The sequence below is a fragment of the Centroberyx gerrardi genome, chromosome 11 (assembly GCF_048128805.1).
Source record: "Centroberyx gerrardi isolate f3 chromosome 11, fCenGer3.hap1.cur.20231027, whole genome shotgun sequence".
NCBI classification, from domain to species: Eukaryota; Metazoa; Chordata; class Actinopteri; order Beryciformes; family Berycidae; genus Centroberyx; species Centroberyx gerrardi.
This window is the reverse complement of record NC_136007.1, coordinates 17,418,462-17,489,804: the sequence shown is the minus strand read 5'-3', so window position 1 is coordinate 17,489,804 and position 71,343 is coordinate 17,418,462. Positions and strand designations below refer to the sequence as shown.

The following is a 71,343-nucleotide window of genomic DNA, read 5'->3' as shown; positions in this document are numbered from 1 at the left end:
GTGTTGCTGTGTGAGGTAGGTACACAGTAGAGATATGCTGTGTATTTGCTATTTTCTTTAAATGCATCTAGCCATCCATGTTTGATGCATGTTTACAGATGCAGTTTGCATGTCCAGATATTCTTTTTACTCTCTAGTTGGGCCAGAATAAGCTACAATAATGTGTTTGGTGTGAAATCAAAATATGGCTTACTGCGCTACTACATTCATGAAATATATAGTGACTTACATTGTGACAATCACACTTGTTTCATTTGCACAATTTTCTTTCATCCCGTTTTATATATGCATGAAACATACAGTATGTATGACTCAGGTATGAAATTTTGAAAAAAAATTTGTGCCAATGAAACTATGGGAATATAAGTGTGAGTTTTACATATACCGCTAATGTCAAATGTCAATATGTTTAATTTAGTAAGTGGACTGTTGGTTTGTTTATTCCAAGAAGCTCCAAAGCTGTTTGGCTAGGTAGTGTATATTTTGCTGTCACTGTGTGACAGTTTATTGGTCTAATTTTGAATCAAGGCCAGCAGATCTGCTGACTGAAGGACTGCAAGGACAGAAGTTCTACTTTAGGAGAGGGGGGTTTGTTTTATTCTGGCTTTCAGTGCAATGATGCAGAGTGCAAACTGCAAATGGCCGAGCTCCTGGTCCAAATGATAAAATCCTTCCTTCTTGAATTGTTCCAATATTTCCTGGAAAAGGGAGTGTTTTCACTCACTGAGACATTTATCAGCCTCTCAGCTCTGTTGCTTAAATGCATCAGACTATGTAGCTTTTGCTCCAGTTTAATGTTTAAATTTGAATGTTAAAATACTGCTTCAGTGAGAGCCTGCTATGACCAGCATATAATCTCAACAGACCAAAACAGGTTTCATTGCTGGATGCTGCTCCTGCTCCAAAGTTGCTGCGTCTTTAATGTTTACTCCCACAAATGATCCACAAAGGTCTGTGTGAAGTTGATATCTATTTGTAGGCAACTATCATGTTCCCTCCCTAACTGCTGACCTGCATCACCTAAACAAAATATACTTTAATGTCCCACTACAACATGACATGGCCCTAATCCACGGCAAGGAATCCAGTGAGTCCTTGATGCAAAATGGATTGCACGATGTACCTGGGAGTGGGTGGGAACACAAAGCTGCTATCTCTCTGCAAAGACCTCATGCATAAATGCTGAATATGATCAAAAAACATGCCAACACATCGTTCTGTGTGAAGCTTGGGATTTATTACTAGCAAACTTGATAAGAGAAGATGAGTACTGCTACATATCTTAGATGTACACACATGTGGCCGTGGGGCATGGAAATAGTAAAGAAAAAGAAATACATAACAGATGGCTTTGGTTCCACAACATGAGCACCGCTGACAGCTTCTCCCTGTTGTCCATCGCTGCCTGTCATCACTGATATTGTTCTCACAACCAAGAGCTCAGTGTTTCTGAGCAATCCCATGTTCTTTTTGTTTTTGTTTTTGTTTTTGGTGGCCTGGTAGCGTGATAAAGAACCCTTCCTTATGTTTACAGACTGCTCGAGCAGCGTCACGCTTGCTTGATCATGCAATCCAGCGATCATCTTGCTGGATTGTACACAAAGTTAATGCATATAAAATTTACTGTATTATCTATATATATATAACTCCGGTGCTATCCAGTGTCCCCCACTTCAGAGTGTGAGGTGGACGGCCTCCCCAGTGGGTACGGATCCAGGGACTCCATCCTCAGGCCCAGTGAGAGGAGGGACTGGAAGAGACGAAGGCGTGTACAACAAAAGGAGAAAAACAGGTAACCATGGCTGTATTCAGGATGTTGACCATTGATGTTTTGGATAAGGAAGTCACATCTGTCTGAAATGCCAGAAAGTTAAGAAGACAGGCTTTATTGGGGATGCTGTATTCACTGTGTGTCAGCACTGTGGTAAGCCTGCAGTCCATTTAATGCCTTGCTTGCAGCTAATAGGCCGGCTGCAGACATGACATGTAGTAGTGGGGCTGCTGTGGGGCGATGTGGTCAGTATGAAACCCTCGTGTCCGTGTGGTTGCTGATGTATCGGTCTGCAGCAGCGGCTGGGATCCAGAGCGCTCCAGCACCGGCAGCGGAAGAGACAAACAGCAGCAGTCTGCTTTCGGACTGGGCGGAGGTGCGGCCATGCGCTGCTCCACCCTACTAGGCATCCTGACCGGGGTGCTGCTCTACCTGGTGCTGGGTGCTGTGGTGTTCCGCACCCTGGAGGCTCCGCAGGAGGAGGGCCAGCACATGCAGCTGCAGGACACGCGCCGGGACTTCCTGCTGAACTTCACCTGCGTCGGCCCGGACAACCTGCAGGCCCTTATAGAGGTACAGCACAGCTACACACAGACAGACAACACACAGATATCACTTTGCTTTTATTTTGGATTAACTGACAGCATTTGACAGATAGATAAGTATCCGAAATGTAATGATTCTAATTGGACAGCTAAGGGGTTTCTCTCCCTCTGTTCTCCTTTTTCCAGGAAGTGGGACATCACGGTGGATTAGCCTGCCATGTAACAATGTGAATTCAATTTGTTAATCTTGTAAACAGGTCTGCACACCAAAAGATATACAATAGACATATTTTCGTCTTACCTTTAACAATCTAAAGACTAAATATATTCATGTGTTTGGCCATATGCCCACAGTATTTAGTATACTTTTGTCCTGCTCTACCTTTAACCCACATGCAAATATCAACTATTGCATCTATAGATCACTTTACAGGCTAAAAAAAGTAATTTAAAATTGTCATACTAGAACAATGACAAACATTGGAGGATTGCAGCCCGGCCTTTGTCACATTAATCCTGCTCTCCCTCCCATCTTCCTGTCTCTATGCTCTCTGAACATTATCTAATAAAGCTGAAATGCCATAAAAAATAATCTGTAAAAAGTAAATTCCAGGTGGCATATCTGGTGTTCCTTTATGACTTTTGCAAATTCAGCGGGTGGTGATAATTTTGTGGAATATCTTCTTTCTTATTGCAGTGAGGTGAAACTTTATATTGGCTTTTTTTTTTTCTGTGGAGGTTAGGCCAGCAAATGCTATCATACAGACCACAGCTCTATTTGTGTCCTTTCTGTGAAGCTTTTTACATATTCTTATCATTACTGTCCACACAAAAACAACACACTGGGGCCTCAGTTAGTGAACCGACCAATTCTGCAGGCCGCCTGTTCTACCGCTTCGGAGCGGTAGAACTGCAATCCCCTGATGTTTGTCACTGCTCTAGAATGACGATTGTAAATTACTTTTTTAACCTGTAAAGTATCTGTAGATGCAATAGCTGACATTTGCATGCAAGTTAAAGGTAGAGCAAGACAACATATATTAAATATTGTGGCCAATGGTCAAACACATAAATATATTTTGTAAGACGAAAAGACGTCTGTGGTGTATCCCTTTAGGTGTGCAGGCCAGTTTACAGACTGGATTTAAAGATTGAATTCACAATAAAAACACATGAAGGTTCATAAAATGTGTATGATACAAGCAACAAGCATGGATGATTACATCTGGGCGTATCCCAGAGTAATATTTGAAGCATAATAAGTGACAGATGTTTGAATAATTCTTGAATGAGCATCTTTGGGCATCTATCTGTGACATGGGAGAATATCCTCTCTCATGAAAACATTCCCTACAAATTGATTCATAGCAATCATTAAGTTAGTTTGGCTGGTGCCGTTTGGCTGAGCAGGTTGACTAAAAGGTAAGACTTTAAATGAACCCCGACTTATGACACATTCATAACACCTGAGCAGCAGCTTCATAACAACTAGCAGAGCTTTCAGTCATAAATTGACATACTGATCCACTGCTATGCAACAAACGAGTCAAGTATTACATGTACATCTAATGAACGGTGACATAGGAACTGAATCATCTATTCATGAATGTGCCATGTGGCTGTTATGAAGCTATTCTTCAGATGTTTTATAGTGTTACTGCCTACAGTCTGTTTAACAAGCTGGCATTATAGCTCAGATTTCAACATACCAATGTCTACAACTGTTTGGACATAGCTTCAGTGGAATTAAATGAACCTAGTACAAGCTGTTCATTCGAATGGAATAATCCATGCTGAGTAGAAATATGTTGGGTGTCACACACCACTGCACCCCACATTGGTCAACAGATGAGAGGGCTGGATCAAACGTGTCAGCTATGCAGACTGGTAATAATTAATCAGCTTCTACCTGCCATTAATGTAGTTAATCATGTGATGGATGGCTGTGTCACACTTGACATTTGGTGTTTTTGGGGGGCAAACAAGTGCAGCTCCTATGTGTAGATTTCGCACTGCAATCTGCTGTTGAAGGTGACATTTGTAGCCATGATGATCAAACTCGCCGGCCACACATCACCAGCGCTCTTGCTGTCGTCTGTCAGAGAATATTGCACAGTGGGTAACTTTCTGATCATACGCATAAAACTGATCATAAAAAACTGCTCTGAGAAAATTGGGATTGAAAAAGATGACATTGAAAAATGTATTTCAACTAAGTATGTGTAAAATTAGAAACACCAGGGTCATTTTTCTTCTTCTTCTTCATTGTCAGTTTTGTAAAAAAAAAAAAATTGCATGTGTACTGCCCTTTAAATTTTCACTTAAAACTTCACACACCATCATGAAGATGGTTGAACTTGTTATGATAAATGCCCTGGATGGCTCAGACAGAGATGATTTTATGCACATGGTTTGTTTTTATTCTGACTTTATTCTGACTCAGCATCGTACTGAAGAACATCTCACTAATGTTTGTCTTCTTAACTAATGCACTCCAAAAACAAATTTCCAAAATGAAACGCTATAGATAACTGGTCACATGTGGTCACTTTTAACCAGGATTTTATTCGTCTTTCAACTATTTCAGGCTAAACATCATCATAACCTGTTTGTTTTAATATGAGCGGTTCGTTTGCCTGTATGCATATATTGTTATGTCTCTAATTACACATTTACGTATGAAGTTGAAGTGTACTACTCCCTACTGTGACTACAGTATTTCCCTCTACTATCTTATTTCCTGTACTATTTGATATTTTAATTGCACTGTGATGTATCTGGATGAGACAATATTGTCTTGCTGGCTCCAAACAGCTCAGGCAGCTTCCCCGCTGTGGTGAGCAGAAGACATCGAGTGCTCATGGAAAACAATAAACAGGCTGGCTAACCTCTGTGACTTATCCTTCGACCCCGAATTCATTTATGTTAATTTAACTTTAGCTTGTCGAGCAACAAAAGTATTTCTCATTTGCATATTACACACATTTCTGGCTGCAAAACCTCCAACTTTTCCCTCTACAAATTCCCAAACTCACTACAGTGTACACCTCTCTCCAATGAAATGCAGGTTAATATGTAGAGAGCAGGCCCATAACCCGAAGTCCATACCCAGTATTACAATATACTGTATATGATTGTCTTAGTCTTTGTTATACGTGGAAAATTGGCAAACTGTCAGCAGTGCTAGTGCTAATTAGGACGGTCAGTAATTCAAATGAGGATAAGTCACAAATGAGGATAAGTCACAAAAGGAATTAGGAGAGCATTAGAAATCAATTTCACAATAAATGCTACTACAATAATCAGATTAGTTGGGACATAGATCGGACAAAGTGGCTCCAATCTAACAGACAGAATCAAACAGATCCAGCCTTGTCTCTGTAATCACAAACCTCTCATTTGTTAGAAGCAATGAAGTCTGCATGAGTGAAAAACGTGTTCAATCACAACTTCATATTCAACTCTACGGAGTTAACAGATATCTTCAAGTACCGACAGACGCAAAATAGATAATTAGATTCGAGAATTCGATTATTTTTGCTGGCAGTCGTCTGTGTGCTCAAGACTGGGATGGAGAAGTATAGGAAACCCCACCAGTCCCTTTTTTGTCACTGCATGGTGTTGTTCATGAGTAGGGGAAAGTAGGCTAGTTCAGTTGATTCATTTCCTACAGCACAGATTCCTCATGTCCATATTGTCTGACAGCATCTGGTCTCCTGTCCTCATCATGTTCTTCTCCACTGACTTCTTCTCTTTTCTAACCTCCGATCCCAGGAGGTGGTGGATGCCGTCGGTGCCGGTGCGGATCCGAGCACCAACTCTTCCACCTTCTCCAGCCAGTGGGATCTGGCCAGTGCCTTTTTTTTCTCAGGGACAATCATCACGACCATCGGTAGGTGTCCAGTACAATTGTCTCATTAAGATCACTGAACCCCTAATGACAATTCACCTATATTCATTAGGCTTGGGCGAATTTAATATTGCGATGCTGTCCAAAATATCGCGATAAACGATATTATTCTTTGTTGTATTATTGTTTTTGTTTTTTTGGGGTATTTTAATTTATTTCTTCTAAATTGCATCAAATTTTTAGGCTATTAAAAATAATGGCAACGCTTTATTTTACAGCCTGCTAACTACAGTGTAACTAGTTTGTAATTATGGGGTACTAATAAAATAACAATGCTGTAGTTACAGGGTAACAAAACAAGAAGTCCAGGAATTAAGGGGTAACAATTTTGTAATTCTGAGACATTTATAAGGTAGTTATGGTGTAACTGTTTTCGTAATTACGCCATACTTAAAAAATAATTACAGGGTACAATAACATAAACTAATTTTATCGGTGCTTAAAAGTTCATGCACAAACAAAAAAAAAATGTTTGTGTTGAAGGATTTACATTTGTGTCCAGTTCTTCCTTAGTTTGATTTACATTGTAAATTGACAGTTAGATTTGTTGTTGAAACAAAACTATGATGAAAGGCATAAGATGAAGCTATGATGAAGCATGTTGACCTTGAATGAAGCTACATCAGGTGGCCTTATGGTTATTTGATTATTAAGATGTTGCCATTGCATTTCTTTCAGCATCCATGCAAATGGTCGCTCAACTCAATGCCCTTAAAGACGATCGCCATGAAAACATCAACTGCATGTTTGCGAAAGTCCTGAATAAGGAGCAATACCTTTATGCTGAAGCCTCTAGTTTCTCTGGAGGTCCTGCTGAGCTCGACTGTGATCTTTCACCTCAGTCTGCTGTTGGTCTCGGCTCCAAACCTGCTTGTGGATTTGAGAGCCTCAATATATGGGAACCAATAGCCAGTGCAGCTTCATCAGCATGCAAACTTCTCTTGGATAAGGACAAAAGGAGACCTTCCTCCCACAGAGAAAGAGTCTCCTCTCATGACCGAGGACACAGTGTTAGATAGTGCTGGAGCATCCATCCACCCAGCTCAGCATGTTGAGGCTCAGTCCAACCTGCTCCGCCTTGTTGAGGCTCCATCCCATGAGGCTCAAATGACTAATGACTTCAAAATCATTGAGAGATTGAGGCTGCTTCAGCGCTCCCCCTTTGGTTTTGACGATGACTACCACCTGGAGGCAGTTGGAAAGAGATACCTCTATGCCCCCCCAGGTGACACATCTGGATTTGTGGCTGACTGCTGCTCACCCTGTAGATCCACTCTGGGCTGCCTGGATGAGTGGGAGCCACTGCTCAAATCCCACTTTGACTTGGAGAAGGAGGGATTTGATGAAGAGCTCCTCTACGCTTCATCACATCTCTCTAGATTTGTAGCTGACTGCTCCCCACAGCATGGGCCGACTCTGGACCAGCTTGACAAATGGGAACCTGTTGTCAGCAGCACTGATTCTCACCTGATGCAGTTCCTCTCAGTCCTCCTGGAGGAGGAGGAACTTGGTGAAAAGCACATGAATGCTTCCTCATCAGTGAGTTCTACATTTATGGCTGCCTGCGCTGCACACCATGCCCCTACTCAAGATCATCTTGATGAATGGGAGCCAATCGTCAGAGCTGATTCTAAACTGATGCTGTTCCTCTAGGACTTGGAGAAGGAGGACGAACAATGTCCTTTTATCATCAAGAGGGAAACGATCAACTCTTGTGCACATATTGAGGCCGCTGCTGAAAGCTCTGTCACCGTCCTGCATCAACCTGAATGTTGTGAGGGAACAAAAGTCACTGTCCTCTCTGCTGGACCTGACAATATCTCCACCTCAGAGGAGATTCTCCCCGTCTCTCCTGCTGAAAACACCCTGATCCACCTGCTTAAGGAAGGATCAACCAACCTGCATCAGGAGTCCCAGACAGCAGCCATCCAGGTTGAGGTCAAAGCTCCACCAAGCCTTGTGGTTGAAACTGTAAAGGACACCAAGGATCTGTCCTGTCTGACACTGGAAAAGACACTTTCACCTGTCCAACCGGTCAAACCTACAGGACCTCAGAGTTCCAGTGCCAAAGACAGCCTGTTGACAAAACCAAAGAAGAAGAAGCGTGGCTTCTTTTCTTGGCTATCCCACATATAGAACAAGAAATCTGCTGACAACATGGTTGCAACAGCAGAGACGCTGCTCCAACAGACCTGCCAAACAGAAGCAGATGAGCCAAAGTCCTGCTTGAACACCCTCTCACCTGCAGTCCACTTCTGAACTCCTGTCATCTTCCTTGTTTAATGTAAAAAAATAAATAAAATTATAACACCAGGGAACAAGCACCAATAACATTTGTTTTGTCCCCCCTAATTACATTATTGTGCCCTGTAATTATTTTTTAAGAATGCAGTAATCACAAAAATAGTTACACCATAACTACCTTATAAATCTCTCATAATTACAAAATTGTTACCCCTTAATTCCCAGGCTTCTTGTTTTGTTACCCTGTAACTACAGCATTGTTATTTTATTAGTACCCCATAATTACAAACTAGTTACACCGTAATTAGCGGGCTGTAAAATAAAGCGTTACCAAAATAATAATACGTTCAATAAATATTTGCGATATTCAATACAGCTGAAAATATCACGATATTCACAAAAACATATTGTGATATTCGATATTATCAAATATCGGCCCAAGCCTAATATTCATACTGGAAACTGCCTGATTTCTGACTTGTACATTTTGTGTTTTCAAAGCAACTGCCTCTCCATCTCTAACCTGCTGTATGCAGGTTTTGGAAACATCTCCCCCAAGACAGAAGGTGGGCAGCTGTTCTGCATCTTCTACGCTCTGGTGGGGATCCCCATGTTTGGTATCCTGCTTGCTGGAGTTGGGGACCATCTGGGTACCGGGCTGAGGAAAGCCATTGCCAAAATAGAGACTCTCTTCCTGGTGAGACCCTCAATGGAGGCTTAATGTGTCGTTTACTTGCATTTTACCCCTTCATTGTCTGCCCATTTGACCCGTCTTTCACCACTATGTTGTTTCCTCCTCCTCTACAGAAGTGGCGGGTCAGTCCCACCATCGTGCGTGTCATTTCAGCCGTCCTCTCCATCCTGCTGGGATGCCTGCTGTTCGTTGCAGTGCCTATTCTGATTTTCCAAGAGGTGGAGGGCTGGACTCTCCTGGAGTCGGCCTACTTTGTAGTCATCACCCTGACAACAGTGGGGTTCGGAGACTATGTTGCAGGTATGTACAGTAAATCAGTCACCCACAAGTTTCTAAACATAGCTTGTAGACGTCATCACTGCAGGCATGTGGCATTCTACTATACGAATCATTAAAATTTTATTCTCGACATTTACTTGTTTGTTCAAGGCAGCGGTAACAGAGAAAACATGGTTTCTACTGCAGTCCAATTTATGGTTACATTTCACATGCATTTACCTTCAGTAATTATGTGGAATTTCTCTGTGTCTATAGATAATTTGGATATGCTGGTAGGAATCTAGCGACTTCACCAGTCATCCATAAATTTATCTGTCAGGTGTAATGCATTAAGTTCACTTAGCACAGACAATTTTCATTTACCTCTTGAATTATTCATGATCATTTTCTAGTAAGAGATGAATTATTGGTTATCTCATCTGATATATCTCCTGACATATCATTTTTTTACTCCAGTTGCATGTTTGCATGTACTGCCTACACTTATGCCCATGTGTCTTTCCTAAGGTGATTCTGGACATGCAGGGAGTGACCACTGGTACAAGCCTTTGGTGTGGTTCTGGATCCTGCTGGGTCTCGCCTACTTTGCATCTATCCTGACCATGATTGGTAACTGGCTGCGGGTTCTGTCCAAGAAGACCAGAGCTGAGGTACCACTCCTCTCCTCTCCTCTCCTCTCCTCTCCTCTCCTCTCCTCTCCTCTCCTCTCCTCTCCTCTCCTCTTCTCTTCTCTCATCGCTCTCCTCTCCTCTCCTCTTTTCTCCTCTCATCGCTCTCCTTCTCCTCTTCTCTTCTCTTCTCTCTTTGCTCTCTTCTCTCTTCCCTCTCCTCTCCTCTCTTCACATCTCTTATCTTCTTTTTTCTTCTCTTCTCCTCTCTATTACCTCTCCTCTTCTTTCTCTTCTCTTCTCTTCTCCCTCTCCTCTCTTCACATCTCTTCTCTTCTCTCTTCTCCTCTCATCTCCTCCTCTCCTTTCCTCTACTCTCGTCTCGTCTCGTCTCCTCTCCTCCTCTCCTCTCTTCACATCTTTTTTCTTCTCTTCTCTTCTCATCTCTTCTCTTCTCTTCTCTTCTCTTCTCTTCTCTTCTCTTCTCTTCTCTCTGTTTATCATGCCTTGTTTCCTCCCTTTTCATCATGTCTTCTTTCACCGTCTCCTCTTAGATGGAGGAACTGCGAGCCCACGCCACCGACTGGACCCAGAACATCCAGAACATGTCGGTCGATTTCCGCATTCCAGGAAAAATCGACGACCCCTTCAAGCGCCGTCGGCGAAAGCGTCGCCACGGTCCTCGCAACCATGGGCACAGTGTGTCAGCCACCGGCGACCCGGAGGGGAAAGAGCAGCAGCATGAGAGTCAAACAGAGTCTGGATCTTCCTGCTCCTCCTCCTCTTCCTCCTCGAATGAATCTGAGTCCGGCTCAGAAACGGGATCTCCGGCCACTCAGACGGACCACGTGCCTGAGGCAAAAAGTGTTGAGGCCATGAAGGAGAACGCTTTGCCAGATCCCCTGTTTTCTCAGCCTCTGGACTACTTTGGGGAGAACCTGGCGTTCATTGATGAGTCTTCAGACGCACAGAGTGGAAAACTACATTTGGATCCTCTGCTGGATCCAGCACAACCCAACTCTGCGCGCTCTCGTCACCCTAGGAGGAGACGCCAAAGAAGACCTCTGCCGCACAAGAGCCCGAAAACCAACAGCTCCCACCCCGGCAAGAAGGAGCCCAACGGAAATCCAAAGCCCCTTCCAGATGTACCGCTCAAGTGTTAAGATTCAGGCTGATTACAGGAACTCCTCTGCTTGCACAAATATTCCCGTGAGAGATATGAGATGTATTCAAAATCTGACAGAGGAGTTCTCGATGTAGCAATTTATTTGTGTTTACTGCTTACTTCCAGACACCTTAAATGAAAAGATGTTGTGGAAACCTAACCACTTGCGGTTTGCATTTGATGCTCCAAGCATGAGAGTGTGTATGCCTCCAAAGATGATGAAGTGATTTTTATGCCCTTGTTCTCAACTGATTAATTTCTGTGGAGTTAGTGGTCTCTACTGGGCCAACATTGAACTGCACTACCTACCACTCTCCTCTTGACATGAGGGTTCCTACACACAGGCGTTTGGCATTTCACCAATTCATATAGTGTAAAGATGAAAGTAGGAAAGATCAACCTGAAGTCATTTTGGTCCGACATGTAGAGCCATCTGGAGGTGACATTAAGGAGAAAACACTTTGGTCTGAGACAGTTACTCTTGAATCCTGCCAACAGTTAAACAAGGTCTTGTACATATCCAGTATATGTATTAGAATACTGACATGACTTTTTTAGGACTGTGTACAACTATAATATTAACATTTTGAGACAAAAAATGTATTAATCTTAATGTATTGCATATATGTAATAAACATTTTTGGAATGAAAGCAGCACTGAGTTTTGCATGTTTATCATGTAGCGTTTATACAAGTTCTTGAATTGTAACTTAAAAATGCTGTTGAAGTTCAGAGGGTTAATTATCACACTGTGTTAAACTCTAACAAAGCTGTGGAAAAATATAAGTTGCATTAGGATGGGCTGAATCACTTAGGAGTTATAAGTGTTTATATGTTTGTCCATGAGCCCAAGCCAAACCATTTACTCACCGACAACCATAGTGGCCTGGCCCATACTGCAGAACATGTGCGCTAAATTCATTGGGATTGGGGCATACCATTGAAGCGAAGTCAATTTGTGGCTTTCACAGCGCCCAGCAAACACACCACTTCACAAACATAATCTATTAACTGGTATTGAGTATGGTGTCACGTTTCATGATGACTGAACATATTGGAGTGTTTGAGTTATTACTGTAACTTCTACATCAGAAGTCACACCCTTTGGCAAATTTATCATTTAAAATGGCCATGATGTTTGCATACCAGATTTGTATCTTTATACCAGTTGGCCATGTCAGATATCTCTGGGTTAGGGCAATACATGCTGGACCTATGGAGGTCTGGCCTACAGGAAACGTTACTCATACACTGAGTCACATCATTGAGCTGAGAAAATAGCCCACCAACGCCTCTTGGTGGCAGTGTGGGCCTCTTCTGTATAAAACCAGGATCCAATAGATCTCTATCATTTGGGGTGTAAAAACTTAACGCATGCTGAATTACACAATACATAGAAACTCAAATATTATAATTCATATTTTAGCATTTATGATCATGAAATCTAGTATAGCTTGGTGAATTTTTATCCAAACAATCCAAACAAAGTCATCAGCAACTGCACTGGAAATAATATCAACAGAAATGGTGGATAAACTATATTTTCTGTAAAAATATTTTATATTTTAAAATGTTTCAAAATGACATAAGCCAAAATATAAATGGTTCTGATATCCTATCGCCTCATATGCCTCTCGAAGGTTGACAGAAAAATTCTAAATAAAAATAAATGATAAATAAATTTTGGACGCAATTGCTGGATACTTTACATACAAAAACTACATGGACAGGCAACGACACGTGAGTTTGATCAATCAACTCTTAATCCCCACGAAAACACACAAACTAAGACAGAAATAATGATTTACAGCATTCTTTTTTTTTATGTTAACTTCTAAAACACATAAAAATGACTCTCACATTATTGATGGCAATAATGATGGCTTCCAAATATGTATGAATTGAACTAAACAGACATTGATTTTTTTTATAAAACCATAACCAGGACAGTAAATTTCTCAGACAGGCCTGCATTGCTCAAACACCTGAAGAATATTAATCAACAGGGAGGGAAACTCGTCATGTCGCCCCCTGCTGCTGTTTGCGTTCACAACCTGGAAGGCCATCAAAATGAATCGGATGGTTTACAGATTTCAAATTACACAAAACCTCTATGTCCTATTAAACTGATCGTTGCCACAGTGTTTAAAATCATCTGTGGCATTACAATGCAATGGCCTAGTTTTCATTGGGATTTTTCAAAGCGGACTACAAATGACGTCACCGCGGTCCCGCAAAGATGCCTACATCCATGAGCTGTCTTGTCAAATACTTCGGGTTTGATCAAAAAAGTATCCGGCGTGCTGAAACCTGTATGAGTCATGGCATATAGAGCTATTTATTGCTCTCCCTTGTTTTAGAAACGTGACGCAATCACACCGTGCTACAGGGGCTGTACAGACTGAGAGAGGAAACCACCAAAAAGGGAAACTTCTGGACTGTCCTACCATGTCAATGCAACGTCTTGGGTTCAAAAACGGCATGGAGCCTCTGTTGCTTGTTGCATCTGCTCTCTCCCATCATTTCTGTCTGTTTTCACTGCAAATGTGTCTTTTCACTGTGTCTATTAGTAAAGCTGAAATGCCATAAAAAATGTAAAAGTCCAATGCTATGGGGGAGAGAAAATTCTGATAATCTGCTTTTAAAAGCTCATTTCTGGTGGGTTTTGCACAGTGACATGTACAATCCTCTTTTTAAGGGAGAAAATGACATTTCTGACCTCTCACTTCGTATCCAATCTAAAAATTACACATATAAAATTATGAAATTGAGCAACTTTGAAATATCAAATAGGACCCTATCCAAGTGTTTAGCAATATAGTTTCCATTTTCATTTTCCAGAAACTAAGAAAAAATATGTTTCCACGCAAGATAAGAAAGCACTCAGCCAGTTTTAGGATTTTTAGATTAACCAACTAACCACACTTTATACAAAATAGCTAGTGTTGGTGTTCAGCAACTGAAATTTCCACCTTCCTCCACAAGTTAATCACAATTTGATCAATAAGAGTCAATGCTCAACTCTTTTTGCCATTAAAATTTCCAGGTTTAACTGCACTAGACTGTTGAAACTGAAGAGGCATTTTGAGAATCACTTTATTGATAGTTAAAAAAGAGACCAAAAGCAATCACACAGTTAACAGTGTGAAAATGACACAAGTGAAACAGATAGGTCTAAGTGTAATTAAATGTATTTCCAGCCCCTAATAGTTGCTTCTCAATGCAGCTTGGCATCTCACAATCGTGTCAGTGTTTCCATCTGAAGGAGCTCCAGACATTTTTTCCACAGATTGGATAAGAGGCGGTGGCAAGTGACTTATGCAGAGGACGAAAACATTCTCTGCTCACTGCTGACCAATGTAAACTGTTGAAGAGAGGGAAGGCATGTGCACCAGGACTGAGCAGCTATATAGAGGAAATACTGCAGTGTAAATGTCCTTCAGCTGTGGCCCTTTTAGCTTCTATCTCCTCAGGTGATCAGTGTTAGTGATGCGCCGTTAGAAACTCTATCTCTGTGTTTCAATCTGAACAGAAAAGAGCACCTAGGACAAATATGCCTTTTGCAATATATGTTTTATTTCATTCACAGATGCCTTTGTGTTGTAAAATGTCAGATATATGAAACTTCATGCTGTTACTAATTTACAGTCAATTAGTAAAAATCCCCCCATGGGAAAATTAATGCTGATTTTTTTTTTCTTCTTTTTTTAAGGAGCGCAACCAGCAGATGGCGTAAGTTGACGCTTTCCGTCCCAATAGCAATCTGAACACATGTAGACTCAGTCTGACTTTGACTTGTCATATCGTTTGGAGCTTTTGAAACGAGGCAAGTCTATGCCGATTATGTTGCCTCTCGTGCAGCCTCCTCTGCATCCTACTCTCCTTTGTATAGTAAACAAGCAAACTGTTTTTTTTAAAGGAGAAGCAGCCCGTAAATGTTAATCAGCTCTTCGGAAAGGCTATTCCAGACAAGGGCTGCGATTAGGCGGTGTGATCAGGAAGTGTGCAGGCAGTGATGATGTGCAGTGGCAGTCGGTGACCTTAAACTGGAGGACAGACATTCAGCTGCTGAAACGTCACCGGTCACATTACTGTCTTTTCCACAGCCGGCCACTAGAGGGCGAACAGCGGGTCACTGATGTGGGAGATACTGATGTAGGTGACCAGAAATTGTGCAATCATGGTAACAGCAAATACAAGCATGGACGTTACTCCTCAAAATGCAGTAACACAGTCATTTACAGCATGCTGGAAATGGCCTAATATATTTTCCCATTTATTCCCTTAATTCCTTCCCCTATCTCTTCCCTTGCATCTTGTTTACCCATTTGTCAAGTCTTGTGTTTATTCAGCCTCAGATGGATCAGAACAGGTTGAAGACAACCAAGCTGCCAAGTCATAAATCCTCAAGCCTCTTCACTTTTCGAAGTCCTCACCTGGCTCATAATGACGGGATTGGGACAGGAGGAGGAAATCCACCGCTGGGAATAATTAGGGAACATTAAGCCGTGTTTATAGGCTAATAGACTCTTCTCTCTGTCATTCATGTTATCTGTGAGTCGTGAGTGGATGGGGTCCCTCTCGTGCCTTTTGTGCGCCACATGCGCAATTACTTCTCAGTGTTTGTATTTCGGCCCACACCTATCTCAGGTCACGGCTGGCTGTAAGCAGCACCCTTGGGACCCCTCTGGCATTCACACTGTGTTACCATTCACCCACATCTATTCTCCTCCATGGTTTCAACATCAATGAATAGCCTTCCTTACTGCACTATCATGTGAGGCAACTGTAGCCCCACTTATATCACTATATCATTATAAGGCAGTAAATCTCCACAAAACAAAAAAATATAAAGTGTTTCTACCACGCGCAGAAAATGAGATTACCCGGGTTTGAGTGAGTATAATAAGCATAGCATGACCAGTTTAGCCTCCGACAGGATGATAATGCAGACTCTGCACCAATATGATGCAGCCCGGCTGAATTGCAGTGTCTGCAGAGACTGTGAATGACCTTGCTTCAAGGTCGCAATGACACTGCCGTCAGTTTTTCCTCTCGTGCGCGCGCCACGAAAATCCTGTCACAGCCTCGAGCCCTCGCCGCCGTACACAGACTATTGTGGAATTAAAACCGGGTACAGAGTGCTGTCCTGCACTTTCAGAGAGGCAAATGCAAGTGTGGCTCAAACAGACTAGACTGTTTGCTTATAATTAGAAACAGATAAGACAAAATGTTAGTGGGGAAATGTTCATACATCTAAAGGGAATACTGGGTTAATACATTTTCTTTTTCAATCAATTACATGTCCTGCTTTTTTTTGTATTATTCTTTTTAAATCACGGGACACGGTTGTCAACTCCTGCGTGACAACTTTGCTTCCTCCCTCTGTGCCAGCTGTTATGGTCAAGTTACCAGGCATATTGGGGGGGGGAGCGGAGGGGCATGCAGCCTATTTCAAGAAGCAGGACAAAGTTAGATAACTGCAAATAATTGCATTTAGTTCTCGGTGTGATGCATTACACATAAACACCGTATCCGTTTTATTTTTTCATGGATGTCTACATAGGAGATCTCTCAGAGTCGTTGCTTGGTTGTATCTGAATCTCCTTGTTTGTATCTACTTCTGCTTTTCAAAGTACTCCCTGATTATCTCCTTTTCTCATCCCATTGCAGTGATCCGCTGATCTCCACTTCCTTGGCTTCTGTCCAGAAAGCGCCTGCTGTAGTAGTGGAGGGAGCCGGGTCAGTGTCACAAGACCGAGTTGACTGCATGACCACATTTTCCATGCTATCAGAAGAGGGATGTGTGTGCCTCTGTGTTTCATGGAATGTGTGTGTGCGCGCGCGTGTGGCATTGATGGGGGCATTTATTCCTTCCGCAGTCCCCTAAAGCGCGTGGAAATAGGCCTATAGATAGACTGCAAATCTCCCTAAAAGCCATTTTAATATCTCTTATGAAAAGGGGCTGAACTAATCCTTTAATGAATTTTAAGATATTATGGGTTACAAATATCACAGCAAAACTAAGTGGAAATATTATTATTGTGAAACATAGGAGATATATACCATAAAGTATGATAATATAAATTCACAACTGAATATCACTGACATACTATAAATCCCTATAGGAATATCATATGAATGGGGGGATGGGATGCTGCTGGAAGAACATATCTAGATTTCCATCGAGTTGCACGACATAACTAATTTGTAAAGACAATTCCCCGAAACTCACATGGCTAGTTGGGCTCCTCCGCTACAGCAGCAGCGGGCCAGGATTGAATGCAGCACCAGGATTAGAGTGGACTAGGTCATATTTTTTTGCATTTGTTACAGGCCTTTAATGCTGATGACGCTAGTGGAAGCTGCGTGCGGACGTAACGGAGACACAGCAGACGCAATTGGGAAGAGGGAGGAGAGTAGACACGGGATAGAGGCTGACGTCACTGGGCTGCGTCAAGCCAGCCGCAGAAAGCGAGAACGAGACCGGAGGTGTCGCCTTCAAAATAAAAGCGTAGAATGTGTCACTTTTTAAAAAATAAAGGAATAAGTAAATACCGTGGTGTATATGATATTTTCATTTAGTGTAAAGTAATCGTCACATATGTTTTCATTGTCACTTTGGTACTTTGCACGACTCAAGAAAAGGTGCAACGTTATGTTCGTCACTAACGGTTTTACGTTGAAACGCTTGACCGGACGTTGTTTTTCTTCGGTCGGGCTTGACGCTGGTACGCAACTACAACCTCAGTTGTGGCAGCTAAAGACGGGAATTTATAACACCAGTGTACGGAACCGGACAGGCAAATAAGAGAGTGGTCGTCCGGCTGGTTACGGTTATTACACGGTACTGATGCCATGTTAGCAAACCTGCGAGGCTTTTACGGCGCAGTTCAACCGGTGCAGGCGGTGGATTTACCGGCCGCAGCGACTTGGCTGACTTGACTTAAAAGACAAGCCTGCGATGTTTTTGCATTTCCCAGTAAGTAGCCTCACACTGCCGAGACGGAACATAGCATGTTTATTAATCCCTTTTGTTGGAGAAACTGTCATCTGCCTAAACGATATAGCCTATAGTCTGTTTAATTTGCATGCACGATTCGCCTGGCAAAGCTAAGTTTGCGTGAGCACGTTATTGGGGGTGGGGGCAGCAGCGATAAATAACTAACGTTATCGCTGTAACAATTTGCCACTAAACCTACTGTCAAGCAGCATACATCTCATTCTTATAAACTGACCCTCGACTAATCCACACGGCAAGGTACAGTGCTGCAGCAATCTGTGCAATGGGCTATGCTCTAATCGCCAATAAAATCCCAGGGAATTTCCCAATAATCCGCAATAAAATGGGATATGTCGGCAATGTATGGAGTGAATGACGGATGCAGGTCATCCGGAGGAATCAGATGCAGGAATCAGGACTGTCCTCGTCTGGCTCTCTGTCCTCGGTCCTGGGCAAATTGCACCCACACTTCTCCAACTAGGCTATAACAACCCGGCTTTGCATTTGAACCCCCTGCGTTATTCTATTCTGTATCTATTCTCTATCTCAACACGGTGACCCGTGCAAGTCACCGACCCTACTGGACCAGGATTGGGATTTCTGATCTTAAAGACATAATCCACTTTTGCAATTAACCTTTCACCGGTCCGAGATCAGTAGGCAAGGTCACCCCTGACTGCTGTTCTCGCCGCCTCCACGGTGTGCCGCATGTAAAGCCCTCAAATGAGTTTAATGTACAGTATGTTGCACTATCAGTGACCTATCACACGCTGACTAACAGCTGCCTCCTTAATATCCGAGATAAGAAACCTTTAAAGCAATTCAAGAGAAACGAATTAGGTGTGCAGAGCCACGCCATGCTGGGAAGTTTGACGTTTCATTTGTGAGGAGAAAAAAAAAAAAAGTGTGTTCAGAGAAAACATGTAGCCCAAGCAATCAGTTGAGTTTATGCCAATTAATAGTTTGTTATACACTTTCCTTATAATGTTGCTGTAATTGTGAGTGAATGAAATCTTAAATGCATGGTCTCCAAATCCTTTAAATTGAACTTTTGCAAAATAAAGTTCAAAATAAAGGTTCTAATTGTCATGTTTTATGGTAATTTCCTAGAAACTATAGTGCTTCCATATGAATTTGTCTTTACATACTGCAGTCTTGCAGCTCAAGGTTAAACTTGCATGAAAAAAACATCTGAGCTCCTATTTTATTGCTTTATTTAATGTTGTCTTCTTTTTAAAATGTCCAAAGCTACTAGTCATATTTACATTTTATATGTCTAAATGTATGTTTCATTTTACCTTTTCTTTTTAACCAGTCTCTTTAATTATTTACAGAGAATTATTACCAAACCTAAAGCTACTGAGTAAGCAAGGAGAGTGCGAGAGACAAGGTGTTGGTTTTACTCTGTCTGTCCTTCAAGCATTCCTGTGACTGTGACCTTTGGAGTGTGTCACCGAACGTTAGGGGGAGGGGAGGAGAGAGGAGTGAGCAGAAATGTGTAAAGATACAGTGGGCTATGTATTTTAGGAAGGGAAAAGTCAGTGCTAAGGGCATGTAGGTACCATACTGCCACAGAGGAAATGAAGATATTGTCACTATAAAGGTTCTCTGCTGCACATTTGAACACTGGCACTGGTCAGCAGGACCTGATTCATTGTTTTATTGATGATAAGAGAATACTTCCAACTCGGACGTCATGGTAACCATCGTGAAACCTAATTGTACACTGTATAATTCTGTGTTTTTGAAAGTTAAAATCACAGATGGGAGGTTAAAATGGAAAATGACAACTAAATTCTGTGACTGCACTCAAAAAACTCTTTTGCCTCTTTTGCAGGTGTCCTGATAACTGGAGAGTTCACCCCATTTTCTCGGCCTATACTCCAAACCAATAGCACTTCAGTGAGCTGCCACCGGAAGAGACGGATAAATAGGCTCCGAACTGCAGTTTGGTAAACAGGTAATGAGTCTTTTCGGCTCTCTTTTATTACTGATGCAAACGTTATCTTACTATGCTATGCTTCAGTTAGGATCCAGTGTGTTATTTGTATAGTGTAGCGCAAAACCTCCCTTACAGGTAGGGCTGGGCAGTAATTCTATATTATCGTTTATCATCTTTCAGTGGAATCATATCGTGAATTTGGGATATCGTGGCACACAATTCTGGTGTCTAAATTGATGATAACAAGCAAATGTTATTAAAAAACTATGGCTACTACTACTACTAGGCTATTATTTGAAAATCACATGACACCTAACATTACCATTACATGTTCAATGGGATCAACATTAATTTGATTATTTAACATGTGATTTTGTGAGCCATATTGTGATATATATTAATATCGAAAAAAAAAATGATGATATTGGTGATATTGATTTCAGCCACATCGTCCAGACCTACTTACAGTCATCCTTGTTTTGACCATGCAGTTTGTTTTGAAGGCAGCTCCAGATATGAAGCCTACTATGCCTAACATTACACACTAAGACGGCTAACCTCCTACAGATGGCAACAGCAGTAACCTGTGACTGGAAAGCTGCTGGTTTGAATCCCCAGACCTTCTGGGAAAGCAGACAAATGTTGGCTTTTCCTCTCCATAAATAACCATATTTGATGTTGCCTTGAGCAAGGTAGATAAACCAGTGTGCAATGTAAGACTATGTTGTACTTGGAGGTGGCAAATTTAGTGCTGACTAATAGGACCTGACTAATAGACAAGAGGAAGGATGGAGACATGGAAGAGGAAAGATAAGCAAAAAGAATGGAGAATGATCTTGAAAATGTTGGCATGAATTATGAGAATTGTATAGGATCATTTGGGTGGGATGGGGGGAGTCTCTATTATTATCCAATACAGCTGAAAATCCCATCAAACGTATGTACATAAATCTTACTTATTTCTCATCCAAAATACTAAGGGGGTGAAGCTAAACCAAAATAATGTGTTGCTGTCGTTTTGAGCATTCTGCTGTAATTCTGAGGACAAAAGAGCTGCTTGTTTCATGAAAGCAGAGCCAGTGGCTCCAACACAGTTGCACCTTTGAGTGTATTATACTGACACTACTGAGTTGTTTTTTTTTTACTCGGTTTCACTGAAAAGGATGGGAGCCTGAAATAGCAGGCAGCGATTTCCCTATGAATGAAGGCAGTTATGATACAGTAGCAACAAAGGATTAATGATGGTGAAGAGTTTCATTCCAAAATGAGATATCCACCATTTGAAAACCTCCTCAAAATGATAGCTGGTATTAAAATCCATTATGGGTAACTGTTGAAGTTAGGAAACAGTTATGTGTTTGAGGATTTAATCATCTGCGGTTTTGATGTATTGACTGATGAAATTTAGGAAGCAAAAATTGATGTATAGTGTTTTGGAGTGAAACCCTTCAAGTAGTAAAGGGAGGGGAAGAGAAGATTGCACTGTGCTGAAATGGTAAAAAATGACTGGAGGGTATCTGAGAATTTCCAAAAACCTAAAGTGAGGAGAAAGGCGTCAGTCTGAAGGGCACATTGATGTTGTAACTTTGCCTGAAGATCACACTTTTGGGACATTGTTTTTTAATTTATGAGGAGGCCTTAGGGTGCTGCTTTTTATATTTTACGCAGGCCAATGTTGCAAAAAGGCTTTCTGCACTATTTTCATTTCAGCAGTATTAATATTATTTTAATGTCATTTCAATGTAATAGAACTGAACTCGTCCAACATAATGTAAAGCAAAATTTTCAGAAATCTGCTTCCAAATGCATGCAAAACTCATTATCACCTTTAATGAAATAACCACCAATCACCAGTCAAATGCTAGTAAATCTTGGCAGACAGCCACCCATCATTTGGATGCTCTTTTGTATTCTTTCTGGTAAAATAACTTGAGCCTTTGAGTTCATTACCATTATTTGCTGATAGTTAATTTCCTACCCTGGCCTACTGTCCGTTAGCTTGTATGAAGCTGCCAGTTTAGAGCTGAACAAATGTCTCCAAGGCCACACAACAGTTTTACAACCACCTTTTATTTTTTTTATTTTTTATGTTTTTATGTCCCCACACCCTCTCAGGATTTATCTTTTTGTGAATTTTACCCATGAGCTCTAGCGTGTGTGAGAGTTTGTGTAAATAAGTAAGGACATTTTAGCAGAATAGTTCAGTCGTCCTGTTGTCAGGTAGATAAGGGTGAAAAACTCTCCTTATTTCGGGTAATCCTGTCAAACGGCTTTACAGAGTGTTTGTTCTCCAGGCAGCTGTAAACACTAAGAGGTGTGTATGATGAAGTAGCTACTGTATATCCATCCTTTTTATTTAACTAGACCCATTTATCATTAGTGAGAAAGCCTCTTTGTAGCCCGGCCCAGCCATATGTATTAAGACCTCCCATCTCAACAGTCAACACGAGCTAGCAAGCGTTAGCTACTCTTTTGAGGCGTTTTAAACAAGTTGAGCCGGTAAATTACGTTTGGGGACAACATTTCTTTCAAACTTGTGCGATGTTATAACGGCGTGGGGAGACGAAAGTACAGTAGTCACCGTTGCCAGGTAAGCTGCAGTACAGCCTGGGCTGGAGGAAAAAAATAATAAGCCTCGGCCCCAGGAAGAGAGAGCTGGTCAGTCAGGATTAGAGTTAGCTAGCTAGCTAACGTTAGCTAACCTGCAGTGGTAGCTAATGCTAACGTTACCCCAGCATGTTGGTGGATCAGTTTAGAGTGCATTACTCACGTTAGGATATCCATAATCGGAAACTGTACGTATTTAGCTAACGTTATCTTGTAGTACATACTGTTAACTCAGCTTTATACAGTCGAATAAGTGACCAATGAGCTATCAAGTCCTTTTTCTATTTTCTACTAAAATTGACGTTTCTCCCTTTGCCAAGGCAGAGTTGTACATGGTATTGGGATGCTCTGCACTGCTCAAAGCCTGAGACAAACTGAATCCCATTGCTGGTATTCAGGACTCATGGACTAGTCCTCATGGTATTGTCTGATCCATTCATTGAACTTGTAAACGCAGTCCAAAGAGGCTGAATTTAAAAACTGTCGAGATTTGCTGTCACCCCTCTGGTTGCCTGCAAAACAGTGCTACCTTATAGACAAGTCCAAGAGGGGGCAAACTCCAGACACAGTGCATTACTGCCAACTACTGGATTTATCATTATCATTTATCAATTGCTTTATTTTCAAGAATCAAGACAAAAGGGGAAACATCCCATATCTTACTCTTATTTTCCAGACTAATTACATCACTCAGACCCTTGGTCCTGAGATTATTGTGTTACCTACCACAACAGTAGTTATAATAATAATATGCGATACTTTGTTTGTCTTGGGAGGCATATTTATTTTTTGCGTGCTCCCCCCCAGGGGAGGTCAGAGGTCAGGGCAGCTGCAGAACAGTTACCCTGGAGCTGGTAGGGATCCAGTGTCTGGCTCAGTAGCTTGAACACAGGATGTCCGAGAGAAAGATGGTCTCCCTAACCATTAGCACAACCTGCTGCCCCTAAATGTTATGTATATTTTCGTTTGCTTTGCTGTGTCTCCAATATCCAAAAAAATGCTCGAAACATATATGGCATCTTTGTTCTCTTTGATCTACTGATCTTTTATTTTCTTTGACACTTTGACATCCAGGAACTGATTCGGTTCTCCTCACAGCATCACATGATAGGCCTGATATTGAAATTGTACACCCTTGGTCGCTTTTAAAATTGTATTTTAATACGCATGCTCAGACTTAAAGTATTCATCCACACAACAGAGGCAAAAGTAGGCCACAGGTTAGTTAAAACAAGAGTGTTTGGTTATCAGTTGGTATTATTCTTACACAATGGAGAGCACCAAGAAGAGTCAGACTTTTTTAAGTAATGCACTCTTGATGCCCTTGTGAATAAATAGCTATCATGTAACAATTCTTCATAATCTGTAGAATGACTTAGACAGAGACAAGCAGAGTACTGAAAATTCATCATCTGGCCTTATTGCGCAGCCCCCCCCCCCAAAAAAAAATTTTTTTTTTTACAATTGATAGCCTATTTCAGCACAACTGTATATCATGACGTAAATACCCAAATAAGAGCCATTTTTACTGCAACACCTACTAGAACAGATCCTGGAATGGGCCCAGGAGCGAACCTGGGGCTTTAACCCAAAATAACCCCAACCACCTATATCTATAGGAAATCGTACTGCATGGAAATGTACTCACTGCGGGCGAGGCACTGGAACATTGGACCGACCATAAGCAATGCATTTCCAATATTGCAACACTACGTAAACATGCAGGTTGCAACTGGATTATCTATCCAACTGATTAGGGAAAAAAAATGCCGGGTCATTGCATTGGATTGCCAGTTTTATATGCAGGAGAAAATCACAAGTCACTTTCATGTGTCAACTGGGTTGAGGCCATTTGGGTTGCACTAGTCCCGATATGGGCCTCACATAGAGATCAATTAAGCTGGAACAAGAGTACATTAGTCTAAGTAATGGATTCTTCGGCTCCACATTAATGTAGTCAGTGATGAGTTGAAGTATTACGAAAAGAGACAGACATAGTGCAGACTAGAGTACATGCACACAGCCAGTTTCACCTTCTACCCCTCTTTTTCACCCATTCTGTGCAGGTTGCACCCTTATCTTCATTTGCTAAGCAGCCTCAGGAACACAGTCAGTGTTTGGCTGTCTCCTTACTGGGAGTCCTTATGGGGGTTTAATTACAGGAGTGGCGTGGCTGTGTTCTGGATTAATGACCCTAATCTGCGGAGTGCAGAGAAGGTTGAAGCTGGGATTGCGGTCACTTTCTCTTCTCTGCCCATAGTGTCCTTGCACTCACTCAAACACAAAAATTCACCCACTTGCATGCAAGAAACACACCTCCTTACATACATACACACACACACACACGCACACATTTTATATTAAGATATCTTTGTGCCAAAGAGATTAGGCTACTTTTAGACTAATTGTCTCATATATATAATGGCTGCATTGTCTGATTGGCATTAAGAATCCAGACATCAGTGTTTGGCATTTGGACAAATCTATTTGCAATTGAATCACAGCTAAAAAGCATTCAACAGTATTACTCATAGTGGTCTAACCATTCACATTACTCATGGCTGAGTTCACATTTGATGCAGCATAGTCATAACTCTATACACTTATTAAATTTAATCTTCTTCTTTCTTTTAATTTTCCTTTTTTACCCAAAGGAAGTTTTATTTCTTCCTTAGCATAACTTTGGGCAGCATTTTTGCATGTTGCAAGAGCATTTTTTTTACCAACTGAATAATAAAAAAACAAAAACTTGTCTCTATTACATTGTCTAAACTTAGAGCTATTGACTCACTAAGGATGTGAGTCACTATCATGCAGTCTGAAAAAGTGCTTTTAGATTAGACAATTAGATTTCAGTTCTTGAGAATTCAGTTTGCGTCTTTGTGGCAACCTCACCCTCAGAGAATCGCCTGTCTTCCATGTATTATTATGAAGAATATAGCTTTGATGCTTGTTGGATAGAATTCTGTCATTCTGAATAATATGGAGATTAGAAAGACAAATTCTAATGTTTTACTGGCAAGTATAAATGATAAACATTTATTGCAGTGATTGGCAACTGGCAACCTGCAGACTGCATCTGACCGCTGCACCCCTTAAATTTTGCCCCAATGTCATTTTTTTCTCATTTATTAAGTTATAGGTGCCAACACAGAATGATATTAACCGCAATTTGGAGACTCGTGAGCCTCCAGTGTGCTTGTATTTGTTATAATACACCTATCTTTTATTACATTTCGTACACAAGAAGATATATTTATGTATTTATGTCAGGTTTTTTTTTTGTCTCTGTGTTTATCCACTGTAGGAGAGAGAGCCACTCTGTACTGATTGTGATCACTGAGAGGCAATTATGAATTACAAGTACCTAGGCGTTAGCAGGCAAGCAAGATGTTGCAGCACTCTGGCTGCCGTATTTGAACATAAGTTATGCGTCTGTTTGGAGAGCACAGTGGTCACTCTGTCTGATCATAGTGACCTTCATCCAGTCACCTTGCCTACTTTGACCTCTAGAAATGTCACAGACAAAGAATTCACACTGGGGGGACATTTGGAGGACGTGATGTTTCAGATCAGGTGTAAGAACGACATATTTGGTTCTTCTATTGTTAGGTGGCTCTTATTCTGCTATTTTAGGCTCATTAGACAGTATAAGAAGTGTGTGTGTATGTATGTATGTTTACGCCAACACCACCAGTATTAAAGCTACCCATCTTTGGCATTGTGAGATTGAGACATTGAGATTTTCACTGCACTGTTTCACTAATTCTGAGTGAGTTTTCAGATTCAGGAATTACTTGACCAGAACAATTTCACTAAGAAGAGACTACAGCTGTAAATTTTTGGCAGACAGTCTGACTCAAACCCTGCTTCATTTGCAGTGCGCTTGCTGTGCTCATTCAGAGTGCAAAGATCTGTTGGGTTTTGTACTCACAGCCTTCACACTGACTCAGTCCTCTAGGTAGTTTTTGCTTTATGCTTATTGTAAAATAATGATGCACAACCCAGTAGTAATTTATAATATTTTAAATCACTACATGATTCAGGCTAACTTTGCAAAGGCGTCATCTTGTTCACAGCGTGTCCTGAACCGAGGGGTTGATGCCACATTGTTCTTTGTTTTTTTTTTAATGTGTACAGTCGATTATTGTATAGGCAGGCATAGATTTTTGTGTGTCCTGCCCTTATTCTTTGTGCCTTTGGTCATTTTTCTAGATTATAAAAAAAGATAACATGATAAATAATTGATGGCTGTTAGGATTTTTTGGCATAGTAGGCAGGAATGCAATATTTTTAGGAAATCATCTAGGGGAATTCTAATTTCAAAGTGCTTTGCAGTTTGTTTTATAAGGTGCATAGTACCAGAAACCAGTCTTGGCCAGATCAGATTTTGTGGGTGGAGTCTTGTGATCTGGTACCATATTACTGGATTTAAAAGACAGTAGAGATGTGAAGTGTAAGGGTAGCTTCAAATAACAAAAACGGATCGCATTCCTCAAACACTTTTTTACATTGATCTCTCTTTGTCGTTTTTCTTCCTTTCCTTTCCCTCTAGACGTCATGTCTTCCAGGGAGCGTCGGTCAGATCTCTACATAAAGGCAGAACCAAGCAGTCCAGAAGGAGGCGGGGGAGGTCGGACCAGCCCGGGCGGGGCGTCCTCAGACTCGTCCCAAAGTGGCGGCGGTGGGACCAGAGGAGACGGTGCCAGGCGTTACTCCCCACCGCTCTACACGCCCGCTCTGCGCTGCCACTTCAAGGAGGAGGGTGGCGATGGGGCAGAGGAGGGCTCTACCGGCAGCGGAGGAGGGCGGTGCAAGTACGCCCTGAGTACACTACCCAAGAGGCTGTGCTTGGTGTGCGGGGACGTGGCTTCAGGCTACCACTACGGTGTGGCGTCATGCGAGGCCTGCAAAGCCTTCTTCAAGAGAACCATCCAAGGTGTGTGCCGGGTCGAAGCTGAGTGTTTGTATAGTGGCACAATGAATGCATTCCTCTGACAACTTATGTAATGGAAAAAGCTGACTTGTTTGATGTTTGGAGTGTATATTTATTGTGTTTAATGCTCCTTCATCAGTGGGGCTGGCTGCATGACTCTGACCACCTTTCTTCACCTGTCAGAGCCTTTTCATCTTTTAAAACACACAAATTCCCATGGAGGAAGGACTCTTTCATTGCTTTTGAAAAACATAATCACAAATTATCATTAAGAAAATTTGGCAGCTGGATCGTGGTGTCATTATAATCACAGCTGCTTGTTCCACAATAAGGATCCTTTTCAAAAACTGTAACTTTATCTTTTTAAAAATCAATGAAAGATAGATATAAGTATGTCAAATCTACATTTTTACTTTGGTCATTTTTTTCATATCCTATATCCGCTCAAATGTATGCACATAGAAAATGTGGTATGTCAGCTAAATTTACCATCTCTAAAATACTACTATTATCACATTTGCTCAGAAATATGGAGTGTGTGAACAGGGTTGATGAACTTGTTAGGCCTGTTATAGAAGAACTAAGGATGTTCCTACTGCAGGAATGACAAAGGACCCACATACTAATGATGTTATTCTTTAACATGCCTCATTACAAACAATTTAACCACAACCAACCCCATATGATACCATATATAATGGTACGTTAAACAAAAAACACGAGATCCCACTCTGTAATTATGTATGCATGTTGGTTTGTATAGTCCTCTATCTGTATGTTAAAGAAGCTCAGGTGGATAGGCCAAAAACTGAGAGAAACTGCAACTTGGCATCTAATTTTCAGCTGGAGGTTTGTGATTTCCACTGTGAGTAAATTGTGTGTTTAAAAGATCAGAAAGAGGATGGTCAAGAAAATTGAAGGGGGTTGGGATTCATATTGAATGCCCACCCAAATTTGTATTCTTTCTTCATCTTCTTAACTCTAAACTGACATTTTGTGTAATCCCCAAAAGGTAACATTGAATACAGCTGTCCGGCATCAAATGAGTGTGAGATCACCAAAAGGCGCAGAAAGGCTTGCCAGGCATGCCGCTTCACCAAGTGCCTCAAAGTAGGCATGCTGAAAGAGGGTGAGTGGTGATGATAGTGTGCAAATTTAGTTACTTCAACAAAACCAGCAACTGTTTTAGTCAGGCTTTGATATCATATTTAAATTTTAGACATTTATGCTGTGTTTCTTTCTTCTTTCTTCCGTGTTTTATGATGTAGGAGTTCGTCTTGACCGGGTCAGAGGAGGAAGACAGAAGTACAAAAGGCGTCCAGAAGTGGAGAATGCAACGTACCAGAGTGCCCCTCTACCCCTGAGAAAGGAGGGTGAAAAAGGTGTTTTTTAGGTTCTTATTAGATTTGTATTCTACGACAGGCAACATAGTGCAACAATCTTGTTCAATTTTTATTCTACAACAGGCGACATTGTAACAGTATAAGAGAACATGTTTTTGGTTTAGGTTTACTTGACTTGATCAGTTGTCACACTGCTAACTATCAGCCAAAGCTAAATTATGTTCTGCAAGTTGCTCCATTTGTAGTTGTACCATTTATAGTAGTACCTCACAGTGCTAATTTGAATTTACATGATTCATGATTCATTTTACTCCAGCTTAGGATTTGAGTAAGTTTAAAACAAAAACTGTGAACCATGTAGAAACAAGAATACACTGTGTCTGTTTATGTGTGTGTGTTAGATAGATTGGTAAAGCAGTTGCAGCAGAGCGGTCTCAAGCCTATAATTGAAATAGGAATATAGATACTTGCTATGTGAATACAGTAGTTCCAGTTACATACAGACCTGCATGTTGTATAATGAAAACCTTTAATCTATGCATTTAGATAATGACAGTGTTGATATTTTGTGCATTACCACATCTGTGAATGTATATTACAATTTTTTATCTGTGCATCACTTTAACACATCATTTTCTGTGTGTTTTGTGACAGGTTCCTCCAACATCATTGTGTCCCACCTACTAGTGGCAGAGCCAGAAAAGTTGTTTGCCATGCCCGACCCCCTGCAGCCTGATACAGCCCAGCGCACGCTCACCACCCTCTGTGACCTTGCTGACCGCGAGCTGGTCGTCATCATCGGTTGGGCCAAACACATTCCTGGTAAGGGATGCAGGAAGGGTAAAATAGGGGAGCTGAGATAGCGACAGCAGGGTAGCGGCGGTAGAGAGATGCAGTGATCTGATCTCACTGACTGGGAGGAAACTCACCGTGTCATGTTTCACATGGGCCGTGACTTCAGGGTCTATTTTCAGAGAATTAGAATACTGACCATTATAAAATGGCCTGGGTGAACTTGATTCTGATGGCTGAAAGGTGTAATTGATAGAGGTAAGATAAACTCATTTGAGCATTGGATTAGCTCTCAGTTCTTCAGTTAAATACCAAGTTGGAGTATTTTAACCTGGTATTGGGCCCATTCTGAGTAGACGGCTTTCAGGTGATGTAACACACACTCTGGTGGCCATATTGGAGGTCCACTCCTCTTGGGCAACAATGGCTGTGAACAGCTGATTGCATTTCTAAATGCACGACTATTGTCGTCTCAACAGAACTGAAAAGACGTGGTTAATGTCCGTGCTGCATTTGACTGGGAACTGATCATTTCACCACTGATAAATCTGATTAATTTTGTGCTTACATGATATCAGCTGGTTAGTTAGCAAATCATAGCATCTGATCAGCTAGCCATCACTCTAGTTGTGCTGACAAACCAAGTTCAACCTGTTAACAGCTAGTGGGTGGTTAGCTGTTGTACAAGCTTCAGATGGGCCACTAGCTACCTACATAGCTCACTAGTTGGTCACTGTAAAGACACCGGACCACCGCTCGCTAGATTGTAACCATCCAGATCTCTTACATCAGTTGATTGAAACATATACTGTTCCCCCGCAGGCTTCCTGTCGCTGTCCCTAGCAGACCAGATGTCTGTGCTGCAGTCCGTGTGGCTGGAGGTGCTGGTGCTGGGTGTAGCGTACCGCTCCCTCGGCTGTGAGGACGAGGTGGTGTTCGCAGAGGATTTTGTTCTGGATGAGGAGATGTCACGTGTCGCAGGACTGACGGAGCTAAATGCAGCCATTAGTCAACTTGCTCGCCGTTTCCGTGCCCTAAACGTGGACCGAGAGGAATTTGTCATGCTAAAAGCCATCGCACTCACCAACTCAGGTAATTTTGGTGTACATCACCAGTGTAGTTGAGCATTTATACAGGGCATATACCATATACTCAGTAGTAATCTTGTGTATACCCAGCTGGAAAACAGAACAGAATTATTATTTTCATGTATGTAAATTGTAGTTTTTCACATCACTAACCATGATTAAACCAACCTGAGACCTAAAAGTGAACCTTAGTGGTGGTATTGATCACAAAACTAAATGGAATATACACAACACAAAACATGGCTCTCTGCCCCCATCATAGTGACACACACTGAGAATTACTATTTGGGCTCTAGACCTTTTTGTGATTAGTACAAACGAGTTGTTGTATCAGCAACTACAACTGTGGGACTGTATACCTCTTGCCATATGGAATGAGCTAGTAAATCAAGGATGTTAGTCGTCATCTAATTGGTAAATTTGGCGTGGGTGGCAGCAAAGAGAATGGATCGGGAGGAGGGGGGGCAGACAACATCTGTTCAGTTTTTAGTTGGAAGTGCTGCACTACTTAGTGTCTACTGCACACCCACTAGATGTGATTATGCGCATGTCAGCCTGACAACATGAAGATCTTCTAGGTCCAGCGTCTTTTAATGGACTATATGGTTTTGTTTCAGGTTTGAGGTGAAGACTAGTGAAAAAAACAAAACAAGAAACAAAAAAAATCAGTTTAATTTCTGAAGATCTTTTGGTCTTCGGCAGGCAGGTCTACTATGGCAGAGACATATAGAACAGAGATGAATATAGATGAACAGAGGAGTGTCATGAGGTCCACTCAAGATTACTGTCAACAACAGATCATCCACCATGGCTTGCTTGCACTACAGATTCACTATTTGTTTTGTAAATAAAGGCTGCCATTAGTTTGCACCTGTGTTAAATGACCTAGTCAGACAGGCTTTTACTCTTTTCCTGTGGCAAATACTGGGTAAATAGCAGCACCCTAACACACAGCCTCACCTTTCTTCCAGACTCTGTTTACATCGAGGACATGGAGGCTGTGCAGAAGCTACGGGACCTCCTCCACCAGGCGCTGTTGGAGCTGGAGTGCCAGCGGCGCCCCGAGGACCCCCAGCGGGCAGGACGCCTCCTCCTTACGTTGCCTCTCCTCCGACAGACTGCCGGTCGTGCTCTCACCACCTTCTACAGCATCAAGACCCGCGGTGGCGTACCCATGCACAAACTCTTCCTGGAGATGCTGGAGGCCATGATGGATTCCCCCTAGAGGGAGAAGCAGCGAGAGCAAAGAGGACGCAGGGAAAGACTTAACACAGATCTTAGTCTACAAGAGTGAATGAGTTAGTGTGAATGGAAAGATTTTATTAGGGAATTAATAACGAGGAGGATAATCCCTTTTCTATTGAGGCTACGTGAAGAAAGGATAAGAATATGAGGAAAGAAAAACCTCATGTATTCATGTCCCCAAGCGGGAGTCAGTTATTTAAGTCGTAACTGCCAAACTTCAGTGAAAGGCTCCGAGATCCACATCAAGCCAAATGTGGAAAAAAACCTGAAGTGAAAACATTGAACGTGAATGCCAGAATACCATTCAGTTTCTACCATCCTTCTGGTGTGTTCCATCACAGCATTTATCTGCAGTTGCATAACCACTGAAGAACGACGTTGAGGTACCCAAGACCAGACTGCAACCTTGGCTTTTGAACTTTTTGCAAATAATGCAATATCTACTCACAAAAGCCATAATGAAATATCCGGCAAATGGCCATTGACAAAGGGTCCAGTATAGGGTCAGATTGACACGCACCGAGGAGTGCTTGTATTTACTATAGTTTAGTGTGCCTTTTATAGGCAAATTCATAGGAATTACTTGCAATATGTTAAAGCAATACAATGACTCGATTGTCAGTCTGTCACATTTAAAATGTGGATAAAATGGTGAGGCAAGCAGTTGTGTGTACATCAGTGGTTCTCAACTCCGGCCCTCAAGACCCAGAGTGTGGTTGGTTTTCATTCTAGCTGTCTAATAGAGACTGATTTAGGCCCGGGACGCCAGGTGAATGCAATTAACTACCTGGTAGGATAGAAAACCATCAGCACTCTGGGTCCCGAGGGCCGGAGTTGGGAACCACTGGTGCACACAGTAGGTGATGTGGAGAATGCTTTATAAAAGGCTGTGCAATTGATCTTTAGTCCAAGAAAAGCGAATATAAAGATTGTGTACTCAGAAAATGCTCTACTTGGAAGTTAATATATTCAATGTTGTATGTAAATCCTATAGACACACAACAAACTGGCTTCCATACAGGCATGCATGCATGTGTGTGCGTGCGTGTGCAATCAAAAACCAATGAGATACACCGAGATCAGGGAAAAACACAACTCTTTGACATTAAAGCTAGTGTGGCTACAGCAGTGGTTACAAGAGAAGAGGAACGCAAATGCCTGATTTGCTTTTTTATATTATCCTCCTTCACCAGATCTAACCAACATTTTTGACTCTAACAGAATGTGATGTTCAAAAATGATGGTGTCATTCGTGACCTATTTGATTTGTGGGCTATAACGTGTAACACTAACTCATACGATTGATAGTTGTGTCATAAGATTTCGCTGCGTTTTTTTGCAGTAGGTGAAGAGCGTTGCATAAAGGATCTTAATTGTTTTCAATATGAGATCCCTCTGTTATGTACATCTGTTGAAAGTTATTAGTGCCCATAATGGGCTCAGGGCAACGAGAAATGCAACATATTATCCTCATTTTGGAAGTTACAACCTTGTGTAAGACCATTCTGAAAGTCCTTCTCATTGTTTGGCTGGTTTGTATACTTATAATGTAAATGATTATTTCAATATAATAAGCTTCACATGCCATGCACAACTATCTGATGTCAGAATCGGATCCCTAAAAGTAATATTTTAACATTTTGCAAGTTGAAGTGGCAAAAGGGCCATTAATCTTGCAGCCATGTAGAATTCCAGTTAAATAATCTGCAGAAACATGCAATTTATAACAAACATATTAAAGCCAGCAAAATGTGACAGAAATTCCCAGATACAATTCTATTTGTGCAGCTAACAATTTATTGAAATTTGTAAAAACTTGAAACTCTTGCTTTTTCATACATTTTACTTTCTAGGATTTCAAGCTACCTTATTTAGATTGTGACACTTAGCTGTGGGTTTGGAATTGGAATAAAGCAATCCGTTGAGAATATTATGAATGCTATTTGTTTTTAAAAACGTAATAAGTTGTGTATTTTCTGAAATTGATTGTCATTTTAGGGATCAATTTACTTGGCTATATAGATGGTGTGCATGGTGAGGCTACAGAGGGATACCTCAAGAGGCAGAGTTGGCCGGTTAGCCAGATAACTGTGGAGACAAAATATGTAATTTTTGATGTTTTGAATAATTTGTCAAGTTAAACTTGGATATTGGATCTTATCGATGTGCAGTTGTATCAACTGAATACCACCTGAGAACTTTTTTTTGGTTTTTCCTAACTTTTCGAGGTATCTGGCTGATTAATTGTGCTTCTTGAAATACCCCCCAGTACTCGGTACAAGGTGGCACACACTGATAAGCTGAAGGGCAAGCTGACATTTTATATGGTTTCACAGCATTATTGGTGCACCCCAAAAGCACTGGAGGCGTTGTGGAGGCAATTCACAGCATTTCAAATTTCCAAAACAGTTTCAACTTTTAACACACAGCTCTTTGGCCAGATTCTCTTTTAATAGTATTAGCGGCAATTGTTAAGTCGGCTGTTCAGCAGCTAGCACTCTGGAGAAATGACTGCTATCTTCAGCTCAAGTTGACGTTCTTGTTCACCTGTGTTCTAATGTGTTTGGTTTGGTTTTCACCTATCCTGTTCAACTCTTCATGGGTCCCGAAAGTGTGAAATAATACAAGATTTCATAGGTTACAGCTTCCCGTCTTGTAAAAATGTTTTGATTTTTTTTTTTTCCTTTGTTTCTGATTTGTTGTTTACTAACTTTTATTTCTCAATTAACAATTAGAGTTCTGGAAAAATATGTACACAGACATAGATGCTGGGCCCAGTTAAAGAGTTGTTTAAAAAAAAGTTTGTCTCCATAATAACTTGGTAATTTACACAAAGCTAGATTTTTCATAAACATACCAATATGTTGTAGGTACGGTGGGGTGAGTGGCTGGGTCATTTGCAGTGTCACTGTTTAAATTATACAGTCATTTGTAGTTTCTATTAAGTATGTGCGCATTAATATAAATGAGCAATACAAGAAATTACCAAACCTCTCTCACATTTCCTTGTATAGCCACAGTGTAAATTTAACATTGCCAGTTATAATGAAGAATAGCTGTACTAAATGTTATATTATTTAGAAGTTAAAATCAATGTTTGTATTTTGAAAGACTATTTAAATGATTAAATTCTATTTTTTACTCAATTTACTGTTGTTTATTGACACTTGCTTTATTTTTGTGTGTGATAATGGCTGTGAATTTCTGTGTATAGGCTACTTTTTTTCATTTAGATAAAACAGTTTAATGTCCATGTCTAAACATGTCCACATAAAAATCACTGTGAAAAAAGTGAAATCTTCCACTCTGAAGCAACAGGTAGTGGATTATTGTAGGTGCTTTGTGCTGTGTAATAAATGGACACACCACCACCACATATCATTGGTCTCATTATGTCTCCGTGTGTGTGTGTGTGTGTGTGTATGTGTATGTGTGTGAGAGAGTGTGTCTTGGAGGGGGATAGATAGACGCCTCCTCATCGTCAAACTTCAAAACGTGGTGGGTCTTGGCTTACAAATTTCCTTAATAAATGTGGAAAGTTTGATATCTAGGTACATCTCCTTAATATCTTTTCATTTTCATTTTATCTTTTACATAAAAAAAATACATTTAGTGATTACTATTTTGACCATCCAATGCCCATGACAACAAACAACTAAATCACTGATGAAGCTAATACAAATAGTTTGTTAGGATTATGTTAGTATTACAAATATGTGGTGTGGATGGGTTGGGAGTGGTGGATGGGTGTGTACCCCACTGTTTTTATTGGCTTTTTAATTGTATTTATTTTATTTTTTTATTTATTTTTGCTTATCCTTCCCCTTCTCTGACTATATCTCTAATTGACAATTTGTCAAGCAGATGGACATAAAAATGTGTTCCAATTTGCAGCCCTCACAGTCAAAGAGGGTTTAAATTTGAGGCTTTATTATAGCGCCCCTCAGTGGCTAAATGATGTCATTGCTTTTGTCCGGTTGGGTGTCCAGAGTGTCTGTGTGCAAAAACTGACAATGAGTTTATGCTTGAGCTGTAATTGGATTAAATACAGAATTACAGCCAACAACAACAACAATAATAATATAAACTTACATTTTTCTCCGATTACGTATATCATAATGAAATCCCTGTAATTGCACGACCTCACGCTCAAATAAAAATATTCAAATATTGCAGAAACTTTATATCGTCCAAGACAAATTTCTCTCTCGGGGCAATACAGTTTATCTTATGATATCCTATCTTACCAAACTGTCAGGTCTCTATGTTATATTTTAGTGTGAACGTTTTAAAACAATATCGGTCATTCTAGGAAATACTGCAGCGGACACAGGTTAGCAGATGGCGCAATGAATAAAGCTTTAGTAACGTTAGGCCCAAATCTGGAAGCTAAATCCTAACCGGACACTAAACTCAATGTGGGACACTAGTTAGTTAGTGAGAGAGGCAACTACTTGGTGTGTGTCGGACCAAACTCGATGTGGGACACTTCTAGTCGGTGAGAGCAGATTCGGTGTGTGTCGTCGGGTCTCGGTCGGTCGCTGTCTCTCACGAAAGGGCGAAAGGGGGCACATGTAACAAACTCACGTAAGATATTATTATGCTTTCCATCACAGCGACTCTCAAAAACACCCGTGTCATCCAGTGCGTGAGGCTGCTACACACCACTCCTGTCGCAAACATGCCCATTACGGTAAGACCTGCGTGCCTCTATATGTATTGCAACAATGCTTACATGGTTTAAAGGGCTTTTAAGGCTCTTGACGTTGTCTGTGAATTAAATAACATCCGTTTTTTTACGGTGGTAGCCAACTATTATCACGATGCCATGGACCCCGTCGCCATGACATCCGCTGGCTAACGTTGAATTTGTTTGTTTTTATTACAGCCGTTGTACCGGCTAGACACGCAGTTCAGTCTATTTTAGATTTATGGCAAATTGTCAAAATGAGGTACTGAGTGTACTGGCTGTCGACTGGCTGGCCCATATCAGTAACTAGTTGCAAATAATCTTAGTACTTTAGAGGCCTGTAATAAAATGGCATCATACTGCCTCCCTGTAACGTTATATAACGTTGATATAGTCAAAACGCACATCCATAAGCATGCTTAGCTTTACGAGTCGCCGTCTACAATTACAATTCTTACAATTTTGTATTAAAAAATAATCTTCTATGACGTGACACTGCTTAGTGTGACGGTTAGTCTTTGTTTATTAGCGCGAGTTGGCACCGTTTTTACGCAGTCAAAGTGACTCAGTGTGTCACTTGCAAACACCTGACAGGATCCCAGCGTCCCAACACACCGTACACCTTGTCGGAGAAACTCGGGTCAGTGTCAGTTTCAAATTTAGATAAGCGATTCAGCCATTTTAAATACAGAGGGCCGTCCTCCTGCTTCTATCTGCATGGTTCACAGCGCCCTCCAGTGATCAGTAGCCCAAGCGTACACATTATTATTATTTCCCACTTTCTGTTTGTCTGTGTGTGTTCCCATTATCATACGAAGTTCAACCAGATATTGTGAATATAAACATATTTCTCTCTTTGCAAACCAGAGAATCAGTAGGCTCGGATCTAATACGTGATGTCATCAATTAATTGGAGACTGATTCGTTTTGATTAAAGTTGAATGATACCTAAGAGGAAATTGGGTAAATGTAAAATTATAAAATGTTTGTTTTGTATATTTTAAACCTTCTCTCAAGCCTCTGTTATTCTGTTGTGTCCACAATCACATATTGCTTGGTGGGGTTGCTGTTGTGCACATGCAGAATTAGCCAGCATTTGGCTTTTAACTGTTAACAGCAAGCCTTAAAGGTAGCCCAAAGCAGAAAACATTATCTTTTGAAAATAATATTTGCACCGGCCAGCCTATATGTAGACAGATGCCCTGTGAGTATCCTGACACCTTCCATGTAAGAATTAAACAATGAGAAGGTTTGCTGCTTTCATAGATCAGCAGGGACAGACAGAAATCATGCATCGCTGTGATTCCCTGTGGACACTTTTTTGTTTTTGTATTTTCTATTATAGCTCTATATTGTTCTCATTCCAATGCACATCAGGTTGGTGAAAGTCTCCCAGCGGTGGAGGTCCAGGAGGGGGAGCCAGGGAATAAGGTGGCTATGGATGAGCTGTTCAAGGGGAAAAAAGGAGTCCTCTTTGCTGTACCAGGGGCTTTTACCCCTGGCTGCTCCAAGGTAGGTCCACACTAACTTTAATTAATGAATCAGTTCAATCTCTCTGCTCGCCATGTCATGTGCACATGACTCTATGCACCTTTTGACCCCACATTTGTGTTTTCAGACTCATCTCCCAGGTTTTGTGCAGCAGGCTGAGATCTTGAGGAGTAAAGGTATGCAGGAGGTTGCCTGCATTTCTGTCAATGATGCATTTGTCATGGCTGCCTGGGGAAAGGAGCATGGAGCAGATGGCAAGGTATCGAATGTAGTTTACATATGATGAGTTGTTTCTGTGACTATCAGCATCACTTGTGCAAAGTCAGATTATGAGTTTGCCTAAACAAATGGCCAGTGGCCATAGGGCACACACATAATTCAGATTCTTAGGATAAAACACACTTAACACACATCTTAGATGTTCAAGTGCTGCAGGGTAGCCCCGTCTGAGAATTTGTAAGCATCAATATATCCTTTGACAAACGGGCGATATAATAGAACTGAGATTATCCTGCTGACTCCTGAAATGTCACTGATGCCACACCTTTAATATAACACTTCCACCTCACTTCAATGTAAACTCTACTCTTATTGGCTGTTGGCCGTCTCCGCTCTTAGAATGAATCTGTGATCCCCAAAGACTACAGGACATTTGTTCACGGCCCTGCAGATGTTGGGTTATACATTTCAAACATGTTTGAGATTTATCAGGGCAGCTCAGATCAATCTGCAAGTCAGTGGGTGTGGATAAGACTGAATCTGTAAACCCTTCACACTGCCAGATAATTTTGTCTGGCCATCAGTTTTGCCCAAGCCTCCAATCGGGATTTCCTCCCTGATTGTCAGGATAGACAAATCTGGTGGAAATTATATAATCCTGTAGTGTGTCTCCAGCCTTAGTGGTAGGCACATAGAAAAAAGGGGTTTAGGGGTCCATGGACCCCCGTTTTTGATTGTATTATTAATCTGCCTATCATCCTATCTATCTAATCTGCCTATCCTATCTATCTATTGAACTCCCTTAGTGATTCGTTCTGATATGAAAATCTGGCACACCCCAGCCTGCAATAGAGGAGCCACAGTTTCTCCTCTGCTCTTGTTGTCTTTGTCGCTGCCTACATAGCCATGGCGACCCTGCCCAGTACTTCACTGCCAACAAAGGAGAATAATCAGTAGATTAACTCAGGATGTTGGTTTCTGTGCGACATAGAGTCTCTAAGTAGCCTTGCTTAACAGTTGAGAGACTGCGGTGACACAGCAAAAACCAGATCAACAGGTTGAAAAGAGACGGTTGTTTTCATCAAACACTTGAGGAAGCCTGGACTCTTTTGGGCTCCAAGAGAATTTCCACAATCACATTTCACTAATCATTCGAGAGTATTGAGCTTACTGCCTCTTTCTTTTGCAGGTTCGAATGCTGGCTGATCCTACAGGAGCATTTGCAAAGGTAAACCAGAATCATCTGACTTATTCACGTTCCCTTTTTTTAATGTGTTGTGGCTGTGTGTGCACATCCTTCTCCTTTTCTCTGCTTCTTAGGCGGTTGACCTGTTGCTTGACAGTGATCAGATTGTGCAGGTACTTGGGAACATGCGATCCAAGAGGTAAAGAAATCTTCTGCCTCTTTAAATTTTGCATCCGTTTATGTTTTATTCTTTCTGTAAAGCACTTAGTAAATTAGATTTAGTATAGTGCTCCGCAAATAAATATTATTGTTTTTAATATTATTATTTAAAGTAGTTGCAGGCTGGATCAATTCAGTTTCTGGCTTTTAACTACTTCTAAGTGCATGGCTATAAATCAATGTGTAATTCATCCTGTATTTCAGATATTCCATGTTGGTGGAGGATGGAGTTGTGAAGAAGATCAACGTGGAGCCTGACGGTACCGGCCTGACCTGCAGCCTGGCCTCCAACATCCTGTCTGAGCTTTAGGCTTACTCAGAGCTTACTGACCCCTCACTTGCAAACCTTGAGTTACTGTTACTTCTACTTCTCTTGCACTATCAACCCCCACCACTGCCCCCTAAAGCTTCCTCTTCATCCCAAAGATGGGTGCAAATGTCAGATGGATGCTAATGTCAGATGGATGCTAATGTCAAAACAGAAAACGAACAAAAAGGTAGTTAATGCGCACAATTGTGACATGAATGGCACTCCAGCTGACTGTATGTCCTCTTCTGTATACTGTCAGGTGTAAGTAAATAAAATTCACCCTGTAAGCAATAATCACTTAGTTGTCCTATATTGCATATTTACGTGTTCATCTTACTTCCTGCAGCTCAGTGACCAATATAATGAATGGTGCTAGAGGACAAACACTCATTGTGCATTGATGTTTACCATGTTAGGCTACATAAACTTACTATTTAAGATATTTTTGTCTCAAAGTAGCAATGTAAGCAAGCAAGAACATGATAGTAAAGATCAAACCGAAAAAAATAAACTGGTAACACTTTTATGACTAAGTGTTGCATATAAAAACTACGTCCTTGATTTAGGCTTACTGAACAAATTGCTAATGTTGCTTAGGAAAATCACTTGTGGGCTGTCACCCCACCTCCAAGGCTGCTGGCCTTTGTCAGGAGTGAAAATGCACTGCAGTAACCTTTATTAAACAGTAGAAGTCTTTTGACTGAACTGAGTGCCTCTGTCACTTGATTTGATGTTTGTGTGGCCCATAACTAATATTAAAGAGAAGACTGAGATTATCACTTTTGCCTTTTCTCAGTATCATGATACAGAGGGGCAGATGTGCAAGGTTTAGCTTTAATGTTTGTAGGTAGGCTTCATTAACATGCACCAGCCTATCAGGTGGACAGCTGCAGGTCTAAACCAATCAAATAACATGCAATTGTTTCACAGCTAACAAATCAAACTAAATGCCCATACTCAGTAACTGGAGCTCCTCAGCCACTGCACACTGAGTCCACATTGTTTTAGTGTTTGTATTTAGCTAGTTGAACATTATGATTTGACTTATTTTATAGAGGATGGATATTTTTCTCCAGCTATCTGGGCTTTTAATGGTTTGCTGTTAGTTATAAACGGCTTGCATCGATCATTTAATTTTCACTCAAATCTACTCATTAATCATGTTATTAAAAATTTTAGACTGGTGGTTCATGAGAGGAGGGAACAGGGATGTATTTGAGCATACGGACATTGAGCTTTACTAAGGACTTAAGTGGGCTAGATGCTGTTAACGTGTGTTTATATGCACCTACATCAATACATGGCAACCATATGTATCATTCAATACTGTAAAATTTTGAAAGTTGTCCTCTCTGTGTCTCTGCACCAATGTTATAAAGACAAATTCCTGTAAATTTATTGAAGCGGTCCATTATAGGGAGAGAATAAAAGTAACACGAAAATGAGTAATTCATGGCATAGGGCGGGATACAGGCTAACTTCATATTACAAGGCCACTTACAGTATCAGAAGGTTCTTCAGAATCATAAGTAACTGCTTTATTGTCAAGTCGTTGCAATGCGGTTGATAGAGCAATATGTGCTCTCTGGTCTAGTTGGTCAACCTACAAGTCAGATTTCAGCATTTCAGGGCAAACTTCGCCCGTCGGTGTCTGTGGTATCTGGAGCTGGAGGCGACCGCATTGCATTGTGGTCGCCGGTGCTTGGAATTGAAACAGTCGGGACAGGATATTAGAAAGGTAAGTTGATACACAGCCGTGTTATCGTTAACAGTGAAATCAAATTATGTCGTAAGAAAAGTCAGCATAACAATGTTTTTCAATAAAAATATATAGAGTATAGCCAGCAGCAAAGTTCCCAAGAAGTTAACTCAGGCTGTAGTTTTAAGCAGTTTTGAAGGCGCATGGAAGCTAAGCTAATATCCCCTAGCTTCCTAATGCTAGCTTCAAACACATCGCCATGGCGAGCGTTATTTGGACATTAAGTAATGGTTTAAAATAGCAAATGGTGCCCCTGCCCTGAATTAGCGACGACTCTATATGAAACTGCAGAAGGTATTTGCCTTGTATGGAGCTTAAGCTAGCAAACGTTAGCTCGCTGCGTTAACTAGCTAACGTTAGCACTGAAATGTATTGCGCGCGCAATTCAACATTTGGAGGGTAGTGTTATGTCAGCCAATGTGATTAAATGGACGATAACTTAAAGTAGTGTGTCTAAAGTAGTGTGTCTAGGTGTTGACTAACTGTGAAATGTAACAGTTTGGATGTAGCTTAACGTTAGCGGTAGCGTTAGCAAACGCTAGTTAAGTAAATAAATAGTCTGTCAGTTTCCATTGCGCGCTAGTTAGCGATTTTTATGTTCAAAATAATTCATTGTGAGCCGTTGAGACCAGTGAGAAATTAACTGTTTACGTTACAGCTGTTTTATTAAAATGTTTATATTTTTATTGTGACTGAGGACCGCCAACTTGCGCGTGACATCATTTCCGGTATTGTACCTCTGTGTGTGGGGTCCGTCCTTGGGTCCGTCCAAGTAGGTCTTGCTCCGTCTTGTTAATGTTCTGCTTTGTTTGAAATATGTCAAATAATAACCTAAGTGTGTGTGTGTATATATATATATATATATATATATATATATATATATGGATATTTTAGTTCATTAATAAATCTTTACAAGTTATAACAGATGCCAAATTAATAGTCTATTTATTACTGTGGGTGAAAGTAAGTCACTCAGAATTAAAAAGTAAAAGTTGTGTCCCTAATTAATGTAGTGCTGTCGAGGCTTAAATGTTACACACTTAGTGAATTTTGGGGTTTGGTGTGTCAGGGTTCTTTTAGCATCCATGTGCGTTTCCAGAGTAACCTGGCCATTGGCCATACTGCAGTTAAGGTCAAATTAAGCAGTTTACATGTAGCCTACCTTTGGTGTCCTGCGATTTAGTCTCCCTGTTGCCTTGAATAAACCACAATATTCCTGTCCATGTGATGTCCCACCCACAGACAGAACGAGCAGCCAGCTACCCTCTTTGACTGAGCAATAGTAGGTTACTTCTAACACAGGGGAAAGAAACGGTCACCCCAATAATAATTGTATACCAACTACTGCTCTCTGCCATGTTAGTTGACATCAAAAAGTACCCATAACGCTGTGCGAATCTGACTTTGCCAAAACCAAAAGTGAAAGGATTAAAATGTTCACATGCCACAGAAACCCATTTAATTTCAGAGTAATGCCTGGTTCATGCTTGCTGTGTGGCTTGACGTGCGCAAACTCCATATAAACGCAGATGTGCCGTCCACGTACCTTGGCATTCATGCTTCTCTTGCTTTCATGGCGACCTCATGCCTGAAAACACTGTGCCACTGTAGTCAAATTCAGCTCTTCAAACCCCCAATGAGAAGAAACCCCCACTAGAATCAGCCAACGGGTTCAGTTTCTCTTCGTTCAGCCAATCCTCGACGGAGTTGCGTTTATGTCACTGCGGTGCCATCAGCCGTTTAAATTTCTGATTTGGCTCCATTATGTCATTTTGCCCCTGCACAGTCCATTGCATTTGTTTTTACGTGAAGAATGAACCAGCCATGAGTCAGGCATCTTAACTGGGTTTCTCATAATAGTATGAGTTTAACTGGGTTATTCTAACAGAGTTATGACGTTCACATGCAGAGACTTAAAAATGGGCAACTTGACTAGGCCTAACCGTTTTAACATTCTGTGTGCGTGTACATGCAGCCAGTGTCATCTTTTCGGTCGCCTTCTTAAAACATGTCAGACTTTTTATATAACTTATATTTACCTATTTTATTGTCATATTTGCGTTACTTGTATGTAAACTTGTTTTAATTAATGTGTGAAACTATTTTACATCCTCTGTGAAAATATTGTTCGATCATTTTTTTTAAAACTTGGCTTTCCAACGTATTTTGCAGTATAGCTCAGCAGTTGGTGATCTGCGACCGCCTACACAGCAGCCATGTCGTCGACATCCCAGAAACACAAAGAGTTTGTGGCAGAGCCCATGGGGGAGAAGTCTGTGATGGCTCTCGCGGGCATCGGAGAGGTTCTTGGCAAAAGGCTGGAGGAAAAAGGCTTTGACAAGGTGATGTAAAGTTGATTGCTTCACTATTTTTATGCACTACAAACATATACAATATCATATAAGCACACAATATAAAATGCAGTGTACAGGCTACATATCTTCCCAGCGATGATGTTTGTTTGCGGTAATTTTACTAAAGTAATGATTTATCGTTGTTAAATTGCCTCATGTAGCACCTCATAAAATGCATTTTTTGTCATAGTAACATTAAGTGCTCTACTCTATCAAAAGTGAAAGGAAAATTCTACAAATTTATGTCAAGGTGTAAAATTCAAATAAAAGAAAAGTCTCTTATGCAAAAGTATCCAGACCCCATGATTCACTGGGCTAAACTGTGTCACTGGTGTCCCTCATGCACCAAGCAATAACAAATTGCCATGTAAAATAACATCAAGCTTACAAAAATCTGTTCTCAATAAATCCTGTCAAGTCATTCTGCTACTACATGCTGATCAATATCATGGAGTTTTGAAAAATCTACATATCAGTGCTGTTTATTTCCTATCAAAGCTTAATGAATGACAGCTCTTTTGTTATAGTAGACAACTGGGTGATTAATCAAGGAAATCCTTAAATTCTTGCAGCCCTGTCTTAATTAATTGTTCTGCTGTGTTAATCTCTTTTTTCCCTCTCCTCTCCACCACAGGCCTATGTTGTCCTTGGGCAGTTTCTGGTGCTAAAGAAAGAAGAGGAGCTTTTCCGGGACTGGCTGAAGGACACTTGCGGGGCGAATGTCAAACAGCAAGGTGACTGCTACGGCTGTCTTCGAGAATGGTGTGACTCCTTCCTATAAAGTAGTTCTTTCTTTTTGTTTGTTTTGTTTTCTACTTTTGAAGTCCCAAATGTACATTACCTCTTAAGTGATCTTGAATCAACTCAGCTACACCGTATATGAACTGACACTGTACACAGTAATAGGGTTTAACAAAGTCAGCTTGTTTTGAAATATGCTTAAAACTGTTGCTGTAAAATTCTGAAATCCTGCGAGCCAAAATCCGTCCAAAACAGAATTCACTCCCTGTGCCCTTCTCATGATCTTCGACAGGTGCGGCTAGATTGTTAACATTGACTCCCCCCCCCCCCCCCCCCCCAAAACGTGAAACTAGAGACAGACTAAAGACTCTAAATTTTGAGTGATATCATCATGAGATTAACTTTGAGGAGCAATGAATGTAAAACCGACTTCATGGACATTGTAAGAGTACCTGAGGTTTCTGTGGATACAGGCACATTTCTCTAATCTCAAAACAACAATGCTATGAATTCCACAAAGTCCGTCCCCTACTTACTTTCAGTAGAGCAGCTTCAGAGAAGCTCTTGAAGACATATTTAAATTGTTTGTCTACTAGTTTCTAGCTTTGGGAGACAGCTGTTCATGTTCACAATACTCAACTTGTCCAAGATCATCAGAATAACACATGATTTCTGTTTTGGATTGGATTTTCCTTTTATAGTTAATTCATTGTTATAGTTATTCACTGGGTATATCACTCTGTGATGCTCACTAATGCTGGCTTGTTCTACAGTTAAACATTTTAGCCTCACAGAAGCATTTTGATGTGTTTTAGTTCAGCACATATTTCTTTCTGTGAAAGGTGACAATTTATCAGTACAGTCCAAAAGACAATATGAAGTATTTGTACTCATTATCAACTCTTGGACTGTTTACCTGTTTGCCTCTTTCATTTAAAGCCAATGGGAAGTTGATGTAAAATGGTATTTTTAATCACATCATATCACAGTTTAGTATCATGTTTGCAATTAACTAATGCTGGAGTGACTAGTAGGATAGCTAGATAATACTGCCAGCTTTGCTTGACAGAGAAAAAAAAACATGCTTTTGCACGTGCTAAAGTGCTGAGGGTCAACAATTACAATACAATGGATAGAAGGGGCATTCCCATTTAGATCAGTACCACTGAAAGGTTGTTTGGTTGGTGTACTTAAAATGGCTGCCATAAGATTTTTAATAACATAAGGGAAATGTGTATTGCTTTATGATTACAGTGACACTAGTGGAGAATTTTGTTTAAGTCTCATGCTCTATCCACACATGAAACGATGCTCATTCACATGAAAACATTATAAAAATTCTGTGGCAGCCATCTTAAGCGTACTAATGACCATAAGTACCCTTTTTGTCCATTGTAGTTACATGGGTAAAGCAGTTTATTTGTTGTACTCTTTTATTGTATTATAGAGGATGTATATGCACCTGAATACGACATTTCTGAGATGACCTTAAGTAGATTTGTTCCAAAGCAAAAACCCAGCAACAGGAATGAAGGAAAAACCCATCCAATCCTGGACTTTACTTCACTCAGTATAGAAACATGCCTTCTTTCTTGTACCTCCTAAAGATTAAAAAAAACTACACATTTTGAAATAAATCACAGATCTGAGATTCTAATGGCTTTAAATGAAAAATAGAATACAGTGTTCTATGTATTTTAGACGCTATCAAGCCTAAATTAGCCTTAGCATAAATTTCCTGATTTTTAATCTGTAATAGCTCGGTATTATCTTTGACTGTAATATTTTCTAAATGTGAGATGCCTTAATGCATGTTAGTTTTAACAGAATTTTAGTCAAATGAACCTCGAGTTGTTGAGTAGTGCATGCAGGTGTCCAGGCTGGTTACTCAGTGTCACATAATCCTCCATACAGATTTGATGCTTGCACCCACAAATCAGTTACAAAAAAAAAGAAGAGATACAACAATTCTGTAAAGGCTCCTATAGATGCTCCTTGTTGAAACACTGGCTGATCTGTTTGTGTTTGACTGTGAAGGCGTTTTGGTTTTTATATTGCTCTTATTAAAGCTATGAAGGGGAGATTTGGACTGATTTTTTTCTTTTTCACATGTTCATTAAAAGGTTCATTTTTTATGAAATAAAGTCAAATGAAATGAAAACTTTTGGTGACAGGAGCTTTTATTTCAATGCATGATGTTCCATGGTTACTTTTTAGCCAAAGCTCTGAATTTGATTTTTGCAAGAAATCTGAAATACAGTGGTCAGCTTTTGAAATGGTCTCTAGAGCAGAGGTTTCCAAACTTTTTTTTATATGCCAAGGACGCCCCTAAATAGACGCACGTTAGGCCATGAACCCCCATTTGAGGGACCTCTTATTTGAAAATATTTTTTTTTGTTGGTGGATATGATTTGGTACAGAATTAAACTGTACCTCTAATCAAAACAGACGTGTCATTCTCTCACACTCTTATCTTCAAACAAATGAAATAATAGGTAAATTAAACTATTCCTCCCCTGGAACCCGTTTGTTCTTCGGGAACCGCTGCTCCAGAGTGCCGCTTAGACCTGAATTTGTTAAAATGACAATGTACACCTCTCTGTAAAAGCACAGTATAACAGCTGCATTTATTCTTGCCTGAAAGAAATAGAAAACTGTTAATGTGACAGACTCATAATAACCCAATAGCTGATTTTGCTTAAATGGCTTAGATTCGTTATACTTCCATAACCATTGGAATGTTTTGGGTCTGTGTGCTATTGAACTATAAAATCTGGATTAAACAGTGACCATATGCTCAGATTTGTTGCTTAAGTTTCACAGTAGCACCTATACATACATACATACATACATACATACATACACACATACACACAACACACACTCACACACACACACTACAGCAACAGTATAGAAATGACCGAAATGTTAAAATGTAACAAAACCTTGAAAGAATGATTATACTCCACTCATAATCAGCTATTGTCCTCGGTGGATACAGGTAACTGCCAAAATAGAGGAAACACCTTGGTAAATGAGGAATACAAAATACATTGAAATCAGGTTTAGCTACTCGACTCCCTAAAGGATAAGGTGAATGGAAATAAAACAGAGCTGTTATGCATGGTCACCTATAGTTTTAAGCAAAGCATTTATATCCTGATGGAAGAAGGATGACTACAGGATGATGTCACAGTTGCCAGATCTCAAATGTATGGACTGTTTATTGGAGTGACAGCGACTTCTTATCGGAGCAGCATCTGACAGCGTTTAGCACCACCATAATCCAAATACCTAACGGAGGGATTTCTTGTTTAAGACTCACAGCATCCCCGTTAGAGTTTCAGACGCTTGCAGAATCTCGCCGCAGCTGTTTTTGTGTCTTGCGGGGTGAACAACAAGCTTTTAAGACACTTGATGTTGGTGTTTCCTTTTTGGCAGTTACCTGTAATGCATTTGAGCATGAGATGTACATGGTTGTTTTGGGTCTTGATAGTGATAATCAATGATTCTTTATTGGTAATGGTCAGGTTTTGTCAAGAATTCCCATATATTCCTTTATTTCTCCCCCTCTAACATCAAGACAGACACTAGCAGGTGTGAAATTTAGCTCAAGACATTTTGTAGTCGAGTATGTACTGTACATCGGCAGCTTTTATGCAAGGGTTACTATTGTACATTGATGTGTTATTTAGATTTGAAGTACATGTACATACTGTACATACATGTACATACTGTACAGTTGTACTTTCATCACAACAATCCCTGATTTGGTCTCAAAGGAGAGCGCAGAAGAACTTCTTCTCCCTGAAGGGGTTCTCTGAGGTGGGCACCGGGGTGATGAGGGGGTCGTCGCAGGCGTGTGCGTCGCAGTACGCCATCAGGTCGGCTGCTGCCTTCGACACCTGGAGACGAGGGTGAGGAGGGTCACATTCAACGGGGATTATGAACATCATACTGTATCAAGAACTGAGTCAGAAATAAGCTTTCTATCTTTTGTCCATTCTACTAGGAAGGTCAATAACCAAATTAAATAGTCTGTTCTTTGATTCTATTAATCTACAGAAAGAGGAAGTCCTGCTTGAGTGTGACAGAACAGACGGGTGCTTTGGAGGGACAGTTAGGTTCAAACTGATACTAGAAAACTTTTAGAAAATGATTTATTTGCCACCTAAAAAGTCTTTAAAAAGATTAAAGAGACTTCTCCAGTGGGAAACCTTTTGGATAGTCAGTTTATTAGCTACAAGTTGCCCTCTTAATGAAGAGGCTGGTTATTCTCCTTTTCCTATAGGTTCTTGCATATTGGAGGTCTGTATAGTCTTTATCTATAACATGTATTTGGCTGTTAAATGATGCTTTATTTCCCTTCTCCCTTCTCACTTCTCTCTCTTGTTGTCTATGCAGATCTATGTACCAATTTTTCTATATGTCATGTAATTTCCCACATGTGGAATGTAGGTGGAGGTAAAGGTGTTGTTTATTTAAACGCTGGCTTTACTGACTAATCTGTACGACCCTGATGAAGACCATTTGGTCAATGTGTTGGTCATTTTTAATTGTCTTGCAGCCCATGTGATAAAGGCTTTTTTTTACTTGACACAGAGTGCCTTGGTTTTCTTTTGGATCACTGCTTTTTTAAGAATCCATTTTTTTTTTTAACCAGGAATTGGAGGATCCAAAGTTGTCTAGTATCAGTTTGGCACTACAGGCCTCAAGCCTCATGCCAGACTACATTCATTTACAAAGGAGATTAATGCTGAAAAATCATGTTAGTCTAAAACTAGATTTAATACTTATGTGACCACACATGTCATTAGATAAGTGTTCACATGAGGGGAGCTAAGATCCATTAACTGATGGGATCATGAAACTTTCCTGGGGCAGGTAAATGTTCTTGTGGACTTCGATACATCTGACTTGGGCCTGTACTCATCACTTTGTGGGAGTTTGGATTTAAGGTCCCTCATCAGGTCATGTGACTGAAGATTGGACATTTATATCCTATAGGGAAGATTTAACAGACAGTCTACAGGTGTAAGCCTAAATCTGAAGTGTCTTTCAGGAACAACAGCTCAAATTTGGCTTAGTTACTCCTGGACAATGGAGTCCACTGCTTAGAAAACGAAGGTCTAATCAGGCTCAGATGTGGAAAGTTTTCTCAACATTTGCTCAACAGCTTATCAAAATGAGTGATATACAAGTCATTAAAATGAGAAAAGTGAAACAGATCAAATGTTTCTGTACCAAAACTGGAAAACAGTGTGAATTTTGAATGTGTCTAGAAACAATCTTATCAGATAAGATAAGATAAGATGAAACTTTATTGATCCATGTGGGGAAATTGGATCATTGCAGCAGCAAAGGTAATAGGATACAGTAGTGAAAAAAATAGAATATAAGCAACAAAAATAGAAAGGTGAGTATTTCAGCACTGGTTAAGTAGACAATGAGTGGAAAGTATGGGAAAGCGTATGGATCACATGAATATTTGGATTTACTTCCATTCTTATGTACAGTATACAGTATGAAGTAGTGGAACCATTATGAAAAGTATCAGTCTATATTCAGTATGTAATAACTAAGGTTATGTGACTTTACAGCAGTGTACATGATGTGCAAATGTGCATTATGTTCACATTAACCAGTCTACAGAAGGCCCTGCATATGTATTGTTTTTAGTATTTTCAGATTAATCAAAATCCTAATGTACCACATTTAATCCTGGAATGCCTCTAATTTTCCTTTATGTAGTCCAGTTGATTTAATCGAGAACGATATTTTTTTAAATGATGTCTATAAAAGCTGATTTAAGTTAGTAGAAGTCCACCTTAAAGGGCCAGATCTAGGATTTGGCTTAATCCATGTCTGAGAAACCAGCTGTATGGATTCAAGTGAATGGAATTCAATACGTTGCAGCTGTCATATACATATAGCTATACTATGTTACAGTGAGGCTGTCTGCTGCTCCTCTAAAGTTTAACAGAGGATTTTGTTCTCATTTTACAGGAAACATGTATGTGTATGTATGCTGAAATGTCTTGTCTGTCCTTCTGCATGTGAATTGTCCTGTGGTTGTCAATTGTAGGCAAAGAGAAGCAGACTCTCTTGGTGGAAATTACACACAAGAGTATTTCTGAGTTGAAGAAAGCACCTCTTCCTCTATGCTGAGAGTACGCAAATAGAAACGTAAAGGCAGTGAACACAGCTGCGGGTTCAGACTTTTGCTTACACCTGTTCAGGGCAAAACTTTCAACCCAAAGCTGGTATTTATTTCCATAAAGTTTTCTTTTGCCTCTGAGCCACCAGAGGTAACAGCAGCTGAAAATAGTCCCTGTAAAACATGATAATAGTGTTATGAAGTAATGTTTGATACTTTCATCCTCTGCTTCTCTTTTGCCAGATCATGCTTTTCAAACCAAGAGGCAATCTGCCTCCGCAAGTTGTTTTTGATGGCATTAGAAACATGGTGGAAGCCAAAAACATTTGGAAAATATCCAACAGGAGACATAGCCTGGACCTAAAGTGTATTTGAGAAAGTCACCGGTGCTTTTCTACCTCTGCAACCCAATGCTGGTGAGGACATTTTGCCAAAAGCAAATAGCAGGTCTGTCCTTTAGGTTTGACCTCTGCTCACTCAGCAGCGTCAGACTGGAGACGGAGCAACTGCAAAATAAAGTAGATTTTTGCTAAATGCCAATTGGTTAATAGGACTCATGAATAATAATTAGGGAGATGTAACTGACCTATTGCAACATGGGAGCGCATCACATGAGAGGCCTCATGAATATAGTAAAGATTTCCCTGTTGGACAATTGTAGTTGGAAAACAGGCTTTTTGGAAGTTTTTAAAACACTGAAACTCATTGCGTAATATTAGAATATACTATAATACAATTCAATATTTAGAAACTTAACCAATAAGCAAACCATTTACAGCTTTTATATACACTGAAAGCTAAGGTTTAGCTGATGTCTAGACAACATTTTTAGTCACACAGACATATTTTGATGTGTAGCCTTTGGATCAAAAGACCCATCAATCAGTTTGAGGTTGAAAAACATTCTTCTAATCCACAATTTTGTTTTTGACGATCCAGTCACTGCTTTGTTTACATTTGGATAATATCTGTTATGGATTATGACTTTGTTATAGCATGGGTCATGTCTGAGTTTGAAGCATTCAGTCTGTCTTACCTTTATCCTGCAGAAACTGGCTTCTATCTTCAGCTGCTCCACCAGCTTCCTAGCTTGGCCGACGCTCATGGTGCTATTCACTGGGGTGTCTCCTTTCATCCTACACCCATAGATGACGGACAAATTCACAAATACAATAACATTTAAAAGTCGTGGATTCGTATTGAATGGAAACCCATTCAAGATTTCTGTATTTTTATAAATTGATACCATTAAATTCTTCTCTCTACACAACCCAGTCCCCAAGGGAGAACTGGTCCGCTCCTCTTTTCCTTAGAAATACAATACTTCAAAGTTCAAAAGAGATGAAAATGTATAAATTATATTTTTAGGTTGTAATCATTCTTGAGTTGTGGTTTTAATGTAAATGCAATGTTGACATTTACTATTCACAATCTTAGGTTTATTAACAGCAATATTAGTTTCTAGGTGCTTGATGATATGAGCTGTCTGTGAATTACTGAACAAGTTCAGTTCATGAGACAAAGTTTTATCTCAAAACAAAGCATAACACCATTATATGATGTATAATATGCTCAAAATGCTCAATATATGTGTAATTCATAGCATTTCCAGCCAAATAGTTGTCAGTTTTTGCTGCAAAGCAAACATCAAGCCAGCCAATCTCCAATGATACAGTATAAATATCAATCAATATTTTGTCATAGAATAGGCACGGCTGCTATATTAAGTCATTTTCAAGGGCCCAAACAAAAAAAACATATTTTCAAATGCATAAGAAACCTATAAACTGGGCCGAATGCCCACATATATTCTCCATGGCCCACACAGATTCCCCCACTATGAGCAAGAAATCACAGAAATATCAGATTTAGAACAAATACAGGCACAGCAGACATCCAATTATTTAAAAAATAAAGAATAAATATACATACGCTTCTATTAAATTTTTTTTATATCAGATGGATTGTCAACAAGAAAAAGAGGCAGACCCAGCAAAGGACCGAATCTGTTTGAACCATTCTGGACCTCTCCCCATTTTCTTATCCCTCTCCCTCCATAAACCCCCCTTTTTCTTTTTTCTCCTTACCCGTATTATATTCCTCTTCAGGTGCAATCTTCCCCCCTCTTCTCTCTGTATCTCTTTTTTTCTCTCTCTCTCCCTCTATCAGCTTGTGTTTGTGATATATCAGTGTAGCTGGACCCCACCCCTCATAGACAACAGCCTTGATGGCACCCTGCTCTGTACAGTCCAGTGCACTGCAATTCTGCTACAATGAGCACCAGATCTGTGGTACATGGATGGGATCGCCCCCTCGGCAGCGAGTGGTACCTGCCAGACGAGGGGAGGGGAAGCCATTGGTGAAACATTTTCTTATGAGGACGGATCGTACCACATCTTTACTGGGAAACTGGGGGCAGGAAAGTGGAATCTTTCAGGTTTCAATCACTGATTTTGGAGCAAGATGATTATGTTGTGTGGCATTGTTTTTTTTTTTTTGCAGCATTAAGACTGCATAGAGTTTGGGATGTGGAACTATAATAAGCAGAATCATATGCTGTTTGTGACCCTCCGTGCATTTGTGATGCCCACCCTCTCTCCTCTGTTGCTATGGGGACTGCTGCAGTCTGGTTTGGTAGTTTACATCATGAGTGAACTCTTCTATTCAGGCAATATCTTTAAATATAGATATAGATAGGTAGGCCTAGTATTTGTAATTCCCGAATGCCATTTCTGCTGTAATAATGGTAAACAAAGAAGTGTCTAAGGAGAATTAATACATGTGTGTTTATTTTTTGGCCGGTAGTTGGCTTTACTAGCGGCTCGCATGATGCGCTCAGACCACAGAGACCAAAGAGCCTTTAGAGGAAAGAGCTCACTCAGCACCAAATCGCATTTATTGTCTACAAACTTGAGGAATCATGGGAAAGTCGCGGGGAAGAGGCGCTCAGCCTGTCTACAACTACTTACATCTCGACAACAGAAATTCAGAATACATTATGGTTGTTTTTCCTTCTGTTTCCTAATTCAGAGCTTCTCCTTCGCAACGCACAATGGTTTTATCAAACGTTATTCAGCAGTTACGTAGAAAAAATGTTATTTTGTGGCGACATGCCCACTCAGCCGACGCCATCTTTGCTAGGCTAGTGTTCCGGCGTTAATGGCGTCATGCTGTCCCCCGTATCATAATCCGCTGGTGGTGTATATTCTCCTTTTTCGATTATCTCTGATTTAGAGAAAAGCTGCTTCGGTTTACGCGTTTTCTTTTTAAAATGTCCTTTGTTTTTGCCGTAAGTTTACGGAGCCCGGGAGTGGCCATTGGGAGAGAAAAAAAAGTTATATAGAGTCCACGATTTACTGTAACGTGCGCACGTTTTAGTCCATTCGTGCGCACGAGATACAATTCGTTCCGTCGATTTCGTTAAACTGTGCAAGTTAGGAAAAACTGCAACTTAAAAGCTACCTTTTAGGTATTGCAGATAGGCCTAGTAAGGATTTGGTATGTTAATATCCATTGTCTGTTTAAATTAAAAAAGTGAGGCAGGCCTGGGGAGGAGAGAGTGAACATGAGCTGAGGCTGCAGTGTAACGACTCCATCTGCTGGAGGATGCTGGCAGGCTTGGCTGCATCACTGCTGAAAATGCCTTCAATCAACCTCAGTGTGTTGTGCTGCAATTAAGACCAATTTCAGAACTGAAACATTTTGTTCACTGAAACAACAACTTTATTCGAGAAATTTGTCTCTAGAAAACTGTCTGGAGAGTTTTGTTTTTGATTTATTTAATAGGTTTGAAAATAGCTCAGTGCATTCTGTGCAAGGCAAGTCTTTTTTTTTTTTACAAAGGTAATTCACTGTAAGTCAGTTTCAGAATTTACCTTTTTGCAAACTAAGTGTAAACCTAATGTTGAAGCTGAACATCAATCCATCTGAGGGGTTCAGGGGCGGGACAAAAATGGCACCTATCAGGAGAATCTGGTTCATAATCAGTGAGCCTTCCCTGTATCCCAGGCTGCAACAGACTGTTGAATTTTAATGGTAATCTCTGACATTTGAATGATTTTCTACATGCAAGAACTGGAAAAAGTCATTGCTGTGAATTGGAAGAGGCAAATCATCAATTCAAGTTGAATTTATATCCTTTATTATGCTGGGGCACTATACATTTCAAATGTAATTTACAACTTTTCACAACTTTGTGAAGTTTTTTTAAATTAAATCTGTAACTAACTGGAGAAGGTCTGCCATGAGTTGAAATCGGGATGTGTGACGGTGGATCCCGAGGCTGCAAACAGACAATCATGCTTCAGCACCACGGACAGCGGTCAGCTGTCAAAACAGCACAACAGCACAAGATGTTTGTTCACCGAGCTCTCCACTCTGTGTATGTGTTGTTTGTCTCTGCTGGTGTATCCCCATGCCACACTCATGGGAAATGTGGGCGTAACACACTGAACACACTGAACAAATTCATAGCACGATACAAGCCCAAAGCATCTCCAATCTGCAAAGAAAGAAAGAAAGAAAGAAAAAACAAACAACAACTCAGAGTGACTGCTTTTTCATTTTGCCACAGCTGGCTGTGATGTGGTTGACACTTGTTTTTGTTGGGAGTCAAACTGATGTTAAAAGGAATTCATCTTCTGAGGCAGGTAGCTTCCTTATAGGCAGCAACACCACCCACCTTCACAGGTTTTCAACCTTTTCTTAGGTGAAATTTTAAAAATTATTTTTCTTGCAACTCCAAACTGATTTCGCAAATGCATATGAATAGGCTAATACAGCAGATTAGCAGCCAATTCTAACTAGGTTTCAATAAGCCTACAGTTTTGCTCAGCAGGGACTTGGCATGGCCTTGGCAACATTGCTTGTAGCTTTGGATAACAATTGCTCCTGAGTAATTTGGGAAACAATTCAAAACAGTGAGCTAGTTAGCACTGGGTTAACTTAACCAGCCAGATAGGTAATGTTACAGTAGAAACTATTACCCTATTACCCATTTACAGTGGATGACCTTTCCATGACCAGGGCAATATTTTTAATCTTCAGATGAAATGAAGAGGAAATGGATAATCACAAGTAAATGCAACATTCAACATTCATTGCCAAGGGCTTTAGTGACAATACTTGTATCCTCAGTTGATAGTAGGTAAACAAACCAGAACATAATTGCAAGGGATGTCTCCAGAATCACCAGATGGCCCATGAGAGCCTCTGTTCCATCTCTGCAGGTTATGTTCTATTATAATTAGTGTGGGACTCTGGGTGCCTGGCATCTAATAAAAAAAGAGTCATCAACGTCAATAACGTTGTTGTTATCCAATTTAAAAAAAAATGTAAATGGTAAAGCAATACACAAATGAAATATGAAATGGAAACAAAGTTGGAAAATTAACTGGTAAATGGAAAAAAGAAATTGAACTTGAAATGCCCTTTTGAAAACAAAAAAATGCAAATTGATGCATTGATTCAACAATGTCTCAAACACAGAAAGATGTATTTGCATGCTTAATTAATCATTGTCTAAAGAGTTATTATTATTTTAAATTAATAATAATTAATTAACTCATACTTAATTATTGTCATGGCACACTGGGGTTTCCATGCCCGAAAAACCTCAAGCCTGTTCCTGAATGTTCAAAATGTTCCATGAATACAGTTTGTTTTACATCATTACTCACTGGATTTTTACTGAACACACGTTACAGTCTGTCTAGCATGTAGAAATCAATATTTAGGTAAATTTGACAGCATTTAAGTCTCAGAAAGCTTGATTTGTCCCATCAAATGAATGGAAGCCTGATCTGAATGAGACCTGAAACCTGTTTTGATACCTGACTAATGCTGTCAGATTCACATTGCCCTCTCAAACACACTGCTGTTTCAAATAATACCTGACCGAGGCCAGTTACACCTTGACTATTCATTGCTGACATCTTGATTTGAATCCATGCAGTAGCTGGATAGCACAGTTTTGTGCCTGGGGTTGGTGTCAATAGAGACTGAAACAATGTCGGTCAAAGATTTTCATTTCAACCCATTTGGGCCATTGATTCAATGATGGGACCCGATGGCTGATAGACATTGAAATGCTGGATGGGTTTCAAGCTCAGCTGTAACTGTGGTGCTGATATTGAAAAAAAGTTGAGTTAAAACACACTATGCATAATACATTATCTGGCCATGAGCGCTAGAGGCCGGAGGCACAAGGCCCAGACTGGACAGACTTTTCACTGCTTTTTAACAGATTTGCTGGATCTGAAATGTCTCCAGAATTCAATAAGGCCCATCTGGAAATTATATCAGTGTGAGATTCCCACAGTAACAACCATACGGTGATATGATACAGGTAATCATGCAGCATTGGCTAGGCTAGCTATTGCATGTAGTGCCTGTATTTTATTTGTCCCGTGGAATGATGATTTCCTATTCATAAATGGAATGTAGGCTATGAATAATTGAATAATAATTTAACCCAAGGAGTAGAGATGACAGCAGATTTGCCCACAGTTGAGTTGCAGGTGTGTAGCCTTCACTTGCCAACAACATGTTACGATGGAAGTATTCCTGACTCTCCTTACATTAATATTCCAAGAAGATATTAGTGTTAATTCAGTGAAACTTGTACTGGACCAGCCTATTTTGAAGTCCTCTTTTCATATTTCACATATTTACATAACTAGGATATAACTTTTGATTGAAAATAAAATGAGGATACCAACAGGTTAGATTTGAATTGGACAGTTTGAGATCACCACATTTACTCAGATTTGTCATTTTAGCGACCGAGGATTCAATAGGATCCTGGGATACTGAACATCACAAATACAATCATGCTGTCCCATACTTTTTATTTGTACTAGTTATTGCTGGGCAGACACTTTGAGTCTGTTATATCCTCACCAAAAGACCACATCGATCTGCACCCCCCCTGCCCCCCGCCCCCCCGCCCTGTGTGCTTGATCGCAATACAAACTGCATCCCAAACCGGCTCTTACGTAACGGTGACCAGGGCAGATCTGGGTAGGGTGATAATCTGAATCATCAATTGCAATCGGCCAGTTCTATTGATGGTAATGTAACTGTTCAATAACTTCATTCAGAGTGTGCTGGTGATCAGTCAGCAGACCGTACTTTAGCCAATCACAGCGCACCGTTCTATTGATGAGGATGTTTGAGTTGAGGACAGCGTTCACACACTCCAACCACAGCAGCTCCACTTAACCCTATGTGTTGCTGTTATATATCTGCACAGGGAGGACATGATTTAAAGAAACAAAGAAATATGCCCACAAATTCTTATTCATCTTTTTTTATTAAAAGAGCCAGTTCCAGTGTGTTTACTAGAAATTTAACATGGAGAACAACTTCACAATCCAGCCATCAGGTTTTGTACTGCACACTTTAGGATGCTATTATGGTAACATTATCATATTCAGCTAAAACCAACAAAAGAGAAGACAAGACATTGATTAAATCACTTGGTGGAAATTCTTCATTCATGTGACCAACACGGGGAACCAGATATTTCAGAAGTGCTGCTAATCAAACATCTAAGAAACAGAAGAGAAAGTACAATGTATGTGAACTGAGTTTGTCAGTCTGGAGCACTTTGACTTTCTACATGGAAAGACTTTGTTTTTCAAACGCCTTTACGCATCTAGGCTGCACCTAGGTATTGTTCAATTGTTCGTCTTGATCAATGCACTGATCGATTTCCACGCATGTCACTTTTCATGATGCCTGCATCCTTGCAACTCCATGAGGTGGCGACAAAGCGCACAAGCAACAGCAGCAAAGTAATGTTAACATGCTGCTGGTGTCAAAACGTTTTGTACTTGCTACGTTACTTCCCACACCGGCCTGTCTGCTCGTTCCAACATGCCTCCAAAACTCTCAGTCTCTTTGGGACGATAATTTTGACATTGTTTTGGAAACAAAGCAATGGCCGACGAGCTCGCTACAGTTGCTAAAAAAGGTATTTCGGTATAACTCCACTTGACTTTTTGCATATTATTTTGTGCTACAAGAAGATTTAAAGATGCAGTTATTTATACTTTTATGCTTGAGATCGATTCAAAGTTCTCAAAATTAATAAGCCCAAATCACACGTATATGCTAACATTGTATTTTGTTGTATAAGGAGACAAATTAAGCCGGGTCAGACATTTCAAATTCTAAATGCACTTCACCCTAAGCTTCAACCACAGGCAGTTCACCTCAACAGCAAACATAAAAAGGCCCAGCCTCTCATTCATTCTCCCCTTATTTAGGGGTTGGCCTATAACATACAATGTTGTAGCTGTAATTGTGTCTGTATTATCGACAATTTTGAGCATTATTGTTGTTTAGTATTAATTTTGTCAACAAAAATGATTCTTCAACACTTTTTTACATGACAGTAACTACATGAAAACTAGATGCCATTAAATTCAAACAAAATGATTTGTCATTTACATGAATAAAAGTGAAAAAATGACAATTAAGACTGATGGACGGTCGCTGTCCCGAAGCTACATGAGTTGTTTTTTGTTTGTTAGCATTAATAGCAAGATGAAAGCAGAGTATGAGTCATGCCTCCCTGCCTCAGCGCTCACAGTCTCTCTCTCTCTGTCTCTCTCTCTCTCTCTCTCTCAGAGTGAGATCAGAAACTGAATCACGCTGTTTGCCAACTTGTAGCAGCTTACTGCTACTGCTAGATTTGAACTTTCTTGATCCCAGGAAAATTGAATGACACAAAATCTTGTAGGTGCACAAAGGTGCAGCTGCTGGCTGGCACACAAAAGTGTAAAATGTTTTTGTACAAAAATGTGTGTGTCTGACGTTAACAAAATTTGTGGAAGCATTGCTGCAAGAACGGTTCCCTAGCAGTAATGTTTGGCCAGCTAACAAACCATCAAGATAAATAGCTTTCTCTTATTAAGCTAATATTAACTCAAAATCCTGCAGCTGAAAGATAAGCAGGTTGTATATGTGTGTTGAAATTTGGTTCTACTAGGTTGTGGTTCCACAAATGTATTTAGAGCCACAAACACAGCAATAATCTAACAGTTTTTCATCCTTATAATGGATGTGTTTTGCTATTTGCATTCAAATTATAAATTAAAACTTGTGCATTGGCAAATTATAATGTATATGTCAACACTACAAAATGCACATTGTGATGTTCATTTGTAACTTATATAGCATATAGAAATATGCACTTTGTTCAATTTTCAGTTACAGGGTTTCTGATGTTTTAGCTCCATATTGTTTTAAATAATCTGATCCTCATAGTTGCAGATGAGCTGATATCAATCTAGATTGGACAGGACAAAAAATATTTGTAAAATAAATGTGTCAAAAGCTAGACCAAAATGTCAAGTGTTCCTATATTCCTAAATCTAGTTTGGATGAAATGACTAACATATGACTAAAACCAATCGGTATCTAGTCAGAAAACAAGGACTGAAACAAAACAAAACTATGTTGACAAAATTAACACTGTTGTTGCAGAAAAAGCAGCAACATCACAGTTTCATTTTCCCACAGTGAGCAATAAGACAGAGCTTTAAGAACGTTGCCTATTCACCATCATACACACTCTCTATTTTCTATTCCTCTATCGTGATTGTAAGGAAGACCTAACAGCTACAGATCCTACGCTTGTGCACACAGTCACACTGAGATAGATCAATGCATCTGGCCTCACGAGCCGCCGCACTGAGGCAGTACACTGAAGTCTGGATTAAATCAGAACGATGTAAGCAAGGCTTCCACATGCAAGCCTGCGTTGTACTAGTCACCCTTAGTGATATTCACCACTTTGCATCAGCTGAATGTGACGTACAAATAACGTCTTTGTGATATAGCAGCATCGTATTAGTCACAGTGCACCTCTTTTACAAAGAATTTACGAAGGGTAGTTAGTACATGAAGATAAAAACATTGTCTAAATACAAGGACCAGTTGCTACAATATGAAAATATTACATTTGCTTAAGAGAAACAATCCATTATGAAAAGCGAGGGCGATATAGAAGAGCATCACAGGTAAGTTAACATGAACTTTTGCTCTCCGAAGGAGGCGGGACAGCAGGGTGGAACAGCACAGCTTTACTATGATAGTCATACCTGAAGAGTTCTTACCTCCCGTAGGAACCAAGGAGGTGATCTGCATTTTTCTCAATCATACCATCATCATTCTCATCATCAAATATTAATCGTTATCCTTGACTTCAATATTTGGTACAGGAAATAATACAATGGGGTTAGAGTTGAGCAATGAAATACAAACAGGGATAATTAAGTTTCCACAAATAAGCAATGCACAGATATACAATGTTTTTGAAACTTATCATACAGAAAGTAACCACTTTCAACTGTTTCTTCTTTTCAAGTGCAAAACACAAACGGAAGACCTCGACACACACTGACACCGCGCTTCTTTTTAAAGACACCGGCCCTCCCAGTTCATATGAAGTGAGAGAAAATGTTCAAGTTCAGGTTCACTTTTTCCTGCAGCCCTAGACGAGCGTCTCTCAAATACAAACTGCTGAGGTCAGCTGTGAGTGAACTGCTGCACAGTAGATCCATACAATATGTAGTTAAAGAAATTGCTTCGACAGCCACTTTGCATATAAAGTTTGTATAAAAATCAGGGAGCAACAGCAACAGGCTCTCTTCAAAGGTTAACGCTACACCTACTTTGACTTGAGCTGGAGAGATTGGAAGGGTGAACAGCATGTTTGGTTGAGCTCCCCTGCTGAAATAAAGGCTAGAGGTAAACAGTGGAGTATGGCATGTCGACCCAAGTTTACTGAGGTCTGATAGGAGTGAAAATAAAACGCTGTAATGCTACACACAGCTGAAGGTCCTTGTTTTCGCTACATGGTTGGAAGATGCCATACTGTCCCAACAGTGCCTTTCATACAAAACAAAGATTCATTAAAAAAAAGTAAATACACAGACAGATATATGTGCATACCTAGATCTGTGTGCACACAATGAATAAATATGACTGTAGAAAAATATATAGCCTATATCAAAGTCACATTGCCAGGAAATAAATCCCAGAAGCAAAATCCAGAAACTATCAATTTACAAAATCATAGTACACAATACTGGAGGACCAAATTATACAAGGATAAACTGAAGGCATTTTGGTTTTAGAAACTTCTTGCAGGGCTTTTCTTTAATCAAATGACTTTAATAGAGAAGGGGCAACTGGCAGTCGATTAAAATATCATAAAAAAACAAAAAAACAAAACCTTTCCAGCAAAACTTTGTGGAGCCTGAATTCTGTGAACCCTTATCTCGAGTACCAAAGTTCGTATCCAATTGCATACATGGTGGTTTTGTCATTTGTCATTTGAAAGTTTAATTTAGATGCTCTACTAAATGGAATAAATACTATTTTATGGTGGAGTTTCACTCAGTTTTTAAACACTTTTACTCCACTTATTCCACTGAAAATACAGATCTGTTGTATTTTAGTCAAATATTTGTAGTTGTTCCCCCCAGTCTGTTTTTATATGCAGTTCAACTGGAAACCTTCAAAGATTCTTCAAGATAAAAGCTTCTCCTTTCAAAATGGAGCTTTTGAAATTTCTTCAAAATATCTTTGAAAATCACACTGGATTTCCATCAAGGCATCTGTCAATCAATTTTATACCATTTTTTTTTCTGATCTTATGATTTGGTTTTCTGTGGCAGGCATACCTGTCAGTTTACATTTGGATTGAGGTTTGGGCTTTTGAACTTTTTTCAGGTACTGGTTGGAAATCATTATCTTTCTCTCAAAAGTCACTGCAAATCATTTTTTAACATCAGTTTTTAAAAATATCTCTTGTAAGAACATGGACCCCCCTTGCATTGAGGAACTGCCCTTTTTCAGAGGCTCAAAACTGTTACATCAAAAGCACGTCACAAATTACATGAGTTAACCATCGGCACTCAGAAAAAATAAGTATTTTTTCCCAAACGTTAAAATCTGTTGCTTCAGTAAATGCATGAAAAGTATTTCATAGCGATCTAAAAGGAAGAGTATCTGACAAAATGTGCATGGAATCAGTTTACAAAATGTGCAACATAATTCTCCTCCTTACAGTCATCAGATTACAGATGATCAGTTCTCAACTCAGCACAGCTTCTCTACAGTAAATGGATTCATCTACCTACAGCTGAAAGCTGTATAAATTGCATTTTGTATCACAAAGTTCAAATGTCTACTGTGAGGTTCACAGGCACAGGTTATGAATAGCTAACACACAAGTTATAATTTGTAATTTGAATGAAAGTACCAAAACAATCACAAAGCTATTAAACATGCGGCCAGAATTAAAAAAAAAATTGAATGATCCTTTAGGTACAAAAATCACTTCTGTGTGTCTTAACAGAAATGGATCAACTACAAATTACAATTTACAATATTTGCAAATTATAATGTGCATGCTGACATCACTGTACACATTTGCACATTGTGAGCATGTGTGGATCTTGTGATGCATACAAGCAATTTGCAATTTATTCAGCTCCAGGAGTGAGAAATAAATGTTGGACAGGACCCACGCCTAGACCTTATACAGAGGAAGAGTTCACAGTCAACCAAGTGACCTTCTAATCAATGCCTTCATAATAAAAATAATGCATAGTAGTAAGAGAAACAGCAATGTTACAAACGTGTTACAGGCAACGTCAAGTAAGGATAACAAGGAGAAAGAATAGAGTTAAGGTTAGGAGTAAGAGAGGGAATCAGCTAAAGCAGGCAGGGCCGACTGGAGGCAAAGGTTATGATTTTGTTGTGGTACTTTTCTCTGTATTTTCTTTGACCCCTAGAATGCACCGACAGGTCAGCAACACCAATATTGCCTGTTCCCAAACTGAAGTTTTGTGAGAAAGATTGCCTCACAAAGCCACAAAATCATAAGTTTTGAAAATTGCTGCTTGGTGGCCAATCCCATTCTGGCAAAGAAATGACATTTGGGAAATAAGATTTTGTTGAGTTGATGGGGAATCTGCCATAGGTTGTTAAAACACATGCTCTAGAAAAGTCTCCAGTCAGTTATCAAAGAGAAATAAATGAAAGGCAACTGAGACATGTATGGATAGGGAGAAACAAGGGTAGAGAGACAAGACAGATAAAAGCTCTGTAATATTCTCTAGTTTAGTTTAGTTTCACACAGTTTTTCAATCTGACACATAAATAAATAGTTTGGCTTTGGGATTTCATAGTAGTCTTTGATTTGGTGGCTACTGGACTGCATGGTAAAATTTTGTTATGACAATATCATCTGGGCCAGAAGGGCCAAGCAAGATGTTAAGGATTGTCTCTCTACTGTTACTCTGTCTTCTCCATTCACTCCAGTTTCCCTGCCCCCTTTGATTATAAGAAATATCTGTCCTCTCTTACCTTGACAGCCCACTTTGAACACAACATCTACATTTAAAATAAAAGCAAAACGCAACTTAACCCAGACATTACAAAATTTAAATAAAAATAAATGCCTTTTTTTGAATGAATTAACCACAGAAATAAACAGGGCACAGTTGGAAAAGGTCTGTTGTATAAAGCACATTATAACAGCAGGACAATACCTGCCAACTAACACTTTCTCTCATATATAAATCATGTCGTGTGTATAATAACACCCAAGATGAAATACTGTAAGTACTGTTTAGTAGTAGTCTGTTATATCAGTTCACTTTAGTAAATGAGTTGGGTAACACTTTATAATGGCCTTATTCCAGTGTGTTTACATGCGTATTAAAGTATGGACAAAGTATATAGAGGTTTTCATTACGTCCGTACACAGTATTATTGTATAATTACAATACATTTCTATCTGCTAATGTTGCTACACTGGAATAAGGCCACTGTAAAGTAAAGCGTTACCATGCATTGTTTTCCCCTTCATCATTAGTTTTCCCAGGTTAATGCTACTCACATCCCTACTAGGTCCATGCTGCTCTATTGCACGTTTCCCAAAGGATGAAAAAAAAACAACAACCGACAAAGTAGCAGGATAAAATAAATCAAAAACAGCAACTGAGGTCTTTGTGACAAACTCTCCTCATCCATGTGACATTTTAGTTAGTGATGATCAAACAAACAAACTGCATCACCTCAACTGACAGAGAACTGGCAAAAACAAACTTTAAAAAAAAATACATGTGCAGTAAAGTGCATTGTGATGTCCTGCCTGGTGCTACATGTGGCGGAAACGTATACGTAGTGCTGTGGATGAAGTAGGATACTAACGCTGAACCCTTTCCGTGTTTGTGTCTGTTCTTGTTCTGCATGCATTTGCGGTTCGTGGCGACAGTGTCAGTGGTTTTCTACAGAGGCTGTGCATGTAAACTATGGGAACAGAAAGGAAGAGGCATCAGAGAGTCAAAAGAAGAGAGATATCTGAGTGACATTAGGCCTATACAAAATATTGGCACATTATTTTATAAACAGTATATTGGATGATGATCAAGTTGTCTAGGAGTTACGGAGACTACTTCAACAACTGGACCATCCAGTAATTTGTTTCATGTTTCACAGTAATAAAAGTGCACTAGATGCCGAATACACCACCATTTTCCAAATGACAGTGTAGCATTTCTCATCATTTGTTCCCTTCTAATGTGTGTTGCACCCCTTCTGGGTTATTTCACTCCCGTTAATCCAGCTTTAGTGTCAGTTTCTTCCTCCTTGAACTGCCGTGACCTTAACCCCTCTTCTTCTCTTTCACTCCTTACCTCCCTCACTCACACCTGCGTCTCCAGGCCGCTAAGTTTAGGCATCAGGATACGAGGAGTGACGCCAGAATTGAGGTCCCTCTCAAACTCCAGCAGCTGGCCCATGAAGTTGAGGTTCGGAGACACCACAGGGCGACGGCTCCGCACGTATTTGTAGGCATCTGTCATGGTCATGAGGGTGTGCTTCATAAGGTAGGCGATGACGATGGTGGCAGAACGGGACACGCCTGCCTGGCAGTGCACCAACACTCCCTGTCCACTCTGATGTGCCTCCTCTGTGGGTGAGGAAAAACGCCAAGAAAAGCATTATTACATATTTGCCTACACAGCTTATCTCATTTTGCTGAAGTAAACAAGTGAGAACAAGCTTAGCGCTGTTGCATTCCTTCCAGCTGTGAGCATCTAGGAAAATGAAAATATAACAGTGAGAAGAAAAGCAATTCATCAATAAGTGGTCACTACTACAACATAACATCTCATGTTACTACTAACATACACTCAGTAAGGCCTCTTACAGTAACGTCACATCCTCATTCAAGGATTCAGCAAACAATATGTAGGGTGTCCACCTACATGTCGCTTATTTCATTTAAGGGTCAATAAAACATATCTGGAAGTTTCTTCTTCTAAACTATTCATTTGCAGGAATACAAATCAATATATAATTCTTTTCAGCTTTTCAGCAACTTTTCAACCCATATGCCAGTAATACACAAACTAATTTTCCCTCTGAAAACCAATGAAAAAATATGAAAAATAAAGTCAAACATCAAAGTTGATACAAAAAAATGTATTATTCAGGAAAGCATACCCCTTTAACACAATACAAGTCCTATTGCTGACATATTACTTAGTTTACAGTTAGGCTGGCACTTAAACTCCATTTAATTGCCGATCACTGAAGAAACTTGTCCACAGCTGACTCTCTTCTACTACAGTAACATGAGGAGGGGCAGGAATTCACCTCAGCTGCCTGTCAGCCTGACAGAGAGACGATACACTCCAGACAGATCGCTTTACACAACACAATACTCAGCAGCTTTGAAAGGAAAGAACAACAACAACTACATTTTGGCCAGAAACGGTATGATTGAACTTCCATCAGTTGCCATCTGTTGCCAGAGACTTGTAACGCTGCTGCTGAGGACTCATGCTATCTAAACTGCCTGATGTATGAATCTCAGCCTCTTTAAATCCGGCTGTTACTTTTACCGGCGCTGGCATACATCTTTGCTAGTTGATATTCACGGAACCCAAGACAAACCAGTGGCTAAATATATAGGTTTATACAGTGAAAACTAGTTAGATTTTCTTGTAAATATGATCCAGATCTGGTTGCAGATCTGTGTATTATTTCCCGTTTGTTCCCTCTGTCCTGAATCACATCTGATGGAGGGCCTTATGTCTCTCTCTATCAAACACACACACACACACACACACACACCAATTTAGTGAGGGCGGGACTCTCACCAATGAACTCAAACACCTCCTCAAAATACTGGCGTAGGTTCTGCTTGCTGTTGTCGGTGGCGGGCAGCCGCTTGTAGCGCACCAGTCCGGAGTTGAGGTGGTAGAGCGGCAGGTGCGTGGTCACGTTGACCACGTAGCCGATGTTGAGGCGCAGCAGCAGGTCCAGGTCCTGGGCGTCTCGCTCGTTCCCCAGAAACAGGAAGGGCAGGATGGGACTGACCACAGCGTTCTCCGCGTCAGGAGTCATCACGCTCTCGTCGGACAGAGACGCCGGCAGCGAAGAGGAAAGCGGCAACGAAAGGTGAACTGGGAAGAAGACAAGATGCGGATGAAGTGTGGCGAGAAAAGTCTGCTGCATGGTGTGAAGCCGGTTGAGTTATATTTGAAAGGTAGTAGAGAACTGAGATGGAAGAGATATTAGACAAATAATAGAGGTAGTGTGTAGAAATAATATTTTGGTGGGGTGGGAAGGAGAAAAGACTCATTTGGGAGGGATAAGTGTCAAAAATCAAGGTTTTCAGTGCTTGAAATTGGGAAAAAAATCCTCTCAATTGTGTTATGCTGAAAGCAAATTCAAACTTTCAACATAACACAGGGTGAGGATTTTTTTTCCAATTTCAAGCACTGAAAATCTTTTGCTGTACCAAGGGTCTCATATTCAGTTTATTAAAAAAAATAAGGCTCATCATAAATAAATAACATTCAACTGAACTGAACTGAAAGTCACACTGAAACTGCATATTGAGGGCATCTTGCTTCCTCAGTGGGATGTAGTGTAAGAGATTCTTACCTCTGCTGTTCTCCTCATCTTGCTCTCTGTTGAGTGAGTTTAGGACCAGGTGAAGCGACTGAGCGGACGGGAGAGAATGGCCTCCCTCCCTGTCTCTCTGCCTGGGTTTGGGTTTGATGAGCGTGCCGGGGGCGGACGGCGGCGGCGAAAAGGAAATAGGTGACTGGGGCGAGGCGGAGCGGGGCGAGGGGGAGTGAGGATATGCTGCATCTCCATCTTGCTCTGCAGCGTCCCCCATGGCTGCATCTCCGGCTTTATTCAGGAGCCTCTTCAGGGAGTTTCGGCCGTCGTCGCGCCCGAACCCCGACCCGGAACCGAGAAAATCAAGGGCGGCCATCTTGCCTTGCTGAAGCCGGCGTCGGCCTGCGTGGTCTGTTAGCTGAGACTGCGTGAACTCCCGGAGGTTTTGACAGTCCAGGAGGACGAGACCCGCTCCGTTGCTACCGTTTTGGCCCTTGCTCATGCAGGTTTTCCCCACTCCGACTCCCATCCCGGCACAGTGATTCTTTTGGGCTTTAGAATGGGTCATCTTTTTGGCCAGCTCCTCGGGCCAGATAGTACGCACACTGTAGTCGTCGTCATCGGACTGGAACACACCCATTTGGTGAGCCGCTCCGACGCCTCTCCCCGGGGGCTTGCCTCGGCGTGGGTTAAAAGTCACCACTATGGGGTCGCTGCTGCAGTAGCTGCAGGTAGAGCTGCCGGTCTGACTGGCTTTGGGGTTGCAGCCGGTCACGCAGCTCTGCAACGCTCGGAGAGGGGCGGAGGAGGACAGCGGGGCGCAAGGCAGGCATCCCCCCACCAGCTTTTTACGAAGGATGGCGGGACTCTCAAAGTTGCCGGCCTCGCCGGAGCAGGAGGGGCAGCTGAGGGGTTTGAACAGGCTCGCTCGGCAGTCGGACGCAGTGCTGTTGGAGGACGAGGTGTTGGAGGTGGAGGCGGTGGAGAGACACCCGCCCAGAGTTTTCAGGCCCATCGTTTTGCCTCCTCTGTTCACCGCTCCGACATTGTGAACGCAGGAAAACGAGGAGGACGGACTTCCTCCGCCACCCTGGCAGCTGGCAGAACGCCCCCTACACCCTCTGCATCTCACCAGCTTCCAGCAGCCGCAACTGAAGGGGTGCGTGAAATCTATGGTGCAGGTGTGGTCTGGGCTGGGGAAGCCTCCGGCGTGGGAGGAGCAGGGCGAGAGGGGTAGACCATGAAGGATGTGAGGGCGGTGATCCCTGCTGCGGGACGGGCGAGGCTGGCTGAGCTGCTGGAACGGGGCCGGGGCCGGGGCATGGGCGGGGTGGGAGGGAGGGGGCGAGGGGTAGCTGGAGTTTAGGATGGCGGCATGGGGCACGGGGACTGAGCTGTGGTGGTAGGACAGGCTGTGAGGATTATGGTTTTGATGGACAGTTCCCAGTTTGGAATTCTTCTTACCGCCCACACAGGGAACCTCCTGCTCGCTTTTGTGCAGGAAACTCGAGGCGACGCCAGCTTTTTCCTTCTCCTTCTCTTTCCTGGACCTGTACTGCTGCGGCTGGGCGGGGACAAACTGTAGGATCCCTCCGGGGGAAGCTGACAGCTGACTCCTCTGTGAGTTGTGTTCGGCTCCACCCGGCCTCCCCGCGGTGCCAGTTTTTTTCTCACCTTGTCCCGGGTCCAAATGCAAAGAGACGCGCTTCCCTCTGCCACCTTTGACACTTCCGCTGTGCCTCAACGAGTTGCTGAATCCTCCTCCTTTTACTCCTTTGTCCACTGACACTTTGATGTCAATAGTATGTGTGTGGGAGGGCAGCCGCGGCCCGAGAGTCACTGTGCCGTTGCTGTGGCAGTGGCTAGGGACGTGTCTGACGCCCGCTGGGACGACAGCCGGCTCGCCCTTGAACTTCTGCAGGCGGGAAGATCGGCGCTTGCATTCCAGACTCAGAGAGTTACAGGAGGGGGAATAGGGGTGGCACTGGGAGGGGTGGAGATGAGGAGGGTGGGCAACTTGTCCATTTGAGGAGGTTGATATCTGATTGGGGTTCTGTGGGATGGTTTGTGGGGAGCCCCCACACAGGGCCAAGTTTTTAGGGCGCTGAATAACCACTATGCGCTCGTCAAGAGGGAGGGGAGGCATCTGGGTCTATGCAAAGCTATGCAGTGAAGAGGGAGAGAGAGACAGAGAGAAAGAAGTCAGGTAATTATTACTGTCACAAACATGACATTTAGTGGGGCACACTTTACATTCCATCGATTCAAACACACGTTGAATATTGCCTTACAATTATAAAATATTTACATAATACAGTGCAAACCCATAGTTTTGAGCACTGATATATTATTATATATATGTATATTAGGTAATGTGATTATGAAAGTCAACAGGATGATGGTTAATTATTCTATATACATGTAATGTAAAGTAAAACCCAAATTCCAGAGTAATAACAATACATAGAAACACATAGACAACAACAATGGGTTTTTATGTTTTGCATATGTCTGTAAGTCATCCTTAAGGTGTCTTCTGCATATCAAAAACATACAAAGAACATACTGTACAAAACCAAAAGACCAACAATGTTGCATCTCAGTTTTGACCGTTAACACGTCAGACATAATTCCTTTCACATTTGCTGCAAATGAAAGGAGAAATTATGTAAGGATAAAACCCAGTGAGGTGTATGTTGAAAGAACTGAATGGATGACGCTGTGGACAAGAACCACCGGATGCAAGCCAAGGGTGATTTCCTTTGTCGAATCCATTTAAACATACACCTCATAGTCTGTCAACCAGTTTATACCATGGCCATTTGCCAGTAATAAAATGCTCATTCATATTTTGGGGTGTTTGGCATCCAAATTAAAACAAGCTATATCTCTGTTTCCCTGTTAACACCTGAGGGTTTGACTAGTACCTGGAAGACAGTCACTCCCACACCGTAGTTAACATTATAATGTAATGTAAAGTTTCTTCAGTACTTCAGTAAATAGGAAAAAACTTCATCTCAACATGGAAAATGAGAGAGTTTTCTAATCCCAAAACACCTCTGAGCCAGTACTGCCAGGCTAACGATTGGCTATCATCACTGCAT

The 71,343-nt window shown here is 40.8% G+C and overlaps 5 protein-coding genes across 6 annotated transcripts; 4 read left to right on the top strand and 1 right to left on the bottom strand.

Moving 5' to 3' along the window:
• Positions 1-2,155: 2,155 nt before the first annotated feature.
• Positions 2,156-11,796, top strand: kcnk4b (potassium channel, subfamily K, member 4b). The gene is made up of 6 exons (XM_071915240.2): positions 2,156-2,344; positions 6,091-6,208; positions 9,007-9,167; positions 9,278-9,464; positions 9,951-10,093; positions 10,606-11,796. The coding sequence occupies exons 1-6, from the start codon at positions 2,156-2,158 to the stop codon at positions 11,212-11,214; spliced, it is 1,407 nt and encodes a 468-aa protein (XP_071771341.1). The 3' UTR covers positions 11,215-11,796.
• A 6,147-nt stretch (positions 11,797-17,943) lies between these two features.
• Positions 17,944-35,722, top strand: esrra (estrogen-related receptor alpha). 2 transcript variants are annotated; one of them, XM_078286507.1, is made up of 8 exons: positions 17,944-18,198; positions 20,057-20,179; positions 27,324-27,707; positions 28,717-28,833; positions 28,973-29,086; positions 29,702-29,869; positions 30,662-30,931; positions 31,899-35,722. In XM_078286507.1, exons 3-8 carry the CDS (start codon positions 27,329-27,331, stop codon positions 32,150-32,152), a joined length of 1,302 nt encoding a protein of 433 aa, XP_078142633.1. In that variant the 5' UTR covers positions 17,944-18,198; positions 20,057-20,179; positions 27,324-27,328; the 3' UTR covers positions 32,153-35,722. The 2 variants fall into 2 exon arrangements, with proteins under 2 accessions (XP_078142633.1, XP_078142634.1); XM_078286508.1 differs by lacking the exons at positions 17,944-18,198; positions 20,057-20,179 and adding an exon at positions 22,617-22,751.
• Positions 35,723-36,537: 815 nt separating this feature from the next.
• Positions 36,538-40,584, top strand: prdx5 (peroxiredoxin 5). Its single transcript, XM_071901076.2, has 6 exons — positions 36,538-36,865; positions 38,240-38,374; positions 38,481-38,612; positions 39,762-39,800; positions 39,893-39,957; positions 40,182-40,584. The coding sequence occupies exons 1-6, from the start codon at positions 36,773-36,775 to the stop codon at positions 40,285-40,287; spliced, it is 570 nt and encodes a 189-aa protein (XP_071757177.1). The 5' UTR covers positions 36,538-36,772; the 3' UTR covers positions 40,288-40,584.
• A 1,418-nt stretch (positions 40,585-42,002) lies between these two features.
• banf1 (barrier to autointegration nuclear assembly factor 1) lies at positions 42,003-47,078 on the top strand. Its single transcript, XM_071901084.2, has 3 exons — positions 42,003-42,025; positions 44,224-44,388; positions 45,035-47,078. The coding sequence occupies exons 2-3, from the start codon at positions 44,263-44,265 to the stop codon at positions 45,179-45,181; spliced, it is 273 nt and encodes a 90-aa protein (XP_071757185.1). The 5' UTR covers positions 42,003-42,025; positions 44,224-44,262; the 3' UTR covers positions 45,182-47,078.
• Positions 47,079-48,917: 1,839 nt separating this feature from the next.
• LOC139913113 (uncharacterized) lies at positions 48,918-70,385 on the bottom strand. Its single transcript, XM_071901058.2, has 5 exons — positions 68,279-70,385; positions 67,489-67,794; positions 66,032-66,293; positions 52,335-52,434; positions 48,918-49,046 (listed from the first exon to the last, which is right to left on the bottom strand). Exons 1-5 carry the CDS (start codon positions 70,383-70,385, stop codon positions 48,918-48,920), a joined length of 2,904 nt encoding a protein of 967 aa, XP_071757159.1.
• Positions 70,386-71,343: the final 958 nt, after the last annotated feature.

Bases quoted from the DNA above. Each gene is read 5' to 3' on its own strand.
- kcnk4b (XM_071915240.2), top strand. From the start codon at position 2,156: ATGCGCTGCTCCACCCTACTAGGCATCCTGACCGGGGTGCTGCTCTAC. The intron at 2,345-6,090 runs GTACAGCACAGC...CTCCGATCCCAG, and splicing joins ACCTGCAGGCCCTTATAGAG to GAGGTGGTGGATGCCGTCGG. The intron at 6,209-9,006 runs GTAGGTGTCCAG...TGCTGTATGCAG, and splicing joins GACAATCATCACGACCATCG to GTTTTGGAAACATCTCCCCC.
- esrra (XM_078286507.1), top strand. From the start codon at position 27,329: ATGTCTTCCAGGGAGCGTCGGTCAGATCTCTACATAAAGGCAGAACCA. The intron at 29,870-30,661 runs GTAAGGGATGCA...GTTCCCCCGCAG, and splicing joins TTGGGCCAAACACATTCCTG to GCTTCCTGTCGCTGTCCCTA. The intron at 30,932-31,898 runs GTAATTTTGGTG...CCTTTCTTCCAG, and splicing joins CATCGCACTCACCAACTCAG to ACTCTGTTTACATCGAGGAC.
- prdx5 (XM_071901076.2), top strand. From the start codon at position 36,773: ATGCTTTCCATCACAGCGACTCTCAAAAACACCCGTGTCATCCAGTGC. The intron at 36,866-38,239 runs GTAAGACCTGCG...AATGCACATCAG, and splicing joins TCGCAAACATGCCCATTACG to GTTGGTGAAAGTCTCCCAGC. The intron at 38,613-39,761 runs GTATCGAATGTA...TTTCTTTTGCAG, and splicing joins AGCATGGAGCAGATGGCAAG to GTTCGAATGCTGGCTGATCC.
- banf1 (XM_071901084.2), top strand. From the start codon at position 44,263: ATGTCGTCGACATCCCAGAAACACAAAGAGTTTGTGGCAGAGCCCATG. The intron at 44,389-45,034 runs GTGATGTAAAGT...TCTCCACCACAG, and splicing joins AGGAAAAAGGCTTTGACAAG to GCCTATGTTGTCCTTGGGCA.
- LOC139913113 (XM_071901058.2), bottom strand. From the start codon at position 70,385: ATGCCTCCCCTCCCTCTTGACGAGCGCATAGTGGTTATTCAGCGCCCT. The intron at 66,294-67,488 runs GTGAGAGTCCCG...CCTCACCCACAG, and splicing joins GGAGGTGTTTGAGTTCATTG to AGGAGGCACATCAGAGTGGA. The intron at 52,435-66,031 runs GTGAGTGAGGGA...CTATGGGTGTAG, and splicing joins AGCGGCCTGGAGACGCAGGT to GATGAAAGGAGACACCCCAG.